The following is a 70690-nucleotide window of genomic DNA, read 5'->3' as shown; positions in this document are numbered from 1 at the left end:
GGCGCCCGTCGAGGATGAGAGCAGAGAACAGCCAGCCACCAACGTCGTAGAAAGGGAGATTGGTGGCAAGACATTCAAGTTAGGGAGTTTGCTGAGTCCGGGAGAGCAGGAAGGGGTGGCAGAAGTGATTTCGCGCCACCTGGATGCCTTCGCATGGTCCGCCTCGCATATGCCCGGTATCGACCCTGATTTCTTGTGTCACCACCTCAGCATGGATGCCACGGTCCGTCCCGTGCGCCAGAGAAGGAGAAAGTTCAACGAGGAGAAACAGCAGGTGGTGAAGGACGAAACGCAGAAGCTGTTGAAGGCTGGCCATATCAGGGAGATTCAATACCCTGAGTGGCTTCCCAATGTCGTCTTGGTGAAAAAGACGAATGGAAAATGGAGGATGTGCGTGGACTTCACAGACTTGAATAAGGCGTGCCCAAAGGTCTCGTACCCGCTGCCCAGCATCGACGCCTTGGTGGACAGCGCGTCCGGCAGCAAGGTGCTGAGTTTCCTAGACGCCTTCTCCGGATACAACCAGATTAAGATGCACCCGAGAGACGAGAACAAAACTGCATTCATGACTGAGACTTGCAGTTACTGCTATAAGGTGATGCCCTTCGGGCTGAAAAACGCGGGCGCCACGTACCAGAGGCTAATGGACCAGGTCCTGGCGCCCATGCTCGGGAGGAATGTGTACGCCTATTTCGACGACATGGTGGCGGCGTCGCAGGACAAGGCGCAACACATGGCAGATCTGGAGGAGTTGTTCGTTACGATATCTAAGTAACGCCTCAAGTTAAACCCTGAGAAGTGTGTTTTCGGGGTAGAGGCCGGTAAGTTCTTGGGTTTCATGCTCACAGAGAGGGGGATAGAGGCGAACCCCGACAAATGCGCGGCGATTATCGCCATGCGAAGCCCGGCGTCGGTAAAGGAGGTGCAACAGCTGACAGGACGGATGGCAGCGCTCTCAAGGTTTGTTTCCGCCGGGGGAGAGAAGGGGCATCCATATTTCCAATGCCTCAAGAGAAACAGTCGCTTTGCGTGGACTGATGAGTGCGAAGCGGCTTTCATTAAGCTAAAGGAGTACCTGGCGACGCCACCTGTCCTCTGCAAACCGGTAACAGGCGTGCCCCTCCGGTTATACTTTACGGTAACGGAACGAGCTATCAGCTCAGTGCTGGTCCAGGAACAGGACCAGATTCAAAAACCCAGTTATTTTGTAAGCAAGGTCTTACAAGGCGCAGAAATCAGATATCAGGCGTTAGAGAAGGCAGCGCTGGCGGTGGTATTTTCAGCCAGGAGGCTCCGTCATTACTTCCACAGTTTCACGGTGGTAGTGATGACGAACCTCCCTATACAGAAGGTGCTGCAAAAGCCTGATGTGGCTGGGAGAATGGTACGCTGGGCGGTGGAACTGTCAGAATTCGACATCCAGTATGAGCCTAGAGGGTCCATCAAAGGGCAGGTATACGCAGATTTTATAGCGGAGCTGTCGCCCGGAGGGGAGCAAGAGGTGGAGGTGGGCTCACAGTGGTTGCTCTCGGTTGATGGCTCTTCCAACCAGCAAGGGAGTGGTGCGGGAATAGTCCTGGAGGGACCCAACGGCGTGCTGATTGAGCAGGCCCTGCGCTTCGCCTTCAAGGCAAGCAACAATCAGGCAGAATATGAAGCCCTGATAGCAGGAATGCTCCTGGCCAAGGAGATAGGCGCGCAGAACCTCCCGGTGAAAAGCGACTCCCAGCTGATAACGGGGCAGGTGTCGGGTGAGTTCCAGGCGAATGACCCATAGATGGCGGCATATCTGAGGTACGTCCAGTTGTTGAAAGGAGCGTTCAACGCTCTTGAGCTGATACATGTCCCCAGGAAGCAGAATGCCAGAGCTGACTTGCTTGCAAAGGTTGCCAGCTCAGGCAAGGGGGGTAGACAGAGGACAGTGATCCAAGAGACTCTCAAAGCTCCGCGTAGATTTGTGGAAGACAACAGAGTGGATGTCCTCCAGATTTATACAACAAGGGGAAGGCCGAGGAGTCATTGCTCTTTGACCCAAGATACGCAGAGGGCGCCCTGCATCAGCACGTACGCGGATGTGCCCGAAGAAGAGCAGATGCAGGTATGCGTTTTGATCCAGGGAGACACCTGGTTGACGCCCTACAAGCGATACCTGGCGGATGGGGCTCTCCCCGTAGAGCCTGAAGAGGGTAAAAAGGTCAAAAGGAACGCCGCAAGGTACACCCTGGTGGATGGGGTGTTGTTCAGGCACGGTTTCACTCACCCTATCCTAACATGCGTAAGTGGCGACGAGTGCACCCGGATAATGGCAGAGCTACACGAAGGCATCTGCGGGAGCCACGTAGGAGGAAGGTCCTTAGCCTCCAAGGTAATACGCGCAGGTTTCTTCTGGCCAACAATAAAAGAGGACTGCGCGCGACACGCTCGGCGTTGCAGGCAATGCCAAAAGCACGCCGATTGGCACAAGGCGTCGCCAGAAGAGTTGCGATCCATATACAGCCCGTGGCCTTTCCATACATGGGGAATTGACATCCTGGGCCCGTTCCCACTGGCAATCAGGCAGATGAAGTATTTGGTCGTCGCCATCGAATACTTCACCAAATGGATAAAGGCAGAGCCCTTAGCACAAATCACTGCGCTCAAAGTACAACATTTTGTGTGGAAGAACATTGTGTGCCGTTTTGGCGTACCTAGGCGGCTGATATCCGACAACGGAACCCAGTTCGCCAGTCAACAGTTGAGAAACCTATGTGCTGAGGTAGGCATTAAGCAGGTGTTTGCATCAGTTGAGCACCCCAGACTAATGGGCAGGTAGAATCAGCAAACAGAGTTTTGCTGAGAGGACTAAAGAGAAGGCTGGAAAAGGCCAAAGGAGCATGGGCCGAGGAGGTGCCAAGGATTGTGTGGGCATACCACACCACGCCCCAATCCTCTACTATGGAGACGCCTTTTAGTTTGGTGTACGGGTCGGACGCGATGATTCCAGTAGAAATACATGAAAGCTCACCACGTTTTCAAAACTTTGTGGTGGAGGAATCCAATGAAGAGAGGCGGGTAAACCTGGATCTGCTAGACGAGGCCAGGGAAGAAGCCAGAATAAAAGCTGAAGCGATGAAGAGAAGAGTAGAGCGGCAATATAGCTCTAAGGTAAAGCCGCGACAGTTTCAGGTCGGCGACCTGGTGATGAGAAAAGCTCACCCATACGAGTTGGAGAATAAGCTGTCTCCCAAGTGGACCGGACCTTTCTGAGTTACTGAGGCTAAGGGCAAAGGTTCGTACAACCTAGAGACTTTGGATGGAGGTCCTATTCCGCGCAGTTGTAATGCAGCCAACTTAAAATTTTATTTCAGTTGACTTATGTAAGCAGTTATGTAACAATTTAGTTGAAGGGGACGCTCTTTTTCTTCCTCGGGGGTTTTTTCAATGAGGTCACCCAAATAAAAGGTAAAACCAGTTTGAGAAAAAGAAGTGCCTTGGTTTTCATCCTTTATCTTTCTCCGTTTGAAGTAATGTGATGCGTCGCCAAAAAAGAAGGCGTCGCCCAGATGAAGGCATGCGCCATTGGAAGGACAGGATGAAAGAAAAGCGCGCGGTATGCGAAACATATGCAAAATAGAGTGGCGTTGCAAAAAATCAAGTATGATATAGAAAAGTTGTTGTTACAAGCAATGTTTGATACAATGAGCGTAGCACAAATGGAGCAAACACTACAGATCATGCAAAAACACGAACAAGCCATTTTTCAGTGGCCATCGGAGTCAGCACTGGAGGAAGGCGAAACCCCATTCCTAGCCCGCAGAGCTCGAGTAAGTCGTGTCCTCCTCTCTTGGTTTATTTTCGAGCCTGCACCAAGGGAGATAAATGTGTCAGAAACGCCATGAAGCAAGACAGACACGGTTAGAAAACAACAAAGGCCGGAGTTTCTAGGGCAGCGACTCTTACATATGTACTTTTCGAGAGTCCCAGCGTTGAACTCCAAGCTGATCAAAGTGGCAGAGTCAAAACCTCCCGCCTCAACAAGAATCCGGCAAGCTATTTGATCACTTGGAGCCAGCTTCTTGAAGGGTTTGCTTCTGAGGGCCCTTGCCTCTCTCACCCAGTACAGCGGAAACCCATCCAGAGCGTCGGGAACAAGGTCAATGCAGCAGATCTCGAAGAATCGGCATTTCCACCCGGTGAACGAGTTCTGGAAGGGTGTGAGGAGAACTCTCCCGGGAACGTTACTGAGAGTTACCCAGAGGTTGTGTCTTTGCCTCTTCACCTCAAAGAAGTGAAGAAAGAGGTCAACCGAGGGCGCACAACCCAGAAACCCGAAGAGGATATCGAAGGCTTTGACAAAGGCCCAGCTGTTGGGGTATAACATGGCCGAAGCGACATTGATCTCCGTCAGCAGTTCCTTCTCGAACCAGGAGAAGGGTAGGCGCACTCCGATGGTCTTGAAAACCACCTGGTAAAGGTAAAAGAAGGGGACCCCTTCGTTGGCCCGTTCGTCTCCACATACTGGCTCCCCTAGAGTGCAAGGGAGCACAGCGATGTCGTCGTCATGCCTCCTCGCGAAGGCCCGGTGATCATAGGAACATTCGTCAAGAAGTTCGTTTGAAGCCCAAGGGTACAAGTCCTTGGGATTGACCCTGGGGGAAGCAGCATGAGAAGACATTCTTTAACAAGATCAGGGATTGTTGAGGGTGTATGGCCCGTCGAAAGTGCAAGAGCCGAGCGGGGGGAGTAAACGCTGGAAGAACCCTTCGTGAGAAGAGAAGGGGTGCAAGAAGAGAGAGTGCAAGTAGGTTACGAAGAAGGCTGAAATGATGAGAAGGGTTTCAGAGTTTGAAGAGTTAAATAAAGCGGTTAGAGCGCCAAACGAAGCAAGTAGAAGTATCGCAGTTAGAGCATTAAACAACGCGAATGGATGCACCGCACGATCGACCCACGTGGCAGAAGATGAAGGGATGACCCTGGCACCGCTGGTTAAACTCAGAGAACGTCGTATCAACAGAATATCCAGTGGTACGATGCGTCGTCGAAAGTGGGTCAGGGGCACAGCAGGAGTCAGGACTTAGTGGAATGACTGAATGTCCCATCAGCCATACAAGAAGCGCCACGTGGATCAAGTCGAATGACTGAACGTCCCATCAGCCATACAAGAAACGCCACGTGGATGGCACGGACAAAACCTTGAGCTCTTCGCTGTCATCAAACGTCGACCAAGGCAATGATCAAAGTCAATGTCAAAGTAAAGATAATGCCCGAGGCGTCGCCCGGAAGGACGTGAAGGGCGACGCCAGCATGAGACGTCGCGGGCGTCGCCAACCCAAATATTAGCAGGGTCGCCTCCCCGATACCCGCAGGTAGGAAAGACTGTGGAGGGAGACGAAATTGAAGGGGACAGAGTTAGTTGCTGGCGTCATCTCCCCGATACCCACGGGTAGGAAAGACTGTGGAGGGAGATAAGACCGCCAAACGCCAGCGAATTGCTGGTAGGGTGTTCCCCGATACCTATGAGAAGGAAAGACCATAGAGGGAACGACCCCTCCCCAAAGCACTCGACGTTTTAGACACCCGGGACGATACGGCACTGCATTAGCAGGCCTCTCCTTAGGCGTGGGCGCCGGGGGCTAAGGATCAAGGAGAAAACCGTTTCGGTGTTAGAGACACCCCGTGGATGATGCGGCGTCACTAGGTGAGCCTCTCCATGGGCGTGAGGGTTGGCACGTGACCTTTCCCGGACATACAAGGCCGCCCAACGAAGTGAAAGAAACGAGTAAAACATAAACAAAATAACCGAAGCGCGCGAAAGCAAAGAATGAGTGTAAGAGCGCACAGGCAGGATTTTATATCGTGAAAGCACAGGAGTAATCATACAAACACCCAGAGGTGTAACCAGAGTACGGATGATTCGAGGAATTACAAATTTGGCAGAGAAGGTTAAAACAAGTACAAAGGAAGGGGCAGATGATCGAAGGGACGGCTCAATCGTCTATCTCCAAAGGCACGACCTTTCCATCAACAATGTGGTGAGTGGAATCGCAGCTGGAAATGTCGATCCCCGGGTTCGTGCAGACTGCTTGAGCCAAAGCTTCTTGGATGAGGGCCTTTTTGTCCTTCTCCAGCTCCTCAATGGCGGCGTCCCCAGCGGCTACCTGCTTCTCCAAAGCCTCCTTCTCCACGCGAAGCCTGACCTCGACCTGTAGTTTGTTGTGGTCAGCTTGGAGAAGGCCCATAGCCTTAGCCTGTGTGGCTATTTCCCTCTCCATCTGCTCCAGCTTGTCAGCCTGCTCACAACAACGGTCCTTCAAGTCCTTTTGGACTTCTGCATCAGCTTTGACCAATTCTTGAAGGCCCGTTAACTGAACCTGGAGGGCGACTTCCCGAGTATAAAAGTCAGCCTGGAGCTCCAATGCCTCTGCCAGTTGCCTCTCAGCTTCTGCTTTGGACTCTTGCGCCTGCTTCAAGGAAGTTTGGTAAGTTTCGTTCTAGCGTCCCAGGGTTCTCTTCTCCTCCTCCAGAGTAGTCACCTTTGTTTTCAAGGCCTGGAGAGTTTGAGCTTGCAGGACCGCGTTTCTGGCCTGGGCGCGCCATTCAAGGGCCACCGCCAAGAAGGCCCCCAAGTAGAAAGGCATGCCTTCCTTCCTGTCGGTACCCTCTGGCATAGTTCCGCCACTGAAGCCCCTCATCAGATGCATGATTGGGGGAGGGATGGCGATGAAATTGGGGGCGGCAGCGACGGGAAGCAGTGACTTCTGCCGGCGGCGGAGGCGGGGCAGATTCGGCGCCTTCGTCCCTTTCCTCTTGGAGTGTCGTGGGGGGAAGTGAGGTCGCACTTGGGGGGTTGTCCATGAAGGAGTTCCCTCCCGGAGGCGACGCCTCTACCAGAAGACGAACCCGCGCAGATTTTCTCCTCTTGAAGGGCGCCACGCCTTCCGAGTCTTCATCATCCGATAAAATTTCCAAGACCCGTTTCCCTTTGTCAAGGGGTGTTGGAGCTGGAGATGAGGCCGCGGCTAGGGGAACGGCGGCAATGGGCAAGTGAGAGTCAGAAGTCTGAAGTGCCTCAGGGCTAGGTGGGGACGATGGAGATGAGCCCAGCAGGGTTTTGGCAGTGGTCGAAGGTGGCAGGGACAGAGTTGGTGGAGGAATCGGATCAGCAGCAGGGGCGGAGGAGGCGCCCGCCTTGGCGGTACGAGCCTCCTTCATTGCTTTCGCCAGCATCATCATTTTAGAGGCGTCCATCACTAATCCTGCATCGAAACAGACCAAACAGCAGAAATTAGGGCCAAAGCAACTATACAAAATTACAAAGCGCATAGAGGCGTAAGATGCAAGCAACGTAGCACAATATAAACGAGCAGAATGGGCTGTGGGAACAAACATCCGGTAGCAGGGTGTTCACATCAAGAAGGATGAGGGGAGAGTCCCCTTACCAAAGTAGGTGGTCAGGGCGTGAACATTGTACTCGCTAGCAACAAGCTTCAAGGTATCAAAAATAATCCCCAGCCCGGCCAAGGCTTTGCTTACCTCCCTGTCAGCGGGAGATAGCTCTTCCAGGGCTATGGCCCTGAGCAGCTTAGGGCGCTCCGTCCAGTAAAGGGGAAAGCCATCCAAGGCTGTGGGATCGTGCTTAGCGCTGCACACTCTAAAGAATTTCCCTTTCCAATTTTTGTAAGAGTTTTGGAAGAGGGAAAGGAGGATTCTGCCCGCGATCCCGGAAAAGCTTACCCAGAAGCTTTTCCCCTGCCTTTTCACCTCAAAGAAATGCAGGAAGACGTCTACGGATGGGAGGATGCCCAGGTGTCCGCAAAGAATTTGAAAATTACAAAGCGCATAGAGGCGTAAGATGCAAGCAACGTAGCACAATATAAACGAGCAGAATGGGCTGTGGGAACAAACATCCGGTAGCAGGGTGTTCACATCAAGAAGGATGAGGGGAGAGTCCCCTTACCAAAGTAGGTGGTCAGGGCGTGAACATTGTACTCGCTAGCAACAAGCTTCAAGGTATCAAAAATAATCCCCAGCCCGGCCAAGGCTTTGCTTACCTCCCTGTCAGCGGGAGATAGCTCTTCCAGGGCTATGGCCCTGAGCAGCTTAGGGCGCTCTGTCCAGTAAAGGGGAAAGCCATCCAAGGCTGTGGGATCGTGCTTAGCGCTGCACACTCTAAAGAATTTCCCTTTCCAATTTTTGTAAGAGTTTTGGAAGAGGGAAAGGAGGATTCTGCCCGCGATCCCGGAAAAGCTTACCCAGAAGCTTTTCCCCTGCCTTTTCACCTCAAAGAAATGCAGGAAGACGTCTACGGATGGGAGGATGCCCAGGTGTCCGCAAAGAATTTGAAAACCCCTTACGAACGCCTAGCTGTTGGGGTGGAGCTGGGCGGGGGCGGTATTGATTTCAGTAAGGAGTTGTATCAGCTCAAGAGCGTTGAACGCTCCTTTCAACAACTGGACGTACCTCAGATATGCCGCCATCTATGGGTCCTTCGCCTGGCACTTACCCGACACCTACCCCGTTATCAGCTGGGAGTCGCTTTTCACCGGGAGGTTCTGCGCGCCTATCTCCTTGGCCAGGAGCATTCCTGCTATCAGGGCTTCATATTCTGCCTGATTGTTGCTTGCCTTGAAGGCGAAGCGCAGGGCCTGCTCAATCAGCACGCCGTTGGGTCCCTCCAGGACTATTCCCGCACCACTCCCTTGCTGGTTGGAAGAGCCATCAACCGAGAGCAACCACTGTGAGCCCACCTCCACCTCTTGCTCCCCTCCGGGCGACAGCTCCGCTATAAAATCTGCGTATACCTGCCCTTTGATGGACCCTCTAGGCTCATACTGGATGTCAAATTCTGACAGTTCCACCGCCCAGCGTACCAGTCTCCCAGCCACATCAGGCTTCTGCAGCACCTTCTGTATAGGGAGGTTCGTCATCTCTACCACCGTGAAGCTGTGGAAGTAATGACGGAGCCTCCTGACTGAAAATACCACCGCCAGCGCTGCGTTCTCTAACGCCTGATATCTGATTTCTGCGCCTTGTAAGGCCTTGCTTACAAAATAAATGGGTTTTTGAATCTGGTCCTGTTCCTGGACCAGCACTGAGCTGATAGCTCGTTCCGTTACCGTAAAGTATAACCGGAGGGGCACGCCTGTTACCGGTTTGCAGAGGACAGGTGGCGTCGCCAGATACTCCTTTAGCTTAATGAAAGTCGCTTCGCACTCATCAGTCCACGCAAAGCGACTGTTTCTCTTGAGGCATTGGAAATATGGATGCCCCTTCTCTCCCCCGGCGGAAACAAACCTTGAGAGCGCTGTCATCCGTCCTGTCAGCTGTTGCACCTCCTTTTCCGACGTCGGGCTTCGCATGGCGATAATCGCCGCGCATTTGTCGGGGTTCGCCTCTATCCCCCTCTCCGTGAGCATGAAACCCAAGAACTTACCGGCCTTTACCCCAAAAACACACTTCTCAGGGTTTAACTTGAGGCGGTACTTAGATATCGTAACGAACAACTCCTCCAGATCTGCCATGTGTTGCGCCTTGTCCTGTGACGCCACCACCATGTCGTCGAAATAGGCGTACACATTCCTCCCGAGCATGGGCACAGGACCTAGTCCATTAGCCTCTGGTACGTGGCGCCCGCGTTTTTCAGCCCGAAGGGCATCACCTTATAGGAGTAACTGCAAGTCTCAGTCATGAATGCAGTTTTGTTCTCGTCTCTCGGGTGCATCTTAATCTGGTTGTATCCGGAGAAGGTGTCTAGGAAACTCAGCACCTTGCTGCCGGACGCGCTGTCCACCAAGGCGTCGATGCTGGGCAGCGGGTACGAGTCCTTTGGGCACGCCTTATTCAAGTCTGTGAAGTCCACGCACATCCTCCATTTTCCATTCGCCTTTTTCACCAAGACGACATTGGGAAGCCACTCAGGGTATTGAATCTCCCTGATATGGCCAGCCTTCAACAGCTTCTGCGTTTCGTCCTTCACCACCTGCTGTTTCTCCTCGTTGAACTTTCTCCTTCTCTGGCGCACGGGACGGACCGTGGCATCCATGCTGAGGTGGTGACACAGGAAATCAGGGTCGATACCGGGCATATGCGAGGCGGACCATGCGAAGGCATCCAGGTGGCGCGAAATCACTTCTGCCACCCCTTCCTGCTCTCCCGGACTAAGCAAACTCCCTAACTTGAATGTCTTGCCACCAATCTCCCTTTCTACGACGTTGGTGGCTGGCTGTTCTCTGCTCTCATCCTCGACGGGCGCCGCCTCTTGCACGGACGCCACGACGCTAGGACCTTCCTCCATGGGTGCGTCTGCTTCGGACGCCGCCCTCGCCGGTATGGCCTCAATAGGCGTCGACCCCGCGGGTGTCGCCTCAATCATCGTCGTGTCCGCGCATGGCGGACGTTCATATACCATGAAAACGCTTCTCTTCGTTTTCAGGCTGTTCTCGTAGCATTTTCTCGCCTCCTCCTGGTCTGACCTGATGACTATCACCTTACCACTGAGGTCTGGCAGCTTCATCTTCATGTGGCGTGTGGAGGACACCGCGTTCAAACGGTTTAAAGCCGGCCTGCCCAGCAAAATATTATAGGCGGAGTTGGCGTTCACGACCAGGTACCGGATGCTTTCGGTACGGGAGGCCTCTCCGTCTGTGAACGTAGTCCTCAACTCCAGATATCCCCGGACTTCCACCTGGTTGTCCCCAAACCCATATAGGCACCCCGTGTAGGGACTCAACAGATCGGGGGACAACCGTAACTTATTAAAGGTCGACAGAAACATGACGTCTGCCGAACTTCCTTGGTCGACAAGCACTCTGTGCACCTTCCTCCCGGCTGTGACGACTGAGATGACAACGGGGTCGTTGTCGTGGGGTACCACATCCCGGAGGTCTTCTTGTGAACACGAGATCCGACTCCCACGGCTCCCCCGAGAGTCTCTCTTCGATTGAATTGACCCCCCTCGCGTATTTCTTCCGATGGGAGGCGGTGGGTCCTCCGCCGGAAAAACCTCCAGCAATGGTGTGGACCTCGCCGAGCACAGGCATCTCGTGTGCTGGTTCTTTCGCCTACGGGGGCGACAAGGTGGTGGTCATCGTGGGCTCCGCGACATAATCCTTCAAAAACCCAGTCCTCACCAGCTCATCTAGCTGGTAGCCCAACGACAAGCAATTATCAATGTGGTGCCCGAAAAAGAGTCTTTGCGAGGCCCTAACACCTTGTCAGTCTTCGCCGGTCGCCTCAGCCTCTCAGCTATGTTAGGCACGGCGATCAAATCCTTCAGCTCCACCACAAAGTTATACCTTGTTGGTCTCGCTCTTTCTCTGTTCGGGCGATCGTTCCCCGCCGGACTCCGGGGCTGGGGCTTTCTGGCCTCGTATGGGCGTCTCGCATCGGGCTTCTTTCTTCCCGTCGTGGTCTCATTGACTCGGGCGGGCTGAGTTCGCGCCGGTCCTCTCGGGCGTGAGGGTACGACGCTGGTGCGTTTCACGCACACCTCCCCTTCAGAAGCAATATGTTCTACCGCCCGACGCGATTAATGTACTCCTTCAGGGTCTCCCCCTGATACTGCTTCACATCGAACAAATCGTAGGAGACCGGCGGCGGGGCTTTGTTTGCCAAGTATTGCTCCCTGAACAATCACGACAATTGGCGAAAAGATGTGATATGGCCGTCCGGGAGGCTGATGAACCAGTCCATAGCCATCCCAGTCAGGGTGCTCATAAAGAGCTTGCACTTGGCAGCGTCAGAACTGCCTACCAGGACCATCTCTGTGTGAAATGCAGCAAGGTGCGTCTCTGGGTCCTCCATCCCGGTGAAGATCACCTTGGACCCCGCAAATGTGTTCGGGATCGCTGCATCTAGAATCTCCTGCGAGAAGGGAGTAGAAAATTCCCTTGGTGGGGAATGGTTCTCCATCTCGTCGTGTCCATGTTGCGCCCGATTATTTCTCAGGCCCTGGCGCAACTCCTCATTCACACGGTGGAGCTCGTCATTTCTCTCATGCGAGGCGTCAAGATCCGCCTGCATGCGTTCCTGTTCCAGCTTCGACTCAGCCATATCCTGCTGCAGCCCCCTCATTATCTCCAGGACCTGTTGCATGGATAATTCTGCTGGGGCTGCGCGTGCAGTACCTCGTCTGGTGGGGGCCATTGTCACTCCAACCTCCTTCAACGTTACTGTAACTTGGTAGATTTTCTCGAACTTGTGATGGGACTGATGTTTTATATCGGTCCCACGGTGGGCGCCAAATGTTCCGTCCGGTTGACCGGGACGTCTTCGTGCGCGACCTCAACCGTCAACTAGGGACTCCTTCCCACTGGATACCTGTGGATTCCTGCAAAGAAGGACAAAAAGGGCGCCCTAGCGGCCGTTTGCACTCCGACGCTCAAGTCAGCCAGCAAGAAACACCAAAAACTGTGCACCTCCGTATCGGAGCACCGCGTATGGCACTCTGAAGGTGGTAAAAAGAACTGTGTGTTGTGTGTATGTTTTCTCCCTCAGGCAAAGATCTTTTCCCCAGTCCCTTGTACGTAACCTCAAGGCACGAGCAAGCAACTAGAGAGTTCTCTGGTAAATTTGCCAAGAGTTCGAACCCCGTTCCCAACATTCTCAGCGCTATTTAAACTACCCAAGCATTTAAAGCGCCTTAAAGCGCTTTTAATTACAAACGTAACGCACTCATTAAAGCGTTTAATTAGAAAACGTTGCGCATTTAAGACGTTGAAACGCTTGGGAGCCATCATAGTACTTGAACGCTCGAAACAGAAACTGTATTGAGTGACTTGATTACCTGGCACCTAATTAAAGGGTGTTTCTATTCTGACCTGGCTGTCGCACACGTGGAGGGCCTCACGACGCTTTGACCCCATCAGGGGGCGTTTCTGCCCATCTGGGGACGTTTCTACGTGTGAGCCCTCCCGCCTGGGAGTGCTATTGTGCTAGGGGTGACTTTTTGGGTGCCAACTCATGCCCCCAATTATCTAGTTACTTACTTTGAGAGCGTATCTGCCTTTCTCTCGTACCCTGCACCCGGCTACCCTGGGCGTGACCTTCCTCTTGAGTCGTATCTGTCCCAAAGGCGTCTCTGGGGCGGCAGGGGTACTTCTCGAGTCAGGCTGCCCTACACTGGTGTTGTTGCTATGGCCTTGAAGCCACCTTTCTCTCCTCTTTATTACTGTTCCCTGGTCATCCAGGGTTTGGGGCCTTCCCACGGCGTCGCTCCCTCCATGGTCTTTCCTACCCATGGGTATCGGGGAACCACACTGTGATTGTCTTGCTTTGGTAATGTTTGATCTGGCGACGCCCTGGTTGGGCGACGCCTTCATCTAGGCGACGTCTTTTTTCTTGACGACGCTGGCACTTAGCGTCTCTTCACCTAGGTGACGCCCTGTGTTGACTTTGACCTCTGGTGTTGACTTTGACCTAGACTTAGTCAACGCCCAGGTACAGGACGGTACAGCTACTAAAAAAAATTTACAATTAGTTAAAGTTACTCAAATAAAAAGAAAGTAGTAGAGGTCAGGAGGTAGAGATTACCTTCAGAAAATCCTCTTGGAGTTATGCCCAAGCCACCGCAGCATTTAGGTATTAGTATTAAAGGTTGTTTCTTTACGCTGAAGAAAGGTAACATCCTCCCCGCGGCCACCGTAGTGTGTAGAAACGTAACATCCTCCCCGCGGCCACCGTAGTGTGTATTAAGGTAGTTTCTTGGAGTCACGCTAAAAAAAGATAACATTCTCGCTGCTGCCACCGCACTGTGGTATTAAAGGAAGTTCTTTTATAAATACTTAAAAAAAATAAAATTATAAACTAAGATAAACATAGAAAATAAATTGCATTGCTATATTTATTAAGTGAATATTTCTTTTAATAAAAATGAGTCCTTAGTTAAATATATTTTGTTTTAAGAAATGGATTAATAGATTCGCATTCTTTTTGGGACGATGTTTCTAAGGATATATGAGAGTTTGTGAGAGTTACTTTTCAATAAGTAGTATTGGTCCGTTTCTCTTTTATACTCTATATCTACATGTGGATAACTCTAAAATTCTAAGATTTGGAACAAATTTTTATTTTATTTTAAATTGTTTAATTTTTAAAATATTTTATTTAATAAGATAATTTATATTTTCTACTTTTTTTCACAAAATAAAATAATTAGTATTTTAATGTTGATAAAATTATTAAATATTTCAATGAAATAAATCTACTTTATATTATATATATATATATATATATATATATATTACAACAATAATTTCAGTAATATCGATAAAAATATCTTGAAAAAGAACCATAAGAAAATAAACAATAGATTTAAAAAATGAATTTAAAATTCTTATTTTATTAAATTTATTTAATTTAAAATAATTAAATTATCTTCATAAATTAAAAATATATATATTCTACACAACAAATTCTATCACATGACAATCCAGATTTTGTAGAAAATAAATTAGCTTTTAAAAATGCTTCATCCACACAAGGTAAGTGATTTTAGGATGTAATGTGATCTTTAAGATAATTTCAAGAAGTCCAATTTAGCTGCAGCAAACCTTATTTGGACTCTCTTATTGGTCCACTGCGAAACAACTTCATAAAGAGTTTGGTTTTCCTAAAATGATTATCAACTTTGATCCTTCTGTCACTTTCAATTATACACTTAATGAATTTATAGTTCCATTCCACAATTACTAGACAAGTATAAGTGAAACAAGATATTATACATAACTTGTCTTGATAAATTCACAAGACTCAACTTTAAAACTTCATGACTAATTCTATGAAAATAATTTTCATATAATTCCAGTTGCTATTTATCCTAAACATAATAATTTTTCTGTTAAAACAATAGCTTTAATTTTCCATGTCCAGCTAATTGTAGACAAATCAAAATATCCCTTAGTAATTTTTTGTCCAACACTATCGAACCTAAAAAATGTAAAAATTCATAACTAATTCCATATAAATCATTTCTGTATCATTCCAATTTCTGTTTACTCATAACATCACTTTAAAAAAAACACAATAGAATCACAAGCAAAGGTGCAGTGTTCAAAATTCCAAGAACCACAACTATATTTTGGACCATTCATTATATAGAAAAGCCCACCACTATGAAAGTGGAAGCTCAAAATGGTGTGAGAGAGAGGGACAAGATGAAAAGACAGAACCACACCTTGAGTTTTAGCACAACGAAAATGAGAAGAGGTGATGTTTTATCTCCAAAAGCTGGGAGCTTCATTTCCAAAATAGCTCCTTTGAACCGGGAGAAGAGAGAAAACATTTTAAGAAATAGAAAGAGAGAGGAAAAGTTTGACCAAGAGAAAAGAATGAGTTTTTTTTAAACTTCACACTTTTGTTGATATTCATTGAAATCCCTAACTACTATAAGTTCATATATTTTAAACTCCACCATGTGTACAAGCTCTATGAAAAAACACAAGAATATAGAATGGGAGGAGAAAAGTAGGAGGAAGACTTTGAAGTTAAATATAGTATTTATTAACCATTTGTTGTTTATTCATTAATTTTAAACTCGCTATTGATTATTATTACTATTATTATTATAACTGTTTGTTTTTGTGTTTCAAAACATGTTTTTGTGTGCATAGAATGTTGAAAGTGGACAACGAACTAGTTAGTAGGTAAGACAGTGGTAGTAATTATTGAGTGAGAGACTTACAAGAACTCACCAAATGATCAAAACACGTGCCAACTTGCGTGCAATTAATTGGTAAAAAACGAAATCTTAAACGAACGAAAACATTTGCTAAGCATGAGTGAGATTCCACTTTCCATTCTCAAAGGAATAACTGTAACTGGTGGTTGGAGCTTCCCATTTTCTCTCACCTATCTATGATCCTATGCGAAGGGTAGATACATAAGCTCACTCACTCACTCACTCACCGACACTTCAACCTTAACACGCGTCTTCTTATTCACCTTTGTTTCAATAGTGTTTTTACAGCACCCCCGTATAAAGACCCTGTATTCATTTATGCCCTCAACAACACAAAATCCTTATCTATTCTCATGGCACCAAGGATCAGTGATGGAACACCCAAGAGATCACCAATGAACAGAGGTGCATGGACCCCAGAGGAAGACCGAAAGCTTGCCCATTGCATTGAAATATATGGTGCAAAGAGGTGGAAGACTGTAGCACTTAAATCAGGTTTGAGATTCACAAGCTTCTCAAGTCTATATTCAAAATACAATCATTTTGATACTTTAAAAACATATTATAAACTGTTTTAATATATCAAAATGAATGTATTTTAAAAAGTAGAGGAATAACTTTGATAGTTATTTAAAAAATAATGGACAACTTGAAAAGTTGAAAGCAAACCTATAGTAACCTGCTTAATTTGCATGGTTTGGTAGGTTTGAATAGATGTGGGAAGAGTTGCAGGCTGAGATGGTTAAACTATCTGAGACCTAATATCAAGAGGGGAAACATATCAGATGAAGAAGAAGATTTGATTCTTAGGCTTCACAGACTCTTGGGAAACAGGTTTTTCATCATCATCATCATCATACAATTTATACTTGCAAGAAAAGGTGGTTATGTTTCTGTTTGTAAGTGTTTACATATAAAATTTTCAAGAAATTCAAAACTAACAGTGATCATGTTTTATATAATATAACTAGTCTGAATATATAAATATCTTATTTATGTATTACATCATATCATACTCCTCATGAACATTTTTATATTTTGTTCATTTTTCTGCATGAGAAGATGAGTAACTAAATGAGATTGTGGACATTTTGGTGTATTTAGGTGGTCTTTGATAGCTGGTAGGCTTCCAGGACGAACAGACAATGAAATTAAAAATTATTGGAACTCTCATTTGTGCAAAAAAGTGAATCAGAAAGAGGAGAGACCAGAATCTTCAACAACACAGGAAATTATTGGCCAGAATGAGAATGCTGAGGACAACCATGCAATGTCAGAGAATGGGATTGCAACTAACGAAAGTGGTAACTTAGATGTTACATTCGACGTTGACGAATTTTTCAACTTCTCTGAGGAATCCTGTGGGTTAGATTGGCTGAACAAGTACTTGGGAACTTGACCACAATCCTCAAACCCTCATAACTACCACACTTGTTCTTCACAACATGTTAAGTCAAATTTACGAAAATAGTTATATTTTTAATTTATGAGTTATTACGAGTATCACCAAGTCGTCACGACTTTAAAAATGAAAAAAAAGTCTTTCATAAGTATAATTTTCTTTGAAGTGTGAAGCACGACTTTAAATTATTGTATTTTTTTTTTGTAAAGTTGTGCTAGTAAACACACTTTTACTGACACATTTTAAATGTTTATTTTATTTTATTAATTCGTATTTATTAGCATGTTTAATTTTAAGTTTATTTTATATGAAGTCCACATTGGTGTACGAATTACTTTAGTGTTTTATATAATGAAGTTATTATTGAGTATATAAATTTAGGATTTTCTGATTTTGATATGTATTTTTTTTTTTAATTTCAAATTCTTGGACTACCTTCTTCTCACATTCCATTTTTCTTATTTGTTTCTCTTGTCACTTACCATTGATAACATTTAGGTGAACCTAATGTACAATTTACATAAGATTTATGAAATTCAATTTTATTCGATCTCAAATAAAAATTAGTAGTTTACTTATTGGGATCCAAACTTCATTCATAATCCCTTCAAATATGGCATAAACAGTTTGAAATATTAAGTACTAACTATATACTTAACGAAATGGATCAAAACAATTATTATCATAACAAATGTCATAATCGAAAAAATTGTCTAATTAACTAATTTAACTAACTAAAATACAAAATTACAAGATATATATTACACTATTTTATAAATATATCCGAGTTAATGAAATAAAAAATTTACAACCAACTACAACAATAACAAAATATTCTAAATTAAAAAAATTACACATTGAAAACATAAAATCTTAAACACTAAATTTATAAAATCTTAAACACTAAATTTGTATACCATTGAGGACTTGATATTACAATAATTCGTATATTCAACAACATCGTCAAATAAAAAGTTAAAACATGCTAATAAGCATGATTTTATCCAAAACAATATTTAAAAAATATAATGAGTTGAAGTCACACTATCTAGGGGTGATAATGCGGGTTGACACACCTTGTGTTTAGCCCACATTTGTGGGTCGGGTTGGACCATCCTATAAGGAGTACGAGTCCATTTTATTGACCCGTCCCGCAGAAAAGGTAGCTTGTGGGTCTGTGGATCGTCCATGTAAGGAAAATATTTTTTAAAAATTTAAATTTAATTATAAAAAAAATATTGTTGTTGTTGAAAAATTAAATTTTCAATTTTGTTTTAATTCATTCGATAAGATGAAAAAAAAAAAAAAAAAGACATTCAAGTATGAGCATGGTTAGAAGACTCAAGCATGGTTGTTGAAAAATTAAATTTTCATTTTTGTTTTAATTCATTCGATAAGATGAAAAAAAAAAGACATTCAAGTATGAGCATGGTTAGAAGACTCAATTAAAAATAATTAAAATTTTGTTTTGCATATATTTTCCTTCTATATGTATGTAAATGTATGAGAGTATCTTATCAAAGTTTTGCTACAAAATTTTAACGAATTTTAAATGTAAAACTTTACTTAAAACAAAATTCACTTTTATTTTTAGTATTAACTTTTTTAGATGATTAAAATAAAACATACTCTTTTTTGCACATTAAATTTAATTTTTTAAAATAGATTAAAATAAAGATCACAATGCAATAATAATATGTGAGTGAGATATGATTTTTTTTTAGAAAAAACAAATAAATATCTTTCAAACGAATCAGCTAATTAAATTAGTAAATCCCCCATAGTTACAAACTACATATCATCCCTATCAATATGATTCACGACTATAGGGAGAAAAACAATTCAACCCAAAATCATGTTTTAAAGTATGACTTTTTTATTTTAAAGTTATATTTTCATTTACGACTTACTCCTAATTTTTTAAAAATTTATCTATTTTTATAAATTTAAAATAGATTTACACTATTTTAATAAATTTGTGACATTTTGAATTAACAAATCCATTTAAATTCTCGACTCCCTAAACCTAAACCCAATAAATTTGTCAATGTTGACTCTATTCACATCACATTCATTTTACAGTCGTATATGCAGTAGTACTTTATTTTTGGTTCATACTTGAGTAATAATCATAAAAAGATAAATTATCAAGACAAATTGAATCCCAAATTATAAACTAATTTATCTCCTATCTAAATCATACCAGTATTAGAAAAGAAGCTTAAATAAGAGAAAAGGAGTTTTAACTTCCATTTATATTTTCCTTTCCATGTCCTCTAATTTTTTTTAACTAAACATAAAAGTAAAAGTCTATCCTCTCTCTCCTCACCAACCCTCCACTTCCCGTGAACCAATCACACCATCAAACATGTTAACTAGCTCATAATCAACAATCTATTTTAGTTCGACGCACCAAGCATTCAACCCAATTAATAAGTTAAATGAATCAATTCTTTTATGGAACCCCGTCCTTAAGAAACAGAAGGCTGTTGAAGTGCTACATCATCCCTATCAATAATACTTCTTACTCTTTCTTGGACCTCGTCCAAACAAGATTCGTGCAATCAAATTACACAACACTTAACAAAATGATTTCTATATTTGCAAAGTTTGAATCTGGTTCAGCTTGTTCAACCATATTGAATGCAAAATCATATGAAACAGATCATATCTTATTGGTCTAGGATTCCAAAGGAAATGCTTCTGTAGCATCTTCACGTTATTTTGCATTGTAAGATATTTCCTTACAGGGATGGACAATAAAATTTCCTTCAGCCTGGGAATATCCTTCTCGGCCACCACCACAGAAAAAGCACTCCAGTCCAGAACTTCATTAAAAGGAAGTACAAAATTATCTGCAATGATAACAGGAACACACTCGTAATATATGGCCTCAACGATCCTAGGGCTATTAACTTCAAAGCCCATTGGACATACACAATATTTACTTGATTTCATGTGCTGAATATAAGTCATCCTTTGGGAAACTCTTAGAGGTAAACGCTTGTATATTTTCATGTCTTCATCTTTTCCACCCCCCCAATACTTAAGCAGAGTAGGGCGCACTCTACCATGCATGCTTCCAGCAAAGAAAGCGAGGATAGGACGTAGTGATGCTCTATTCCCACCAAGATATCTCAGAGGTTTTCTCGGTACCCTTATGGTAGTTTCTGGTAGGGAAACATCTCTTCCTGCAACAAAAATTCTTTCTGACAAATCAGCATTACATAGCTTTTATGGTGTTTTTTGCTAGTTCCTCGTGTCCAGTCACAGTGTAAGGACCCTGCAAATATCAGTTTTGAATAGAAGGCATTAAAAAAGCCAGTGACCTTAACGCAGTAAATTCATAAATGGAATTGATCATATATATATAAAATAGCAATCTCTCCATGAACAACTGAACACAGTCAATATGACACAATAGCTGCCGGCTACGCATGCTGCTCTATCAGTCCATAATTTGTTTGAAATCACCAATAGCATTGGTGGGAATATATGCATATAAAGAGATATCTTCGGAAAACTTCCAGGAACAAAGACAAAAGATGCAGACTATCATGTTCGAGATGTGCATTATTGTATATTTCAAGTAACAGAATACTATAAAAAAAAGATATGTTGTTTTAGGGTAATTAGAATTTACAGAAGGGATTTGACCAATTGGAAGAAGAATGTGAAAAATAGGGGGTTAAGGCATTCTGTAGGAATGTTTGCTTCGATTTTTTCTTTTTTATTAAAAAACCATTAAGGAGGTGATGTAGATTAAATTATAATAAATAGGTGGAAACATTGAGAAAAAGTGTTCGTGAGCCATGTAACACACGTACAAAACTTTTTAAAAGTGTCATATGTTGTGCACCCATACTAGCCAAATCTTTCATACCGTAGTAATATATTGATATATTTATCATTATCACCACCACCTAATATATAGGTACATCTTTTTTTTTCTTTATCGAAGATACTTCAAAATTAATTTTGTTAAAAATTTCATTTTCACTTTTCCTCACATCAAAGTAAAGCATGCAGACATTGAAATATAAGAATTATAAATACTAATACTCTTAAACAGTTAGCAAATTAAAATTTCAGAATCAATCAATTTAACTGAAAACAGATACAAGCCCCATACCCAGTCATGGCAAGCAACAAGGAAATGATCTGACCCATGTGTGCGATTCCAAAAGGGATACTTTGCAGCAATCTTGTTCACATAGTCCCTAAGAAAGTTTGATAATGGTTTTAAATTATGTGACCCAGGCACATAGAGTGCCAACCCCATCTGGCGTGCACTGTATGGAAGGTAAAATAAGTGAGCCTTTTCAGGATTCCTGGTGACAAATTGCTTATTTTCCTCCATTAACTTCATAAACCATCCTTCAGAAGCATAAATTCCCTTAAGGGGTGGTTTGTGAAAAATAGGCCTTGATCCATCACGGTATATATATACTTTAAGAGTCATTTCCATCAATTCATAGCTCCTGAAGTTGAGACAATATTGTTTTAAGATGGTTTGTAATACAGTAGATGATGTTTTTTACATGCCAAAGACATAATCCATTCATCAGCAATTACTGAGCTTCATGTCATTTTGATGATAAGTTTTCGGAAAGAAGAGTTGTGAAGACCATAGGGTCAAATACTTATTTTACCAAGTAAAGGGATTATTTTCTTGTATATAAAGCAATATCCATTTGCATATGCAAGATGCCATCAGAAAATAACCGAAACACAGAAGTTACAGCCATCAAATTGCTAAACTAGTTGGCCAAGTCTTCAATCTTCACTTGAAGATGGAAAACTTAGTGGAAATACGAAGTAACCAAATCCAACAGTTTAAACCTGCCCTAAAAGATACTAAAACTTTAGACATGGTCAACCAAAATATTTACTAGACAATTAGAGTTGACCATAGTCATTAATGTAACCTGAAATCACTTCTCAAACTTCCAATTTCAAATGATTTATAGTTATTAATTATCATTGTCAGAAAATTTAGGCTAAGTGGCTCTTTGACAAGGTAGTTGATCTAGTAGTCAAACTCTAAAGTCAAAGCCTCGTTACCACAGTCTTCAGAATCTGTGATGAATTTATGCTTTCTATACTTTTCTCTCTATCTATGGTTTCAATTCAATACATTCAAGAAACATCAGGCTGTGCTTAGATTTAAGTTTTTTAATCTCTTTCTTGTTCTCATTCTTACGTTTTGTACACTTGAAGATGTCTTTGAAGCAAAAGAAGAAGAAGAAAACATTGCCATTCAAAGACCAAATGGTCAGCAATATAGTTTATTCGAAGGTACATGATTTGATTTATGTTCATGGTTTATCTGATATCTCTTTTTTGTCACTTGGGTAAGTTAAAATTATGCTCCCATGTTTGACTTTAGTCTTCTTAAAGAGTTTTGGTTCTTTATGAAAAGGATTAATGTGCAGCTTAAGATGGCTTTGATGGAAGCTTTTTCCCATGGTAGTAGATTGAAATATTTATTTCTGTCTTGAGTGATTAGGCCTCATATTTTGCTTATGCTACTGATGGTTGGTAGCGTCTACCATATATGGTTAGGCATTGATGCTTGTTTTTATGCTTCTGCCTAGTTAAGCCTTACAGTGAACTTAAGCTTGGTAGTTAAACTTTATTCCTCAAATTTACATTGTTCTTTGGAGACATAAAGAATCCAATTTGAAGGAGCTTTTTATTGACAACAATAGACAACACCAGCAATTTATGACACAATTCAAGTTGAATGAGTGTGCAGAGTAAAAAAATCTAAGTACCTTTTGAAAACAGAAATGTTCCTAAAAATAGGAGCATAAAGATCAGGATCTTCATTAACTGCAGGGGCATGATCGATCTCTCTCTTTGCTAGCACAAGGGCCTCGTTAGGTGGCAACAGCCATATGTGTTTCTGAGATAGATAGATACACACACATACATATACATTCAGCAAATTATTGGTGTTGTCTCTCCGCATCATACTTTAAAACTAAAAAGAAGTTTTCAGGGTCATCAACTTCTACCTGCTTAGGAACATGCCTTTGAGGTGATAAAGACACTACACCTTTCGTCGTATCAGCAATATTTGTGTCCTTTTTACTCGCAGTTCCAGAACTCTTCCTTTGAACTCGAGACTCTAGTTCTGCATTCTCTTGCTCAACTGAGAATGATTGGAGCAACTTGTTAGACGCATCAGGTGAAATAACGGAGTTTGTAAGAGTGAGGTGAACCTTTTGAAGTGTCCCCTCTTTGAGAGATTCCTCGGACTGTAGGGAACTACTAGAGGATTGTAACAATGAATAATCAGTTCGATGATGAGAACCGAAGGGTCTGTCCGGAAGAACTAAACAAGTATGCACAAGCGTCTGAAACGCAAAAGCAGATACAGTCAAAACAGCCACCAGAACAAAGAATCTTCGCCAAATAACTTTGTTTCCAAAGCAACGCCATAACAACTCTCTAATCAGGATGAAAGCAGATTGTTGGAAGATCTTCTTCATCTCATTTCTCAATGCTTTCACGCGCCACCAATACCAAATTCTAATCCCTATTTCACTTGAAGAAATAAACAAGATAAATTAATAATTAATAACAATAAAGATTATACTAATTACGCGCGAAGAATCAAGTAATACTTATTAACCGATAATCTTTCCTTTTTAAGCATGCAAATCGAAGTGGAATCAGGTCAATATCGAGAATAATGCATGGAGTGAAGTAATATTAAGCTAATTACTGTAAGAACGCGCGGTTTAAATGGATGCACTTAGTAGAACATAATGTTTACCTAATTCAGACGATGCATCGGAATCTGGTAAACTCCGGCGCCGATCTCGGAGTAGATTGACGGGAACGTCTAACAAACTGAGAACGGCGGCGCTTTACTGTTACGATTTTCCACGATGCTGATTGCCGAATCAAGGCAAGAACAAAGGCTTCTTGTTCCATTCGCAGTCAACTTTTACTTTCCCTGACTTTTATATTTGATTTTAGAAAGAAGAACACATTATATAAGAACTCTTTTTTGTGATCAAAGTTAAATTCTCTTACTAAATAAGGCGAGGTGAGGTGAGACCCACGTTGTACCATAAAAATGCCCTTCTACTATTTCTTTTTATTTTTCTAGTAAAACTCGTCTTCAGCGTTTCTCTCTTTATTTATTTATTTAAATATTTTGTTTTTCTTATTGTAGCGCAAGTCAAATTCGACCTTCCATTATATTCAAAGTTTTTTTTTTTATAAATTTAAATTAGTATAATTGTGAATAAAAACTCTTATTATTTAAAGTTATAATTATAAAATTAATTATAAGAGCATATGACAATAGCATTTTTTTCTAAAATCTCACATAGCAGTTGCACCCACCAATCAATTTTTTCTTGATTTCCATAACTCTAATAGCATGCAAAATTGGGAATCAAGTGTTTTCTCCAACAAAAACAATTTAGGGAAGAATTTGCCATTATTTAGATATTCCTGTTATGTGTAAAGTAAAATTCAAAAATCAATATGGATAAATTTAGCAATCCACCTTATGCGTTTCGATTCCGTATTATCTTGTTGGAAGACATGTTATACAAATATTTATTACTAATATTTTAAAAAATTAATAACATGAACCAAAGACGGTAAGGATATAGAAAATTGCCCTATAACTAATATATTTTAAATGACATTTTAATATTTTATTATTAAAATTAAAACAATGTATAAATAGAAAATTTAGTTATTCGAATTTCATTGCAAAATAATCACTATCTTTCTATAAGTTCATTTTTTCTTTCTTCTTATTTCTCTCTAAGATTCTAACATTTTCGCTCATTAGTTTGACGATCGAAGTCCACCATTAGACTCCTGACAGCGAGATCTACAAGACTGCCCAATGATAATATCTAATAGAGTAAGTTCATTTTTACTTTTCTCTGAGTCAAATTTTGAACTTGTAGGTTCGTCTCGATTTAAGTTTACGCATGTGACTCTTTTAGCTTTAGGATTAGTCTTTGTTAGCTTAAAGTTCTAGTGTTATAGTTAGATTTTTTATCAGGGTTTTGTGGTGCAGGTTAAGCCACTCTTGAAACTTGTGGTAGGTTTAGAGCTCTTAGTGAGCATCTGTTCAAGTAAAGGAAGCTAGTTTAAATTTTTAATAAAACCCTAAGCTAGAAAATCTGGATGTGAGGGTGACATGGTCACCTGTTCCAAATTTTTGTTTGCAAAATTTATTGTTATGAGTAGATTGGAAATTGATTGAAATTGAAGTGTTTTATGAAAATTGGTTGTTGATTTTAAATGATTTTGATTTAGAAATCATATATATGTATAGATTGATATAATTAGCTCAATGACTCACTTAAAGTGTTTTGAGTAGATTTATAAATTTATGTTGGTTTAGGATTTAAAAGGTATAACATTTTTATGCAAAATTTCCGCATATCTCGCTCAAGCGAGAATAAAATAAATAAAAAATGAGATGCTCTCAAATCCCTTCTCGTTCAAGCGAGTAAATCACTCAAGCGAGACCTATAATGAAATTTTGGGTGCTATCAGGTTAATTATCGCTCAAGCAAAAGAATTTTCGCTTAAACGAGACCTCTTCTTGTTCAAGCGAGCAAATTCTCGCTCAAGCTAGATTTTCTGTAAAAAGAAAAAGTTAAAATTTTTATTTTGGATTTTGAAAGTCTAGTTTATTATTGCTTATTTTTTTTAGTGAAAAATCTAAATTTTGTTTAGAAATATGATTAAAGTAACTTAGTTATGTCTTTAAATGATTTTTTTTATATATATTTGGATTGTTTTGTAAATTTAAATTACGATGTGATCGAATGGTATATTGATGTGCTACATGAGGTGCGGAATAATGTGAAAGTGTGATCAAAACATAGTATTTTAAAAAAAGAAAATATTGTGTTAGGATTATTATTAGAGTGTATTGATCTGTTAGGTCCCAATATAATGTCACAATCTTGACTCCACTGATATAATAGAATCACATAAATAAAATTATTTAGTTGGTGAAAGTTAATAAAAATTCGTATAACTTTTTATGCGGTTTATACATGCATATTTTTGTATAAATCACATAATCATCAAATTTACACATTAAATTTGATCAAACTAAATTGCTACTTTAACAACCAAAATTTTATTTGTAATCATAACTTTGTTTTAAAATCTGTGAAAATAAATTATGAGTTTTTTTCATGAAATTAGTATTTTTTTAAAATTTATTAAAATGAATAAAAAATTTAAAATTACAGGATAAGTCGTGTTTAAAAAAACTTCAGAAATAAGAAATAGTATTTTTAAAACATGACTTTACATTAAAATAGAATTCATGTTTTAATTAAGCGATTTTAGCTTTTTTTTCTTTTTAATTTTAACAAAATCAGATGTTTAATTTAAATTTTAAAATTTGTTTTATTTTATTTTGTTTAAAAGTCACAGGCATGACTTCCCCTCAAGTTGGATGACTGAAGAAGAATGAAAAACCCCCCAATTTACATTAACAATGTAAAATAAAAATAAATTTATATAACTTTATAGTGATCGATAATCATTGAAAACATTAATAAAAGGAATGTCACCACTCTCCATGATTATATTTGTTTTCTTATATTTTCTCTAACATTGTTTAAGATTTAAGAACATGATTTTATTAAATAAAATAAAATATAAAAATTAAAATTGTATATTAAATATAAAATTTTATTAAAAAATAAAAAATCAAATTTATATATTGAAAACATAACTTATATTTTTACTATAGAATTCATGTTTTATAATTTCTTATTTTAAATTAGTAATTTTCAAACACAATTTATCTACTTTTATAATTTTAAAAAAATTTGTGATAAATTTTATAAAGATCACTTTAAAATCCCAATTAGGACTTGTGAAATTTAATTAAATCTCAAAAGATACTTGTGGGATTGTTATAATTCCCATAAATAATAATTATGAAACTATCCCTATTTATATAATTACCGGGTAAAAAAACAGTGCATTTTCTGCGATATTGATCACGCTAACCAATAGCAATTGACCTCACTACAAGATTGACCACTCTAGGCAATAGAAACAAGCCACATCAGAATAAAAGACACGTGTACCCCATAAATTGCTATAATACAGTCACCGGCAGAGGAGAAAAAAGTCTTTTTCTTCTGGATTGAAAAAAAGAGAAAATAAATGCATAACACACCAGAACCCCCATAACACAATGCATCATGTTTCTCTGAATCAAACCCGCTTGCGCGTGGAAGTCAATTAATCAACCAGATCTGAGACCGTGTTCGGGTGGGCTCAAACTATTATTCAGTGAGTTGGTTCGAAAGATAATTTGCAATTGGATATTTATCTCTGCAATATTCAATTGCATATGTTGTTCTTCATTTTTTAGTCCCTCCATTAACTATTAATTTCAATGGGGGTTTTGTTTTATACTTTTACGATATTTGTCTCAAGGATTTAATTGAGAGTAGGTCTTCCGTATAAAGGTGCTGCAGCTACTGCAGTGGCACAACATTGGATTTTTCTTTCATCGGTCTTGTTGAATCAGGTGCATCCTTTGTTTTCGGTGTATAGTTTTTGTTATGTATTAGTTTTGTTTTTCACCCCAATGGAAAAGTATGTGTAAGTTCTGTATGTTAATGGGTACTTCGTAATTCTCATGGTTCTGAGCAACTATTATCAGGGAAGTTAGATGAAAATGCTCAAGTGGGTGGATCAGTGGGCTAGATCATCTAATAGAAATACACCTGTAGGGAGGTGCTTTTGGGATTTAGGGTTTTCACTGGATGTGACTGGGTGCTGTTTGCAATCGTAGCTTGACGTGGTTTAAGTGGCCAGTGGAGTGGGGCTGCGTCACTTGATGTAGTCTGCAATTTAAAATCTTGCTAAGATTTTGAATTTCAATGATTATTTGGTTACGTTCATGTTCCCTCGTGTCCTTCTTAACTTTAGGTCATTAGTGCAATGCTTTGCCATTGAAGTGATAATTTACATTTTTATATGTCAATAATTCAACAATAACATGTGATTATTTCTCCTTTGGAGTTGTTTGGAGGAAAAAGAGAGCCTTTTTTTGTTTAGTCTTGAAGAATAAGAACCAAATGTAAGATGTTTGTTTGGGGTGCAAAACCTCCTAATGCAGAGGGAATGATAAGTTTTGGCTATTTATTGAATATTTTTAGTAGAAAGATAACGACTGTCATTATCAAGGTTGTCAAAATCGAGTGTTAATTCCAATCAGCCTCCATCGAGCCAGAATGCTCCCAGGATTGTTTCTGTGCAGGCTCAGTTGGACCTGTGAGTTTCAGGAGCTATTTCGTCACTTGAAAAGGGCATTACAGTTTTGGTCCAACATGACACATTGTCGCTCTGTAGAAACTTAAGTTTGCGATTTTCCTTCAAAGCCATCCATGTCATCAATCAAGAATTGGCGCTAAATGGAATCTGTCATTTGCAAATTGAAGACAAGGTACAACACGATGGGTTGAAGTTCGTTTCTCTCACGATTCCACCTATTCTTATATAAAGTTCATCGAGATCACCTATTCGGAATTCCAAGTCCAAGCCCAATTTCACAATTTTCTACATCATCTCTCTTACAATTCGCCATTTTACCTTCAAACCCATCTCTTTTTTCTTTTAGGACCCATTCTGTCTCGTTTAAAAAAAGTGGTTGTTCCATGTTTTGGCTGTGTTCTCCGTTGTAGTATATTTTTTAATTATATTTTGTTGGTTCTTTTCTCTGTTGTAATATATTTTGGTCTTTCTCATTATTTTGTTTGCTGTTACTTAGAAGTATTTTATTCTGTTCTCTGTTATACTATAATTTTTCTCATGTTGAATTATTATTGTGTAAGAGGTTTATGTTCTTGCATATATGTATCTTGTGGTTCTTTAAATATTATTTTTGTTAGGTGGACTCTGGTATACTCTTATGAGTTTGCAAGTTAAGTTTCCAATTTAAATTTATGCGAACTCTTAAGTTCTTAAGTTTGACAACATTGGTCATTATGATTAAACCTGTCTACACATTTATAAATTTATAAAATAACAATAAGATGAATGCCTAGTTAGTAATATTGATTTTTCAAGTGTTGAGTTGAATCTTGTATCCAGACATGAGAATTATTCAAATAAGATATTGAATAAAACTTCGTTTGATTTCTTCCTGGTTATGTTTCCAGTTGGCTGTCTTTGTCTCCAGTAAGTTCAGAGTAACCCCTGTGCCCCAGCTATGGCTGCACCGTTTTTCTCAACACCTTTTCAGCCTTATGTTTATCAGGTACTTGCATCAATTTTTGTCCTTGATAACAGATTGTTTTTTAACTTCCCTTGTTTTCAATCAACTTATTCTGTTAGTCTTGATTCTAGAACCGCTTAGCTAAGTTTGAATTTTAAATTAATATGTTAGATGCATTGATGACTTCTCAACTAGAGTTGTAATTTATGAATTTGGAGTACTCTAGAAGATCAATTTGTGTATTTAAATGACATTTTTGCAATTGAGGTTGCAATTGAGGTTGCTACTTAGTTAATTTAATACGATGGCTGCATTGTATGATTGACAAAATCTAGTTGAGTCCAAGATCATAATAATTTGCTCCTTTGGTCCATGCGCTGTGGAACTAACAAAACTCCTCTTGAATATACAAAATGATAAAAAACCTTTGCTTTGATGTTTGGTGTAGTTTTAAGGAATGTAAAATGCTTTTATTAAGAATGCATACTGTTTTTAGCTATGAATATAACAAGTTAACCACACAAAAAGCCTGCATAACTGGTGCTAGAAAATGGAAAAGCTTAGTAGATGTTCTAACACACAAATCTAAGAAAAAGGAAGGTTTCTCAGTATATTTATTCATATATTTTGCTTGTAAGCATTATTTATCAAGGGTTTTTTTTTTTTTTTCATGTTTTGCTGTTTAGAGCCCACAAGATGCAATCATACCTTTTCAAATTTTAGGAGGTGAAGCTCAAGTGGTTCAGGTATATGTGACGATCTAAAGTTTAAAATATCAATGCTTTGGAAACTTTCTTATATATTGTCTCTTTACTGTATTATCATTCTCCATTTGGTTCTTGCAAATGTAGATAATGTTGAAGCCACAGGAAAGAATCATAGCAAAGCCTGGTAAATTGTTGGGAACTTTTTTATTCATTGGTTTTGAATTTTTCCTTGATGATCTTTCTTCTCAAAGTATCAAATGAAAATTTTTTGCTTTCATTTTGAATTGTTAATATTAAGTGCATGCTCTTGAATATGAAACTGATATAAACATGATTTATAGATAATAATGAACATTGCAATGGAAGGTGAACCTTGGTGCAACACTAAGGTTGCTGCCTTATGACTTGGAGGTCATGGGTTTAAATCCCGGAAACAACCTATCTGATTGTGGAGATAAGGCCGCATAATTTAACCCCCCCACTCCCAAGTGGTCATGACTCTTAAACATGAATTTTGGATGAAATAACTGATGTATTTGGTTTGCAAATATTTAATCATATTTTTTTGTTTTAGATTTCTTAAAATATTGACTAGTACTAGCAATACACCCTTTTACACATTCTTTATTATTTTTTTTTTTTTTTGAAAACTATAATATTAGGAGTGAGGTTCATTAAATAAGAAGTTACCCACATAATTTATGATTTGTAACAAATTTTAGCTAATAGTAAATCATGTGTGTTATTATTTTTCACAAATAGTTTGAGTAAGTACCTGGTAAATGTAATACTGAAAGGCGTTTTGAAAAATGAATAATTAAATCCCTTGTTCGTAAATTTCTTTATGACCTGTTGGTTAAGCATGTTTGTCACTGTTTTATCTCTCCCTAATTCTTCTAGAGGGAAGTATCATCAAGTAGGGAGTTACCTATAAGTAAATTTTTGTGGGAGTGGAGCTGTGCACATAATTTCCTTTGTTGTTTTCCTAGTAATCCTTGTTATGATATTTTTTAATGTATATTGCTACCAATTTGGCAATAAATTCGCCCACATCTGTGTCTGTATGTGTACATAACTAACTTCAACAAGTTAGAATTTGTGGATCACACCTGTCAATATTTTAATGTAACCTGTATGCTATTTAATTGTAGGTTCCATGTGCTTTATGTCTGGAACCATTGAAATGGAAAATGCCTACCTTCCAGAAAATGAAGTAGGTGTATGGCAGTGGTTATTTGGAAAAACAATAACTAGCATTGTTCTTCACAATGCGGGACCAAGCGATGGATTTGTTGGAATTGCTGCACCATATTTTGCAAGAATTCTTCCGGTTTGTATTTGTGTGCCTTTCCAAACTATTGCGTTTGTTTTGAGTCTCAATATTCATCATTTGAAATACATATTGGTATAAATATGACTGGATTTCTCTTTTATACATGCTTATGTGTGTCTGTTACTTTTACAAATACAGATTGATTTGGCAATGTTCAATGGAGAGATTTTGTGTCAGGTATAGCCTACTTGTTTGAAGTTAAATTTGATTTTAGATTCTAAAATTTGATCTATAGGTTTACTGTTTGTTGAATTTTCTTTTAAATTTGAGAAACAGAATACAAAATAACCTTCTTTTGAATTTTTCTGCACTCTGTAGCCAGATGCTTTTCTTTGCTCTGTCAATGATGTGAAGGTTAGCAACATAGTTGATCAGAGGGGACGAAATATTGTTGCTAGTGCTGAGGTGAGATATTTGGGATGTTTCCCATTATTATTAGTCTTTGTTACTAACTTGGTATCAAATGCATTGCAGCAAACGTAGTTTTCCTTTTTTAGTATTATTTTATTTTGATATATTACAAAATTGGACATTGTTTTTGCACTGCGAGATGTACAGTCTATGTAGGCTGCAATGCTACATTGAATTCCTTTTGTACCAAAATATATAATGGAGAACGCAACATAAGAGATGTTCGTAGTATGCATTACTTGTCTATTGACGGATCTTCTTGTTCATAATCATAATCGATATTTTTAGGTTGCATTTGCATTCATTTCATTTGTTTATTATATCCATGGTATGGAGAAGAAAACCAATAAATAAGTCAATTTATGATTTTAACCTTTTGCTTTCAGTTATTCTGTGGCACCATATAATCTACCACCATTTATTGTTTGAGATTTTTTTTTAATAATTTTCCTCAAAGTCCCTAAAATTTACAGTTTTATTAGGCATAAGCCCTTGGGAAATAAATGAATCTTGTGTTTCAAATGTAGTAAATGTTTCCTTTCTCGATAAAAATTCCCACTTTTATCTTAACTTTCAGCCTAAAATTTGTTTGCCACTTCTTTTCAGTAAAAATTGATGTTATGGAGATAAAAATTAAAGTTGATATTGGAAAAAATAAGGAAATAAATTACTTTAGTATTTAGATTAAACATGTTTTATTTCCCAACAATGACTCTCCAGTTTTATTTCCTTAGCATAACCCCTGAAACTTATTATAACCATATTTCATTCAATATTAGAGGTGTTCTACTGGAAAAGAGATTTCGAAGAAGTTTTGAGTTCTTTTAGTTTGTTTGAGAAAACATTGTAAAATAGGTGAAGAATGTTTTGTCAAACCAGTTAGGCAGGTCTCCTTGTCATGCATGCCTCCAATCATTCCTCTAAGACCATGCTCTTTTTTGTAGGGATTCTTGAGGCAAAAGCTATCTGGACAAGGGCTTGCTTTCATATTAGCGGGTGGATCTGGTATTCTTTCTTCTAAACTGATACATGAAGTCTTTTTCTTATTCCATTTGCAACTCTCATCTCCTCCCATCATTGTAGTTTTTAATGTCAATTTTATTAAGATCTTGCCTTGAAGTTTTGTCTCTTTTCTTTTCCACCATACTCTTTTGTTATTTCTCATTGGGACGCTCTATTGGATTCGGTCCTCTTGTTAGTTGTACAGAAAAATCTTGAGATCGGTGAAGTTCTAGCTGTTGATGTTTCTTCCATTGTTGCTGTGACAAGTACAGTCAATATCCAAATAAAATATAATGGTCCTGCACGAAGGACAATGTTTGGGGTAAGTATCTTTTAAATTCTAACATGTATCAATAAATTCTAACCCATCACATCCTTTAAATTCTAATCCACATGGATCAATAATATCCTCGATAGTTGGCAATTATGCTATAATGACAAAGATGATATAGGCTACAGCCATCTTTTATACAATGTATTAGCATTTTCCTTACGGTGACCATAATGCTACCTTGGATGTTCATGCATCGCTTTCTTATAACATTATTCTTCTAACACCCATAATTTTCTCTAGAATGTGGTATATATGATCATGATATCGAAATTGCAGGGTGACAATGCAGTCACAGGTCTTCTAACAGGACCAGGCATTGTGTTCATACAAAGTTTACCTTTTCATCGACTCTCTCAACGAATTGCTAGGTAACGTTGTGGTCGAGTGACCAAACAAAGTCACAATATCAGTTCAAAAACTGTCATGGACCTCTGCTTGGACATGCTCTCATGCTTTTATATTTAACCCTTGTGTTGTAAATATAATTCATTTTCTGCTTTTCAGGGCGGTGACATCGCCAAACATGAGGGAAAATCCCAAGTTTTTCATGCAGATTGCAGTTTTCTTTTTTCTGGCGTACGTTGTCATTGTATCTTCGTTAATATTAACAGATGTATGAAATTGACTTCGTTCTTTTTTTTTGTAATTTTTACTTTTCTCTTGTTTTACCAATTACCAAATAGATTCAGGAATGAAGGAGGAGGGGGGATTTCTTATTGGCAGATCCACTAGTCCAATTTAAAAAAAAAAAATCCTATTAATATTATTGTTATTAAAATGATTTGTTAGATTTTAACAACATTTTCGTCCTTGTGATATTTTGGATTATTCAGTTTCTTAATTTTATTGTTCGGAAGGATTAAAAACAAACACATCTGACTTTTTTATGTACGTGTAGAAAGAAAAACATGTATGGAACAAATCCAATGTCACACTATAACAGAATAAGTTACTTTTACCAAAATAATAAAAATAAACTCCAAAAAAAATAAAAAAATCTCTAAATACACTCCTGCGCACTTTATTTTCCAATCAGAATTTAGCTCCAGGAGAGTTGAATTTTCAACTGGTTTCCAACGTTAGAAACCAGATCAGAATTACCTGGTACTTGAAAGAAACAAGTTGAAAATTACCTGGTACTTGAATTTCGAACTATTTTTCCATTCTTCACAATTTTCTTAAACAGGAAGGAAGGTTTTTAAAATAAACAAGTAAACAATTATTATAAAGTAATTTAAGATAATTAATTAAAATTTTGAGATTAATTTTAATTTGATTTGAAAGAAACAACAAAATAGAAAAAAAAAAGTATAAATAAATTTTAGAAAATATTTAGTATAATTAGAAATTTGATTTTATAATATAATTAAGAATAATTTTATTATTATTATAATACTTACAAAAGTTTAATGAAAGATAGAAGAAAAATATATTTTATTATTACTATTATTATTATATTATAACATTAATATATTATTATGATGAATTAAATTATTTAAAAATTTATTATATTGGATTGAAAAAATTTAAATTAAAAAAAATATAAAATCAATTAATGCAATGGTACTAAAAATCCAAATATTTTATTAACATCGAATGACACACTCTTAGCTCATATATTATTAAAACTCTTTAGAAACTCTTTTAAAATATTTTTCAACATTAAAAAAATAATATTCTAGTTCTCACCATAATATTTAAAAACAAAATAAAACTAGAAAAAATAACTCAATAAATAAAATAAAACAAAAAATATAAACAAATAAACAAATTAAATAAAATGAAAAAAATAACAAGAAAGCATGTTTTAATTAAATAATACTTTTTCGTTGATCTATATCATCAAACCTGGTTTCACCACATAATACACAACTTTAACAAAAAATAAACAAAACACACAAAAATAAAACATAATAGTTAAAATAGTGGTTGTATCCTAGTAGGCGTGGCAGATAGCTTGACGCATATTTTTTTATAGCTCCTTCAACAAAATCATTATGATGATTCTTTTCATCACCTAGATAAGGTTTCACCTTTTGATTATTAACTACCCAATTTTTGTGTGATACTGGATCATCAAACTCTACTCTTCCATAGAATTTAACAAGTGTTATTCTAGGTGGTGGTTGTCAATCATGTTATTTTCTTCTTGAATTATCTCAATGTGAGAAGTGGACTTGGTTAAAGTTTATTTTCTAACTTTTATTTGCTTTCTTTTTCTTTTATTATTTTTATTTTTTCGGGTTTGTGTTCTCAATTTCTAAATCTAATTACCATTGATTTCTAAAAATTTGTTCTTTTAACTAAAATCAGGATTAACACAAAAATCGAATCATGAAAAAATATTTTTTAAAAAATAAAAGAAAAACAAAAAATTTAAAATAAATAGAAAAAAATAAAAGAAAAAAAATAAAATAAAGAAAAAAACTATTTTTTTAAAAAAAATAAAAGAATAACGAAAAACATAAAATTTAAAATAAAGAAAAGAAAATAAAAGAAAAACAAAACAATAAACGTATAAGAAATATATAAAATAAACAAAAACTTACTTAAAATAAAGTAACAGAAAATAATAAAAGTATAAAATTTTTAAAAAATAAGAAAAATATTCAGAAAATAAAAACTAAAAAAATAAAAAATAAAAATAAAAACTTACTTAAAATAAAAAATACATAAATACTAAAATTATAAAACTAAAAGAAAAATAAAACAGAAACTTATAACTGTAACTAACTAACATTTTAAAAATAACTACGTAAACTACAAATAAAAACTAAAAACTACAATAAAATATAATAAAACAAAAAAAGCTAAATGAAATAAATATACTAAAAAAAAACACTAAATAAAATAAAATAATAAATACACTAAACAAAAACTTAAAATAAATACACAAACAAAAAGTAAATAAATAAAATGAAAAAAAAATACACCAAACAAAGACTAAATAAAATAAAATAATAAATACATAGAAATTAAATAAATAAAAACTAAATAAAATAAATACATCAAATAAAAACTAAATAAAATAAATACATTAACCAAAATAAATAAATAAAACTTTTAAAAAATAGTCACATCTAAAAAAAAACTTTTAAAAAAATATTCACAACTAAAAAAATATTAATAATACTTTGAATTTTTTTTTTAAAATGACTCTTTTTTAGATGTGTACCTAATAATTTGTCCATATTAAAAGTTCTAATAGTAACATGTTACTATTCCCTAATTATAAGTGATTTTATTTGTTAATAGTTTCCATAAAAATTAAATAAAAACAAAGTAAATGAATAAAATATTTTAATTAAAAAAAATATAAATAAGGTTAATCCTTTTCACTAAATATATCTCTTTAAATTTTTTAAAATAACACAAAATTAGAAATAAACAGTTTAAATTTATCTTATAATAAAAAAATTATAAAAAAATCAAATTTTAAATTTAAATGAAAGATTGAACTATTTTATTATTTTATCGATTAAAATTATGTGTGTCTTATTTTGTTTTATATGGAATAGTGATGAGTTATGACATTTATAATCTTATCATTATGATTAATCTAGATGGAGTTGTTTATTAAATTAACATATTTATTTTCAAGAACGGTTGATTTGAAAATTTATTATGATTGTACTTTTATATATATATATATATATATATATATGAATAAATGTTTATACAAGTTGAAACTTAAATAGATATTTTATAGAAATTGATTTTCTATTTCGGATGAATGTATATAAATTAAAAATTTATTTTGAATTACCAAACTGGATAAAATAATACCAAATAAAATTTATAGCATTTTGAGGCATTGCCCATTCAATAAATATATACTCATAACTTTTATATCAAATTTATAATATATTTTAAAGCATTAATTATATTATTAAACTATTAGACTACAGACGTTTTTTCTTTCATATTAGGATTTAGGATGCTGATCTCTAATTGAAGCTATAATAAATTTTCAATTGTTTTTCTTAAATGTATATATTCAGTGAGATATTTATTTTCCATCTTTCGATGAAGTATAGTATTTGGCTACAACATGTGTTTGTATTTTTCACAAGACGGAATTGATTATATTTTGTGAAATTATGTAAAAACGAGACTAAATTGAATTGTTTTATTAAAAGAAAAAAAGATTTTTTTAATACAGTAAAACAAATAAATAAATAAAGCATGAAAGATAACAGAATATAATAGAGTATAATTCGTCTTCGTCCACTATTTTCAAGTGCAGAACAACTTGTCGGTTTTTTAAGATAAAATTTATATCTCTTTCTAAATATAAGATAAAATCTTATCTTCTAAAATAAAATCTGATAAATTATAAGTTGTTAAAGAAAATAAAGTCTTATTTTTATTGACGTATAATATAATAATATCATTTATTAAATAATTTTTTGACAAAATAAATTCCTCAACTATAACAAATCAAAGTAAAAAATATCGCGGACAATGATCTTCTATAGCTTTCTCTTAATAATTTATCTATTGCTTAGTAGATTTTATAAAGATAATCAAATCATGAAAACAATCCAAAACAACTCGTTAGAATATGAATAAAATATTTAATAGATTTATTTTTTTATAATTTTTATTATAATATTTTACATAAATTATGATTAGAAAATATTTTGACCCAATTTACTTACCCACATGTGAAGGGTCCAACACAAACATTATAAATAAATGAGTATTTCTATCTTATTTTTAACTCACATCTTGAAGACACTAAAATGTAGAAAAACTCATACAAAGGAGTAAGAAAAAAACTCACTTTACATTTGTACTATTATAAATTGATAATTTATTTTTTTCTACACTTATCTTACATCTCACAATATTATTATTTTAATTATTTTTCACATTCAAAATGTAAAAAAAAATATATATTATAAATTTATTCTTTATTATTTTTCTTATAAATTTCCTACAAGTTAGAAGTTTTTGAAAAAGAAAACTTCATAAATTTGTGTTCTATTCTTTGTTTCACGTCGCATTGCTTTGGTAACAAACACAATTCCAAATTATTACTTTTGCAATGTTGAAATCTATTGGTGAGTATTTTCACAAATTCAAGCTCTGTGCGCAATTTCTTCAATTTTAATTCGGTTTCTTTTTCATGGTGTGATTGTGTTCAAATTTAAGTTGAATTTGAATCCTAAATTAAATAAAGATAGAAAAGTTAAAAAAACATACAACGAACAAAAATTACAAAAATTCATTAGATTGGATCAAAGATGATATCTTAATTTTTGTATACAAATTTACTTATTAATTATCGGAGTGGAATATCTTCAATATATTCTTTTAAATTTTTTATAATGTTTTCTGTTTTTGTTATCTATACCTATATATAAAGGGAGTTTCTCCTCTTAACGGCTCTTGATTTTTTTTCCTATTTTATTTTTATATTAATATTTAATTTTATTATTGTATTATGGTCATTGTGTCATTTCTTATTCTCATCTTAACTGTTCTTAATTTTTTTCCATTTTATCCTTATATTAATATTTAATTTTATTATTGTATTATGGTCATTGTGTCTTTTCTTATTTTTTCAATATTTGGTATACGTAGTGGGGTGGTTTTTAATTGAAAGAGATGAGGAAAAACGGTTTTCAATTGAAAGAGATGTGGAAGAACAATTAGAAATTGAAAGAGAGGTGGATGAACCTTATGAATTGAAAGAGAGGTGGAAGAGTGGTTATGAATTGAAAGAGATAATTTATTTTGAAAAATAATTGCATAATGAGAGAGTGTCTATTGTATTGCAGGTGAGAGAAATAAATTTAATAAAATATTTAAAATAAATGGAGCAACCGTTTGAATTGAAAAAGATAATTTATTTTGAAAATTAATTGCATGATGAGAGAGAGTGTTTGTTTTATGAGAGATAAATAAATATTAGGAGATGTGAGTTATGGCGTGGACAATTTGATTATTACCAGGGGTTAGCACTTTCTTCAGTACTTTTCACCATCACCATTTACATCCACTTTATTACGAATGAGTAGTTTTCACCAGTTCCCTTATAAGGAGTAGTTGAGCGGTTACCACTTTCTTACACTTCCTTATACGAATAGTTTTCACCAGCATCCAAAGAAAAAAAAATGCTCATAAATTTTGACACATTTTGAACCATCTTCCTTCACGCTCCATGTTCTTCTCATACTCTCACCCATCTTAGTCTCTCTTCAATCACCACTGTACAACAACAACCACCATTGCTTCCTTCTTCTCGCACTTCCCAAAACGTTCGAAGCAGAAACGTGTCTCATTGTTATAGGATTTGTACATTTTTGTTTTTATTGCTTTCTTAATTTTTTTTTATATTTTTGTATGAATCCTAAGCCCAGCTTTGCGGACAAAGTTTTCATGTCTGCTTTGATCTATTAGATATTACATAAGTTGGAAGTTTGGTAATTTGTATTTAGTTTATTATTTTATTTTTTTCAACTTCTTTGCATGGAAGATGTAGATTCAATTGATATGGTGATAGATTTTACCACTTCCAACATACAACCATTTGCATTATGTGTTGACATTGATTGCTGATCAATTCTTTTTAAACCTTAATTTTAATCTTGATAACCTTACAAAGTTCAAGATTACACCCAAGTTAAATCAAAATTTAATATTCAAAAACAATAAAATGAAAATATAAAAAATTAAATAAAATCTTAATAAAACTATTATAAGTACATTTAGATAATTTATATATCTTCTCATATAATTTAATATTTATTAAAATTATATGAATATATAAATAATAAAAATAAAAAATGTGGATACACAGGCACTCTGTGCCTGTGTTCCCGCTAGTTTAGATAATGTATTTACGAATTTCTATAAAAAAAAATTATAATTTAAAAAAAAACTAAAATTAATTATTTTTTAAAACTAAAATTATTTCATTTATACAAACTCTTTCCTATAACTTTCATACATTAATAAATTAATTTTAGTTTAAAAAAAAAATACTTTATTTTTTAATATTTTTCCGTCCGATAAGTTTTTTTAATCTTTTTAAAAAATATAAATTAAAAAATAATAAAAAATAAAAGAAATCGTGACTAAATATGTTAACATCACATGATAAAGATTAGATAGGTTAGATAAACACAGATAATATTATATATTCAATGATTTTGTTTGATCCAAACAAGAAAATATGTTTTAAAAGATTATATATTGATTTAAAAGATTTTGGCTAATTTAAAAAAAAAAGATTTATTGAAAAGAAGGGAAGTTAAGAGTGGTAATTAGGAAATGCAAAGGAATCCATTCATTGATTTGATTCATTAAAGTTATAAAAACCAGGCATTATTTCTAGGTTTGTTTGTCTGTGAAATCCCCAAAATCTCAAACCCGCATCCCATCCAAAGCACACCACAATCGCACACCCATTTCTCTTTCCCTTGCTCCTTTTCCCACTCCCGCTTCTCTCATCCAACCCAACCGAACCCTAGCCTCATCCTGCACTTTCAATCGCTCCAAACCTATCTTCTTCTCTCTACAATCGATCTCCGATCCGCTTCGCTGTTCTCCCAAATCGCTCCAGATTATTGGCCGTTTCAACCGTCGCAAGGAGGAGGATGAGTTCATAGCGATTCGCACTCGAAGCTTCCGGCGCCGCTCATCGCTGAGATTCGATACGAATCTCAACGCGCTTTCTTCGACTCGAGCTATCCACCGAAGGAACGAATCTTCTTGTTCATCTATTTGATTCGATTGCACTTTTCTGTCCTAACTGTTGCCGCGGCTTCTTCGGATTTCTGATTTTTGGAGGGCTTTGCTTCACCGGATTCGTCTGATTCGCAGCCTCGATCGTTTGATAACGATCTTATTGTTCTGATACCGAGCCTTTGGACGGAATCTCGATTCTTTGGATTCCGAGTGCGGTCGAATTTTTCTGACGAAGTGAAGATTCGCCATCCCGTTGCTCGTGAAGAATTGTTGAAGTGAAAGTGAAATCTTCTTGTTGTGGTGGTTCGATTTGTTCGATTTTAACCTTAGTAATCTGCAAGTTGAGGGGAAAAACTGAAAAAGTAAAGAGAAGAGAAAGAAAAAGAGCTTTGTTATATTGTACTGTTTGATTTTCATTTAGTTTTAATATGAGGGCCATTTTTTTTATTATTTCAGATGCCCTTTGATTATCGTCTTTTGTTATTATATTGGTTCTAAGACAATCTTTTTTATAGATAGAAAGAGAAATATACCATGGCGGTGTATTATAAATTTAAGAGTGCAAGAGATTATGATTCAATTCCCATGGACGGTCCTTTCATCTCTGTTGGTACATTGAAAGAAAAAATATTTGAATCCAAGCATTTAGGGAGGGGTACTGATTTCGACCTTGTGGTCACCAACGCCCAGACCAATGAAGGTTGGTTCTGATTTTGATTAAACTATTCTCTTTAACTAGTGGTTTGGGGGCGATAATATGAGTGTGGGTTTTAGTCTTTTATTTTAATTCGGGCTTAATTATAAATTTAACCAATGAATGTGTTGCATATTCTTTAGCTTTGAGGAGGGCTCTCCTTGGATAAACTCGCAGTATTTATCCTGTGCCTCCTCGATTACAAATTTTTACTAGTCTTGTGACCTTTTCTGTCAAAAAACTGAAATAAGTTTGAGCTGAAATTTACCTTACTCACTTTCCTACAAAAATTAACAATAAAAATAAAACTACTTAAAATTTAAAGGGCATGGAGTGTTGATCTGGGTATTAAGATAAACTTAGGCTTCAATTACAGGTGCTCAACTTTGCGAAATCAGTATGGTAGTTCATATAGTAGGCTTTTGTTGAATGACATTTTTACAGTATTTTATAGTTGTCTGTTTGGAATTTCAGAATATCTTGATGAAGAAATGTTGATTCCTAAAAATACCTCAGTCTTAATTCGCCGAGTTCCAGGACGGCCACGTTTACCAATTGTTACTGAAATAGAGTACTATCCCAAACCTTAAATCTCATTACTGTTGTTGAATTTTTCACAAGTAGTCAGTCATTGTGTCTGTAAGTTTTTAAAAACTCTCACTCATCAATATGTATATAATGCCACAACCAGAAACTACACTGTTATTTGTTATTTTGAGATGATTTTTTGTCTGGAGTTGCAACTTTCTTTTGTTCTTTTGCAGACAAAAGGTGGAAATTAAGGTGGTGGAATCTGAACCTGGAAACAGAAGCTTCCTAGCTGAAGATGCATCTGCCATGAAATATGTCAGTCCCTTTCCTATTTCTTTTTGTCTTTTATGAACAATTCAATCCAATCCCTTTGAAATTGACCTCTTCATACCACTTGACAGCCTGAAGATTCAGACTGGGATGAATTTGGCAATGATTTGTATACAATTCCTGATCAAGTGCCCGTTCAACCAAGCAACTTAATTCCAGAGGCTCCTCCACCTAACAAAGCTGATGAAGACAGTAAGATTAAAGCCTTTGTTGATACTCCAGCCCTGGATTGGCAACGGTGAGTACAGTATTCTCCTTTCCTTAGCTGTGTTGTTTGATGTATGGAGTCATGTCAAGATGGAAAGAAGTGTGTGTAATGATAATAAACTTTTCCACCTGCAAGAAAAGGGTATTTACCTCTCTTCAAGAGGGAAATGGGATTCCTTAACTCTGAAAAACTTGTATTGAAATAGTTATTCCAAGTGTTTTCCTTCCAAACTAATACCATGTTAGGATACCTAATGATGGGGAGAATGGAATGAGTGGGAATGAGCATAATGGAATAAAATTGAATGTAGAAAGTTTTCTTTTTATTATTCAAGGAATCATAAGTGAATGGAATTGTAAGAAGATCATTACCAATATGTTAAGTGCATATCATACCTTCAAAATCAGTGGATTGAGGGAAGATAAAATAAAGGTGGATAATGAAATGGGATGGAATAATCTACATCAGGTTCCATTCTATTTCACCCTAAAAATCAATGGCAACTAATGTCATTCCACATCCCACCATTCTATGAATTCTAATATAGCCTTTGGTATCCTCATTCCTATTGGAGATTTTTTTTCTATGCAACCAAATGTGTTTTTGTTTTTGTGAAAACATATTCATTTTGGCTTTGATATTTTTCTTATTTTTTTTTTAATTTTGGCATGCAGTCAAGGTTCAGACTTTGGCACTGGTAGAAGCTTTGGAAGGGGTACAGGTGGACGGATGGGGGGTGGTCGTGGTTTTGGTGATTCTCTTTGCCTATTCTATATCCATATATTTGCTGCTTATGATACAAACCTTAATTTGCTGATCAACTAATTCTCATTTAATTGTTGAGGTATGGCAGGGATGGAGCGGAAAACACCTCCACAAGGCTATGTATGTCACAGATGCAAGGTGCCTGGTAGGTTGATGATTCTGAACTTTCTAATCACCCTCTTCTAGTGAATTGCTGCACAGCATTGCCAGTTTTCTTTGCTTACTTTTTTTTTAAATCACTCTTGTCTAGGACACTTTATTCAGCATTGCCCTACTAATGGTGACCCAAATTATGACATGAGAAAAGTCAAGCAACCTACTGGTATTCCAAGATCCATGCTGATGGTAAATCCACAAGGTTCCTATGCTTTACCAAATGGCTCAGTAGCAGTCTTGAAACCAAATGAGTAAGTTCACCTCGATTATGCTTGTCTATTCTGTCTTATGTAGGCATGAAGTTTAGTTTAATATTTACCTTGCAACAGGGCTGCTTTTGAGAAAGAAATAGAAGGGTTGCCATCAACGCGTTCAATTGGGGACCTACCACCTGAGCTCCACTGTCCCTTGTGTAGTAATGTCATGAAAGATGCTGTACTGACAAGCAAGTGTTGCTTCAAAAGCTTTTGTGACAGATGTAGGTTTTTAATTCATCTGTTGTATTTGTTGTTTTCAGAATTTGTAAATTGTGGTAATGTTTCTCTAGTTTATAGTTGTTGCTCATTATCCAAGTACAGAACATTTTACATAGTGTTCTCTCTGTTATTTCTTTCTCTGAAGCTATTGCTTAAAAGTCCTTTTTTGAAGTTTTGTAATGTTACTCCAAAAATTCTTCAGGTATTAGGGACTACATTATCTCCAAATCTGTTTGTGTATGTGGTGCAACAAATATTCTTGCTGATGATCTCTTACCAAATAAGACACTAAGAGATACCATCAATCGTATATTAGAGTCTGGCAATAGCAGTGCTGAAAATGCTGGAAGCACTTTTCAAGTTCAAGGTTATTGAAACTATCGTGATTTCTTTTGAACTATTATTGTCTATCATTGTGCCAATGTTTACATTTTTGTTTATGAATTTGAGTTTTCAGATATGGAGTCTGCCCGATGTCCTCAGCCTAAGATTCCATCCCCAACTTCATCTGCCGCCTCCAAGGGAGAACTAAAGGTTTCACCTATTAATGAGAAAGCAACAAATATACTGGAAACAGTTGATGATAAAAAGGCTGTTTCTGCTCCACTGCAGACCTCAGAGCAAGTTAGGAACCTCAGAGTTGCTGATGTATCTGAAGCTACTCATGAGTCTATCAGTGTGAAAGAACCAGCCTCTCAAGGGAGTACTCAGCAGGTTGAGGAAGAAGTGCAGCAGAAATTGATTCCTACTGATGCTGGTAATATATATTCTTGCAACCTATTGACATCGAGTATGATTTAGATGACAAAATGTTCTCACTTGTGGGGGATGATTTATTTGTATTTTAAACGTTTCAGGAAAGAAAAAGAAGAAGAAGAAAGTCCGTTTGCCCCCGAATGGTAAATCTGCAGTTCTGTGACATGAATATCTGTATTAGCAAATGTTTTTACTGGATTCAGTGACATGACATCGTATAGTGGTTGAGGTACATACTGACTGTTTCTAATAATTTGAAATAATTTTTATTTATTTTGCAGATTTGCAGTGGAAAACCCCACATGACTTTGGGGTTGAAAACTACATGATGCCAATGGGTCCACCTCCAGGCTATAATTCATACTGGAATGGCATGCAACCAATGGATGGATTCATGGCACCATATGGGGGTCCAATGCAAATGATGGGCTATGGTCTTGGCCCCTTGGACATGCCATTTGCAGGGGGTATGCCACAAGACCCATTTGGCATGCAAGGTTACATGATGCCTGTTGTTCCGCCTCATAGGTACATATTATTAGTTATTTTAAAATTGAAATTCGGTACTTTCCTTCTCTCATGCTCACAACCGAAACATGTCCTGGACATCATGGATATTCTTTTTGGGAACTTATTCATAAGTAATTGCAAGATAGAAAAATAAGAAGGAAAACATGAAATAAGTTTTTCCATAAGTTAATTTGTTGATGCTTTCTCATATTAGCTTTTCTAAGAGATGATTTTTCATTCATACATAAGTTGATTTTTAACTCATGATAAATTTATTTCACATTTCTTATTTGATTCTCTTAGTGCTTATGGAGAAATTTACCAAACAGGTCCATGTATTTTTATTGTGAAGGAGGGATTTGAGAGTTGTAGTTTGAAACTTCTGTTGAATTTGGTTGCATGTTTATCGAATCCAATGTCAATGTATTGGTATTTAGAATGTCTAATTGTAATGCAATAATTTATGTTCAGGGATCTTGCTGACTTCGGTATGGGAATGAATGTTCCACACCCAGTTATGAGTAGAGAGGAGTTTGAGGCCCGTAAAGTTGATATGAGGCGGAAGCGGGAAAATGAGAGGCGGGGTGAAAGGTACGGGCAATCACTTTTTGATGGCTGGCTTCCATGGTCTGATATTGTTAAGAAGTTTGATTCACCTTTATTTGTCAATTACTTAAAATAGCAACATTTAAGACATTTACCTCCCACCATATATTTAACACACCATCAGTGTTTCAAATTAGTAGACTTTTTTTTTTATATAATTCTAGAGTGAATTTATGATTATTGTCAGCCCCCAAAAATAAAGAAATGCCTTGCTATGTTTTCGTAAAATAACTAGCGAAAAACCTCCGCTGGATATATATACGTGTCACATTAGTAGACTTTTTTTTTATAATTCTAGAGTGAATTTATGATTATTGTCAGCCCCCAAAAATAAAGAAATGCGTTGCTATGTTTTCGTAAAATAACTAACAAAAAACCTCCGACGATGGATATATACGTGTTATTGTTTTAGTGACTTTATTTTCTTTCTTGAACAGGGACTTCTCCAAAGATCGAGACTTTGGTAGGGAAGTGAGCAGTGTTGGAGATGTTTCTTCAATGAAACCAAAAACTGTATGTGCTTTTTATTCAATTTTACTCTCTTTTTCTATGGACTTTTTATGTGCCATTTACTTTCTTGCGTTTTTTCTATATCGAAACTTTGGCCAGTTACCTCAAGCCTGCAAAAGAGCACTGATTGCACAGATAATCCCACTTGTTATTCATAGTAAACTGTGGAAGTTAATTATTTTTGCTTCATTTATTGATAAAAAAATTATTCAAGTGACACTCGTTGATCATAAAATGATTGAGGGAACAAACGCTCACGCGTCTCACCATAATCCTGTGGTCAACAGCAGTCAATTGGTTAAAAACCAAAGTAGTGGATAGAGTTGCTTTGCACTGCACGATAATGGTGCAATGGTGTTATTACATTTTGGAATTTAACCTACATTCACTTAATAACCACATTTTATAGTAAAATATTATTAAAATAATAAAAGCAAAATGTTATAATAAAATAATAATTTATGGAGTTTGTATTTTGGATGTAAGAGAAAAATGGTGTCAAACCATCATTAGCCAATGATGATGTTTTTTTTTCTCTATTATGCTTACTGATGAGGATGGCATAAATTGGTTCATAAAATTGGGCTTCCTAGATTTGGATATTTGATTTTGAATCTGTAAGTTACGTAGCATGTGTCTAATAACTGGTGTATGGAATATGGACTTTTCAAGTAAGTCTTTTCTTTAAATACTAAGTGGGCTGAACCATGGGTTTATGGTTCCAGGGGGATTTGTGGCGCATTAATTTCTGGCGATGTTTCGCCGTTTTAGCGGCAACGTTTTTCCACTTATTATATATTTTGGGTAGGGGGAATACCTTCATGTCCTTGCCATGGATTCAGCTGGCCCCTGCCAATTTTTAGATACGAACATCATTCATGAAACATTTCATAAATCCCCCTTTTGTGGGCCACTAATGGTCCTTGTAATTTTTAGTAGATTTTTTTTTTTTTTACTTTAATCACTTTTTGGTTCGCAGTGGCTAAAAACTAAAGTTAATTATAATTACAGTTGAGAGGGGCACGTTTTTGGAATGTGGACAATTTATTTGCCGTGGATTCTTTTTCCGACTGGTCTAATTGACCATGGTGAATTATTGGGCTTTTTTGTTGGCCCATTTTCCGCTGTGCAACAAAATAGAATGAACCCTTAATTATACGGTTTTAATGTTTTATTTATATAACTGAGAAAACGAACTAACTTTGGTGTTGTCATGGTTATCTTTTATAGGTGACCCTTGTTTTGGTTGTCTTTATGATTTCCCAATAATGTTATTGTGAATTGTTAAGATGAATTTAATTACTACTTTTGGATGCTCCAAAAAGTACTGTAAAAATGGGGGTACTGTGCAAATTCATTCAGACAAAGATTATGAAAGCACTTAGAGTGCATTAACTTTTGAAAAGAAAATGCAATTATTTTTCTCTTAAAATCGAATACTTTTAATAATTCAAAAGTTGTCGTATTGGAAGAAGTGCATTTTATTTTAGTCTTTTTCTGGTTTGTTTTAATACTGGGTCTAATTGCTGGTCTCTACTGGTGCATTTGTCATGTTTTTAAACAGTGTTCTGCCTTACAGAACATGGTCCTAATATTTCGGCGTTTTTATTTTGGTGTAGAAATCAATTCCACCTTCCTCAGGTAGCGATTACCATCATCATCATCGTTTCCGTTCAGAGAGGTTGTCACCAGAACGTTCTCCGCGGGAGCTGGAACCTCCGCGCCCAGCCAAGAGAAAGTCCGACCACCACTCAGATCGTGAACGCGAAGATAGGGATCGCGATTACGAGCACGAGCGTCACCACCATCATCGTCATCACCGTTCAGAATCCTCGTCAAGAAGGTCATCGGAACCAGTGACCAAAGCTCCTTCCAACGCGGCATTAGCGGCAGCTGATCGCAAGCAGAAGGCCAGCGTGTTCTCCCGCATAAGTTTCCCGGCTGAGGAGGAGCCCGCTAAGAAGAGAAAGGTCATCTCTTCTTCGACCACGGAACCGGCCGCCGCGGCCGCCGCTCCCGGCGCCTCTTCGGCACACCTCAAGGCAGTGCCAAACGGGTATTACGAAGGAAGGAAAGGCAGCGCCGCTGCGGATTACGAATCAAGCGACGATGAGCGGCATTTTAAACGGAGGCCTTCAAGGTATGAGCCGTCTCCTCCGCCTCAGGCCATGGAGTGGGAGGACGAAGGAAGGCATTCGAGAGGTTCGAGGGAGCGCAAACATAGGTGACAATTTTTATACAGTTGTGCCGGCAGCCATTTGCCTACGAGAAAGTAAACAGACTCTGTAACTGCTAGCGCTGCTGTGCCTGTGCTTGCTGAGAGTCGATTGTTATCAACTTCTCTCATCCAAACCTTGAAATAAACTTCTTTTTGGAAGGATTTTATTTCATTGTAACTTTGCTTCCCGTCAATTTTCAATAATTTCGCCCTGTAAAATTATCACTTTTTATTCAAATCTAATGAAATGCATCTCTATTTTGCTACCACCTTATGCTTTCTTGTTTCTATGATCTCTGCCTAGTAGATAGTTTCTCAATTGCTTTGGGTACACGCTTTATATTTCATTTTTACCTTTTCTTTGGTGTAAGGCGGTTAAGAAATTATATTTAAATTTCTCTACTTTTAGCTGCACCACCAATTTTACAATGTCAGCAAAATGGTTTGTTTTCTCATCTAATAAGAAATTATATAATAAAATCTCATCTATTTCCCTTTCTCTCCATTTTATTTTCTTATCAAACTTTTGAGAGAATAATGAAATGGATATGATATGCACGAGTCAGGTAGAGAAAATAAATTCGGTTTGTTTTGGGATCATAAAATGTTAGTTAATAATATATATGTATTCACAAACACTATAAGTATCCACTTATTCCAAGAGTAGAATAAAGAATTAGTTATACTTTAAATTTTTTTATTTAATTTTAAATTATAAGCTCAAATTAATTAAAATTCATTAGTGTATTATTATGTTTCTATCTCATGGAAAAAATAATATTTTGTAGAAATGTGTGTTCCGTGATGTATATTACAATTCAATTCTCTTTACACCTCATTAATTTATATGTATTGTTAAAAACTCCTCTCGCTTTTGTCATTCTTTTTCATTCCTCTTGCATTTATTCATATCTGACAAAAAAATTATAGTATATTTTGTTCCTATTTTTTAAAAAATAATTAAATTTACTTTCGTATTAATTTACAAATTCATAGAAACTGTAGTTTGTGGTATAGGTTGTATTGAATAATCCAAGTCAAACTACACATGTAAACCATATATAAACCATGTATGTTTAATGAATTCAGAAAAATAATATTCTTTACACGTTACACAGGTAATCACATAAATACAATAGTAAAATTTAAAAGCAAAAATGTTAAAGAAATTAAATCATTAATTTTCTTCTTACAAGTCCAAGTGTTGTCATCATGTTTTTCATATTCATAACATCTTTTTTTTTTCCTTTTTATTGATAACTTATCAAGTGACACTTCAAGTCCATTATTAAATCTACATTTTGAATCATTTTTAGGTAAATCACATAAATACAATAATAAAATCTAAAATAAAAAAATAATTAAATCATTCTCTTTTTTCTTAGAAGTCCTAGTGGTGTGATCATGTTTCTAATATTTATGACATTTTTTTTATGATAACTTATCAAGTGACACTTAAAGATCATTCTTAAATTTATCATTTTGAATCACTTTTAGGTAAATCACATAAATACAATAATAAAATTTAAAAGCAGAAAATGTAAAGAAATTAAATCTTTTTTTTTTCTTACAAGTCATAGTGTTGCGATCATATAATTTTTATACTCATGATATTTTTTTCTTTTCAAGTTCATTTTTAAATTTATCATTTTAATCACTTTGAAGTAAATCACCTAATAATAAAATCTAAAAACAAAACAAATAAAGAAATTAAATCATTTTTATTCTTCTTCCTAATGTTGTGATCATGTTTTTCATATTCATGACATTTATTTTTCTTTTTTTACTATAACTTATTAAGTGACATTTCAAATTAATCTACTATTTTGAATCACTTTTTTTTATCATTTTTTCTTCTCTTTACTTAGAGATTTCGATGTAATTTTTTACTTATATAAATAATATTGAATATTGATATTAATTTTTTAAATATAACTTTAAATGAGATAAATATTCAACAACAATAAATCTTTATTTGTTAGAATAGATAAAAAATTCGTACACAACCGAAGTATGGAAGAATAATGAAAAAGAACTATTTGAATCATCTTGTAATAAGGCACAACTAAATAAATTTGACTAATATTGTTATTCAATTCAGTAAATGGTACAAATTAAATAGTATACTTATTGATTTTATACAAGGTATCAAAAGTTATACTATCTTCAAATTCTTGATAAGTTATTCTTAGTCTAACATCCATCCAAACTCTTCGTCACATCGAATTGCAAAATAAATAAAAATAAATTTTGAACTTGTTTTTTCTTACTATAATTTGAAAGCACTTCAACGTATCTAAATTTTTCTTTTGAACATTTTTCATATTATTTCAACACTCGTTGTTAAAGAAATGATGAATCATCATTGTTTAAAATAAAAAATGTCTTTCCTTCGAGTAATCATTTTTCTATTAGAGTTTTTGTTACAACATTCATCGAGCTTGTGACACCTTATATAATACAACTTTGGAGCTAAGTATGACATGCTTGTGACAATTGTTGAATGATTTAATAATCCAATTATTTTTCATGTCGTCTCTTGAAACAATAAGCAAAATTTGATAACACTTGTGAAAAGTTAAGCAAAAAAAATAATTGGTTGTTTCTTCAAATCAATCGGTTGTTTATACTAGTAAAATCTTAAACAACTTAAAAACAGAATTGCAAAGAGATCAGAGAAAGAAAAATGCACTCTTACAACAAGAGCTACATTCAGTTCAAAGAAACAATCAGTTGAAACGATTAAAAACACGAAACAACCGATTGATCTGGTTTGACATTTAAGTCAACTAAGTTAAACAATTTTCAACCTTTTTCAAAATTTCTAAGAGCAAAACAACCGGATGATTCGACAAAACAACAAGTTGTTTTTTACATAGTTGGAAAAACATCTAATTTAAAAAAGGTTTCAATTCACATTAGTTTTAGATTCATTCAAAAGAGTGGATCACACTTTAATCTACCCACATCTCACCCACAACAGCAACACCAGTCTTTCATCAAACACCATTCAGTAAATTTTAATTAAAAAATTTATTATTGAATTTAAGGTTTATTTGCATACATTATGTGTATATAATTTTATATTTATTTACAATAGTTTGATAGCTTATTTAAGTAATCGAGAATCAACATAATATTTTAGGGTTTATTTTTCAAGATATATTATAATTATAATATGAATAATTTAATTATGTTATTTTTATAAAATTTTACTTTCAATCAATATATAGTTAAAATTCAACGGTTAGATTAATTACAATTACATTCTATATAATGTTCTTGAATAATGTAATAATCAATATAATTTATATTAATAATTTAAAAAAAAATATAATTACACAATTCATTATTTTTTTAAACATTTTAAAATAATACATATTTTTCAAAATATATATTAAAATATGAATCTTCATATAAAGATAAGGGGTGAAGAAAGAAAAAAAAGGGTTACGAATAGAAGCTCTTCTTAAGTGGTACAAATTTAGCGGGCTGGATCCGTTCAAATGCTCTAATGCACTTAGGTTAAAGAAATGTAACGGACGGCTGAGATCTATCATCTATGACTTAAGCTGGGGTGGTCTCTATAAAAGTTAAAAGAGGATCCGAAAACCCTAACACTTTGCTACTGCGACTGCGCGCTTCCGCACGATGGGTATTTTCTCTGTCTATCTCTCATTTCTCTCTTCGCCACTACATTTCAGTTTGAATTTCGGATGAATGTGTCTGTTCGATGCGCCATTTTTCAATGAGAAGTTTTGTTCATAGTTTTCACTGTCACGTCCTCTACTTGAATATGGTCTTTGTCTCATTCCTTCTTAGAAGTTTTTTGGTTTTGATAGTAAGATTTAAGAAAGTATAACTAGTGGAAAACATGTCTAGGAAATCGATGTTTTTATATCTCTTATGAATTCTTTTGTTTCCTTTTCATTTTTTATTTTTCGTTAATATGATTTTGGTTCATTCAACTGATAAGATTTTATATTCTATGCTATGCACTGGTGCTAATTGCCAATTTTAGGCCTGACAAGTCTTTTATCACCCTAAATGGAATAAATGATTACTAATATGTTAGATTCATGCTATTTGTTCCTATTTAGTCCCTTAAGGCTTATTTTTATGGATTATGCTTGATTAGTTTCTCATCATGGCATTTTGTTATACAAGTGTGTTTCGGCTTTATTTGTGTTGCAATTTTTTTGAGTTGTGTTGATTTATGTGGCAACAGGTGCCTACAAGTATGTCTCGGAGCTCTGGCGCAAGAAGCAGTCCGATGTTATGAGATTCTTGCAGCGGGTGAGGTGTTGGGAATACCGCCAGCAACCTTCAATTGTTCGTTTGACAAGGCCTACTCGCCCAGACAAGGCTCGCCGCCTGGGTTATAAGGCTAAGCAGGTGAGGAAATTTGTATATGTTTGACGAAATATTTTAGTAGTTCATTTCAATGCGTTGTTCAATCTTGTATGCTAAATTTTTTCGTTTTTACATTTAGTTGCAATTGTTAACAATAAATAAATGGCATTTTTAGCTGGATGGTTACAAAACAGGGGGACTTCTTTGTAATCCACTTTCGGTTATTTTTTTGTTTGAATGTCCTGGTAAAATGTGATTAGTATAGTTAGGTCAGTTAAATTTCGAACCGTGATGAAATAAACCTTTTGAACACTGGATAGCATAGTTAGGTGAATTTCGAAGATATCTCAGAACAAAGATGTTCCTATATTGAAAACAGTGTCCGGATGAATTTGTATTTTCTCTTGTAGGATTGCCATATCTCTAAATGATCGGATTCATTTTTAGACTAGTTGTTGGTCATCTGACGCAGTAGTTTTTTTTCTTGTGAACTGCGCTTTTTGTAACAATCAAAAGAGTTTTTCGATTTTTATTTACTTTTGACAAGTAAATATATTTTTTCTACCTTGCCATTTTTAATTGCCATACACCTTTTTTCATTACCATCAACTAGGCCAGTCCTTGTAGTATAGCTGTCGCAGCCAGCTTCACTTGAATTGTGATTGTGATCATCCTCTTATGTTATTCCAGGGTTATGTGGTTTACCGTGTACGTGTGAGGAGGGGTGGCAGGAAGAGACCAGTTCCCAAAGGTATTGTTTACGGTAAGCCAACCAACCAAGGTGTTACTCAATTGAAGTTTCAGCGCAGCAAGAGGTCTGTTTCTGAGGAGCGAGCAGGAAGGAAGTTGGGTGGCCTCAGGGTCCTCAATTCTTACTGGGTGAATGAGGTTAGTTAACATGTTTTACCATTGATGAAAGTGGAACCTGCTTATAAATTGCTGATTGGTTGTTATAATGCTATTGTGTTACAGGACTCAACCTACAAATATTTTGAGGTCGTTCTGGTGGATGTTGCCCACAGTGCTGTAAGAAATGATCCAAGAATCAACTGGCTGTGCAATCCAGTCCATAAACACAGGGAACTTCGTGGCCTCACTTCCGCTGGGAAAAGTAACAGGGGTTTACGTGGCAGAGGACATCTGTACCACAAAAATCGTCCATCCCGCCGGGCAACCTGGAAGAGAAACAACACTCTTTCTCTTCGTCGTTATCGCTGATTTTTTACTGTTATCGTTTGTTGTTTCATTTTCCGAATGTTTGGAGTGCCTTATATGTAAGACTATAGGAAATTATCAGTTTTGAACGCCTGAATCATGGCTCTTTTTCACCCCGAATCCCGTTTTAGTAGTAAAACTGAAGAGATTAATTATGTAAGTTTTTGTTATTTGTTGGTATTGTTTGCTATCGATTTTGTCGTACAAAATATCTTTGCAATTCTCGTGCTATGATTGCTTTTGAGTCCGCTTATGTTTTTGTTTGGTGTTGGTAATATTACCATGAGTTACGAGTGAGAAAAAATATAACCGTGGAACGTTTTATTAAGTTTGAGGTAAATAATTTAGTACATGTTGGAAAACTTTATGTATGTTTGTCTACCATTGTTTCCTGTAACAGTAGTTCATCTGTAAATATGTCATCTCTATGTCTGATTTCTTATTGTATTATTAAGGGTTAATTATAGTGTTATTAGATTATGTTAGTTTCCCTTTCGAGTCTAGTTTGGGAATGTATACGGTGTAAATTTTGATGGTAGTGTGTATCATACTTGGAATTTCTGATTAATTATTTTATATTTTTACTCTTATTTTAAGCTTGTTTGCGATTTTTCTTAACCGATTGTGTTTGAGTTTATCTGGGTAATAGTGTATACTAAATCTACATCACGGGAAAATTGTGCTTATTATCATTAAAGTTAAAAAGGTGTAATGATATGATAGTCTTATCTCTGAATTTAAAGTATATAATAATTTGTTTAATAGATATTCATAGGGCTAATCTAGTTGGACATGAATTCTCTAGATTCCGACTTATTTGAGTGGTATATTCAGGTTGGTTTAGTTCATAATGAGTTAAGATTTTTTAAAAACCTTTAATTTTAATTTTGAATTACACGAGTGTCTTTAATAATTGTTTTTATATGTTTTACAACTAAATATTTTACCGAAAATATAATATCAAAATAAAATGAAATATATATCTATGAATTTATAATTATGAAAACATCAAATTATATCGAATACCTAACTATTGGATAGAATTGAATTAATTATTTTTGTTTTGGCCTAGATATTCATATTTCTTATGAATTTAATAAATTATGCTTATCTTTATGTTATTCATAAAGTTATATTCAATTTTCTTATTTTATTCAAAATATATATTAATTTTTAATTTTTAATAAAACTGTTTATCTTTGGAATAGACATTCATATTTTTTATGATTTTAATAAATTAAATATACTTTTTATGCCTTTAATAAAATGTCATTTATTTTTCCTTTCTTATTTAAAAATATCATATTTACTATACTTCAAAAAAATTTACGAATTAAGAAATAAAATTTAAAAAGTAAAAAAAAATCTATAAATAAAAATTAAAAAATAATTTTATAAATATGATAAGCAACGTGAATGTGATTCTATTAAAATTATAAAAAAAATTCGGCTTTAAAAAATCTAGGAGTAAATGTTATTTAGTATAATATAGTAATTATGGATGCATTTATTTATATATAAGTTAACAATATTCTAAATATGCTTTATTTCATTGTAGAAGAGAGAGACCATGAAGTGGACAATGAAATGAACATACCAAAATAATGGATTTAACTGCTCTCTTTTTTTCATCATAAAAACAACAATAATTACAAAAGGATTGATTTAACTTCGTTGACTGAAATTCTAGCACGTTTGTTTCGTTGATACATAAGAGTGACGGTTTAAACATGTAACGCATCACATCTCCTTCCTATGAAAAATTCCAGCATGTTTATTTGGCTACAATTTTCCGCTTTCACTTATTACATTCTACTGTTTCACTTTACAGAAAATGAGCTGTAGAAAGAAAACAAGTTAAAGACACCAATTGGCCAAAGTTCAGGTGGAATAAATGTAACTTCCACAAACCACTTTGGCAATTTTTCATGAGGTAGTGATAGCAGCAGGTACATCATCCCTATGTCAAAGAAAACAAAGGTAGAGACGCCATTACTTTCACTTCCAAGTGTTCCAACTCAAACTCTTAGTTCATTCATAACTTCGTCAATAGAAACAAATCGACCATATTCTATAGAGAGCTGTGCTGCAACTCCCATAGCAACAGACACCAATCCATCTTGGAGATCTACACTAGGAGCCTTTTCTCCTTTGCCTCTGATTGCAGACAAGAAGTTAAGGTGTTCTAGATAGCTAGATCCATGGTGTAACCCGGCATATCTGTAGAGTCCACAAGACCAAAATGAAAATTCAAATCACACATGACTTTTCATAAACCAAGAACCACTTTCATTTCATTTCACCAACTCAAAGCATAGCTAATTGATGACATTTAACAGAGAGAAGCTACCCACTTTATTCGTTGATCCTTAGCTTTTATAGTCTGGATATCATTTCGCCCCTCTCGTGTACCGAACCGCACAACACTCTCAGGAACAAAGGCTTCTCCCTGTGACAAAATGGTTTGTTAGTTTGAGATGCTAACATCTTGACAACATATACTCAAGAAAGAAACTCATGCAAGAAAGACAGGTTGTGTGTTTATTATAGTTTTAAATCATGCACCTATTGTTAAAATAATAACTGACCAACCTTAATTGTATCTTAATCAAGAAGTCACGGCAAGAAATACAACTGAAGATCATAAGCACAGTGAATAGATGATAGAGAGAGAGTTCTACCTTTCCAATATCACCTACAACAGATATTTCTTGCTCATTTTTACTCCCTTCGGCAAACATACAAAGGTCAAGCATTCCTCGAGAACCATTGTCAAATTCAACAATAACATATGCATTGTCAATGATATCCGGCACCTGCCCAAGTAACCAGTGAATAGCAATACCATTAGGGAAAAACTTTGCGCCAATTACGGCTGTTACACAAAAGCACTTATATGAATTCTTCCACTTAAAACTGAGACAACAAGGATTCAAGCCTTCAATTTTGAACATTGTAAAACAGAATAGACCATAATATTCATATATGAAAAAGTCATAATCTTTATTTCTTCATCAGACAAGGGCAGACACCAGTGAGTCTCGACTATCTCTTACCTAATTGCAAACAATCACATATGAAGTTCTAAAAACCACACGTAGATTATAATCAGTATTAATCAAGGCAGCATATAGACTAACACAGATTAATGTTTCAAGCTTGGTCATTGTAACTGAGGTGCAGCATCTGGTCTACCTTTCCATCATATATTTCATCCTTGTGATTAACATCAATAGCTCCAGAAGCCATCACACGAACAGGATTTGCACCAACAAACAGCCTCATCAGATCAAAGAAGTGGCAACACTTCTCTACTAGAGTACCACCTGAGTTAATATTGAACCGATTCCAATTGTTCACCTGTGACCAATATCACTTTTCAGCTTGTTCACTATGAGAACCCAAAAGCATGTAATTTCAAATTCTATAAATTCTAACCTTAACCAAAAATGGAAACCGATGCTCCCGAATTGATACCATTCTGATTCGTCCAAGGTTTCCTCCCTTAACTATTTCTAGCAGCTTTGCAACAGGTGGCATGTATCTATATTCCAGTCCAACTTGTACCAAAATATCTGGTCTCTTTCTAGCAGCATCGACAACCTAATCCAACGTTATACACAAGGACAACAAATAAGTTATTAGTTCATTATCAAATACTTATTAGAGGATAAAAATGGCGGAATTCAATACCCCGCTACCTGATCAAGATTTCCAATTATAAGCTTTTCTACTTCTTTAAGACACATTTAGTCTGGTCTAATTAATATAAAAAAAATCTGCTGTCATATGATAACAGTAAAGGAAATGACACAAGCATAGTTGATATCCCCATCCCGATGGAAAACAGCACAATCAAAGAGATATAAAAATGTTAGAAGTCTTTTTTTATCAAGATTAGCCATTGGTCGTCATTAAAATTACATTCTAGCAGTTAAACCCATGAGAAGCAACCAATTTTATGAAAGGAATGAGCAACCTCTTTGCAGTGAGAGACTGTGGTGCACAAGGGCTTTTCTACCAGTACGTGATGGGGTTTGGAATGATTGATTATGTCCATAAGAATCCTATGATGAGTCATGTTAGGAGTGGCCACCACCAAAACATCACAAAGTCCACTGTCCAACAGCTCCTGGTGACCTGAAAAAACCTTTACATCAACTTAAGGTCATTCATTCATTCATTCAATTCAATTCAACACTCAATACAGAGCTTCCTACTTAATTAAACGAACAAATCTTCAATTCCATCCTTCAAGTATTATTACCTTCTCTCCTATACAGCTTTATCAATTTAGGAACTACTTAGTAGAAAGCATAATCCTTGGAATCCCAAATTGTTGGTTTATTATTCTTAATTAAACTATCAGCATAGTTGTTCAAGTAGTGCCAAGATAATTGCAGATCGAACTAAGATGTTATAGCATTTCTAGATCGAAGTCACAATAATGAAAGAACATAAATTTGTTACATTAAACAGAAAGTAAAGAGCAGGGTGATATTGATAACACCTTGATAGGCCAAGTGAAGGAGTGTGCTAATTGAAGAGCGAGTTGTTGTGAGGGAATATGAGGGTCAGCAAAAGCAACAACCGCAACACCTTCAGTGCGAAGATGGTACAAATTCACAAGATGCTCTCTACCCATCATTCCAACTCCTATGATTCCGTACTTCAAAACACCACTTTCCATGGATTCTCAATTCTGATTCTTCAACACAAAATAACACGCTTCTTCGGTTTCTACCAACTCTTTTATTTAGAGCTATTCAATACATTTCATCCATTCATTCTTCCCAATTGGACAAAAACCAGCCATGTCAGTTCACATCTTTTTGCCATTGCCTTCTCTTTTTCTTAATTTCATTCTTTTTTTCTGTTCCACTTTCGTACATATTATAATCACTATTTTTTCATAAAGATTATGTAATAAAAATATTAAGAAAATAATCTACACACAATATAATTTATATAATTAAACTAAAATATTTATGCAACATTAATTAATAAACAGATATACTATATAGGTTATATAAGATTATAAATTTAAGATTAAGTTTTGTAAATCGTATCAGTTGAATTATAATATGAGATAGTGAAAACTAAAAAAAAAGTAAATTAAAGTTTCAAAGAATTATTAAAGTTCATGAAGTAGGAAACCTTTTTACGGATTATTTACCAAACGGTGTATCTCGACTGGTTTAATATGATTAGGATTGCACAAAAAGAAATTAATTAGGAATTATGTACACTTACAAATCACCAGTAACAGAAATAATAAAAATCATTTCGCTAAAAAACTTATTATTTTTTTCAAATAAATTAACAGTTAATACTCTACCATAAAGAATTTGAAGGAGCTATTCAAATTTGAAAAAACTTTGTTCCTTAAAAACCGTCAGGTTCTGTTAAGAGGCAGCCTTAGTATGGAATGATGGGTGAAATAAAAAATGAAAAAAAATCAAAAGAATAAAAAGTAAAATTGTTTGGTCTGAGAAAAAAATGAAAATAAGTAAAAAAATATAGTATATTTGATTAATATAATATAAAAAAATTATTTCTGTAATATAAAAATACATGATTATGTTTTAGTGAGAATGAGTATAAATTTAAATTGAAAGAAGAATAATTATGAAGTAATTAATTTACAAAATGGAACTAATATTAACACATTATTTACTTTTTGAAATTAAATATATATATATATATATTTAATTGTAAATGTTGTTCAAATTTTTTCCTTGCAAAATATTAAAATAAAAAGTGAGATGTGCAGATTAAATTTAGAAATATAAAAAAATAAAATAATACAATATTTTGGCAATGTTTATTATAATAATCAAAATAAAAAGTACATAATATTAACAAATCAATAACATATCAATAACATAGTAAAATAAAACACAATACTAATCAATAACATATCAATAACATAGTAAAATAAAACACAATACTAATCAATGTTATCTTTCACTTCTTGATTTCTTGCTTTTAACTTGATAAATCATTTGACCAACATGGGTGATTAGAGGATAAGGTGTTCAGATACAATTGAAGTTCTATATACTTTGTTGGACTCCTTAAATACTACTTCATATTTACCATCCATCGAAAAATGATGTTGTTGTCCTTGAAATCCCTCATCGTCTTCCTTTTCGCTCTCATATTTTTTTTTATGTCATGCATTCTTTAGGTTAAGCATATTTATTTTTTTAAGAAATTTCTCTCATTTAGGAAACTTGACTATTCTCTAAACATATCGCAATTGGTATGCAAGAGAATATGAGTTATTGGAAGAATATGAAAATGTTATTGCTCTTGCATATATTGAATAATATGGTCTAACCAATTAATGAAAATATTATACTTCATGACACATATAATTAAAACATGACAAGTATTGTAGTAGGTATGCACAATTATCACTCCAAGAATTTAAAATAAGAACACAAACGTAATGCAATAATCTTTAATACTCAAATTATTAACATTCTTACAACGTCCACCAAGACTTATCATTTCACTAAAAGTGACATCCTTGTTATAACTAAGCTCAAACTTTTGTCTTCATATTTCAAGTTAGCCATATTAACCAAATTACCATGATTATTTCTAATTTTCTTCTACAACGTCAAAGTCACTTGATTTTAGGTGTTAAGGAGTTTAAGATCTGCATTTGAGATGTCGTAGAAGAAAATTAGAATCAATGGGTTAATATGACGAACTTAAAAAATGAAGGATGAAAGTTGGCCATGTTGACATATTGACTAATTACAACATGAATGTCTCATAATTTAGTTAAAATTATCAAACAATCAAACTAGAACTTCGTGTACATCATTGCATAAATATTGATAATTTGACTATTAAGAACAAATTATTTCATTATATTATGATCATATTCTAAGTCTTTGTGGTAATAATTATACAAAATCTTATAATATGTAATCTCTATTATATGGATCATAAAACATAATATTCTCATTAATTGATAACACCATATCATTCAACATATACCAAAAACAATTATATGCTCTTCTTGCCTTAATATCTTTAAATAACTCATATTCTCTTCCATACCGAATTTGATGTGCATTTAGATAGGATGATCAAATTTATAACACAGAGATATCTCAAAAAAAATTACACGTGGCATCATAAACACAAAATGACAGCAGTAACCATGACAAACAACATAACCCTCGTAAAGAAAATTCTAGAAAGGGTGATGTGGACTTCAAGGACAACAATTTCATTTTCCCCAAGTTGGTAATATGTTAAACCAATTGTGGAGAGGTTTTCAGGAAATGTAAAAGGTATACAAAAACTTCAACTGAGTTTGAACAACTTATCTCAATCTTCGTCACGGTTTAAAACATGTCCATGAAAGGATTAATGGAGTTGCATAGATGATTAAGAATTTAAAGATAACGTTAAGAAGTCTTGTGCTTTATTTCATTATGTTATTATTATCTTTAACTTGATGTCTTTTTTTTTATTTCGAAATGAACATAATTAATTTTCGTGTCTTATTAAATTTGTTATTAGTATATTAAATCCATTTCCATAATATTATTTTACTTTTTTTATATGTTTAAATTTAATATGAAAATCTCATTTTTTTATATTTTTATTTTTTTTAATACAGCTTTACTTTTACAAATTCATATCTGAGAAAAAAATTGAACAGCATTTGCAATTATTTATATATATATATATATATTCAATTTAAAAATTAAATAATTTTATAATATTATATTCATTTCATAAATTAATTAATTACTTCATAATTATTCGTTTTCAGTTTAAATTTTATACACATTCTTATAAAAATACAACAAAGGGTATTTTTGTATTTTTGTAATTTTAAATATTATATATTTTTTAATTCTACACTCTCTTTCCTTCAATCTAAGAACCTCGTTTTCCACTATTTCTCTCTTTTTTTTTCCTTTTCCAGCTCAATCCAAATAAAGGCTTAGTACCTCCTTTAATCAAACAAGGTTGTGCTCTAGTTAGCAGGTCAAAAGTCAATAAAATGTTCATAGAAAATTTGATATGCACCTTAAATTAAATTCTAATGCTGCTGTAGATAACAGTGATAGAGCAGTTGGCCGAATGAGGGACTCCAAGGGCTCTTTCAGATAGGATAAAGATGAATAAACAGATACCCCACACTATTTCACACCTTGGGAAAGAGAAAGAAATATAAATATGATAAACAACATAACGTCAAAAGAAAAATAAAAATAAAGTGTCAAACAGCTGAGAGTTTTTAGTTGTTAGCGGAGTGGTGTGGTTATGTTTCAGAGCTCCAGCATTAGGAGTGGTCTCTCTACAAGAGACATCTAAGATATCATACGCTGTATTAGTGAAATAATGATCAAAGGGGAAGATGCTTATAAAATACTGAGCTAGGGTAATCACAAAAGGTTTAAACCTCTTACTGAAAAAGTTCTTCATTACCACCTCGAAAGCCAAGACCCAAGAGCTGCATTGCTTTCTAGTTTCATATCGCATGAGTTTTATCAGGGGGATTTGATCAATTTAGATGTGAGCAGCATAACCCATATAAAACATGATCCTACTAAAATTATCATAACTATTCTTGTTATTCCACACACTGCAATGGCGGTCTCTACATAAATAAAAAAAATTACTATTCGTATCAAACTAAAAATGTTACTAACATTTCTTGCCAGAGACACCATTAAATCTTTCAACTAACAAGAGTTACCAGGATATGAAATCAAGCAAATAGTGAGAGCCAGTTACTGATGCTATGTTTGGATAAGCATCCATTGATCTGGAATTCACATCAAATCACAAAACGACGCAGAAGCCAATAATGGCTGTTTTGACAGGAATAGAATACTGTCAAATGAGAAACCAAGCACACATGAAAGGATTGACACATTTGAAAGATTACAGCCCAACTTCAAGTTCCTAATTCCCTAAACCAACATAAACTCACAAAACTAGTATCCTCACTCACAGAACAAGATCAAATAAACAAAATAGTTAAAGCCAGCATCAACAATACTTAAAAGGAACAGAAACAGATAAATAGATAAATAAATAAAAGCAAATCACGTTCATTGAAAATTTGTTGAGCTACACAATATTGAATACCAGAAAGAGTATCTTAATGGGAAGAGAAGCAGCATGTATTCGAGTTCAGAATCAAGTGAACAAGCACTTAGAAGATTAGGATGACAAAATGCATTTACAATAGAACAGATGGTAGATCTGTTGAAGCCTCTAAGTTAAATCAATCACCCCCTCCAAACAAATTCAAATCCACTAAACCGGAGGCTTCTCTCATCATAACCACCATTTCTCTATATCAAATCAAAACCTTGTTCCTGAAATACCAATCATGATTAATTAGTCCCACCCAAAACCTTGATCCTACACTTGCATCCACAGACTGTAATTTAAAAACAAATTAAACTCCTCATTTTTACATCTAACTGGCCACAATGTAAAGGATTAAACGAACCCTATAGTGAAAGAGGAAATAAGAATGAAATGAAAAAGGGGAATTGAAAAAAGAAAGGGCACACCTACGTCTGTTTGGAGTAGGAGGAAGAGGAGGGAACGCGCTTGTTACGGAACATCATGTAACCGACGGGTAACACCACTCCGATCATCATAACGGCGGCGCCGATCAAGTATCTGAGTGAGCTTGGTGACTCCACCTCTACCAAGCTCCTAATCTGCATCGCAACGTTACGATCCCAATCCGATTCAAACTTCAGAACCCCAATTAATTAATTAATTAATTAATTAATATATAAGATCTACATCTACTCACAGGCATCTCCACCAAAGGCAAAATCTTCACACTCGCTTGTCGTTTGCTCCACTGTAAATCCACAACCTTCTTTTCTGTAACGGGAATAAATGAACCATCGTTTTTTATTTTACACGCGCCTTTTCCGTATATTATTATTAACAAACCTCGGTACAATACGGATTTGGGTCCGAATACAGATAGACGTATACAATTTTGTATTGGGCCTTACTTTCCCTAACCCAAATATACAAAAACATTTCCTTGCCAAATTCTTTCTGCACCTCCATAGAATAAGAAAAATGACAACTTTATCTTCCTCTTCATTTTTTTCGTAAGCACTAATTTTCTCTTTCTAGTTGCAACGATGTGTGCAATAAAACTTTTGAATCTGGATAAAGTTAACTACAACGCAAATTGATTCAAGAAGACTACCTATGAAGAGGTATATACCCTAATTATTTACCCAAACAACCATAAAAAAGGAGATAACTAAATGACATTATGTACTCTCACCACCAAATAAGAGGTTTCTTTGAAGATCTAAGAAGAATAGAAGGTTGGAACCATGAAAGTTAATGAAGAACAATACCCAATTAAGCCAATTTAATCTACGTAAAAGGTGTGATATTTTTCAGAGGCTTATAACCACAACAGGAAGTCGTGTCCTCAACTAATAACTTGATCACCTTCTCAACCATCAACTTCAACCATTTCAACCAACCATCCCAACCTTCTCAACCATCAACCTCAATCACCTCCACCTCAATTATCATAGGCATCTCAACTAGGTTACACACCACCTCTTAAGAACATTCAAAGGATAACAAGATCAAGTTTAATCTTGTTCGGACTCAACACCAGACTTAAACAACAAAATAGGAGGGGGCATATTTGGAAGTCTTGAATGATTTCAAATGACAATGTATTTTGAAATACAATTATTATTTTGTTAATTATGACAATGTCTTATTTTAGTACAATTACAAGTTACTTAATCATGAGAATGACTTCTTAAGTACAATTGTAATTCAAATTTACTATTTTTCTGATAAATTACTTTGCTTCTCTCCACAAGACAAATACACCTTCTGATTAATACAATTGATATTATACTGAAATCAAATATGACAACAACCTCAAATTAATACTTATTGCTTGAATTGAAGATTACATAAAGTCACTACATCAAAGTATCAAAAGATACACAAGTTCAGTATACTGGACACCAACATTTCTCATGTGAATTTTAAGAACACTGATAACATAATAATGTTAATTACAAGAACAAAACACACAACCGCTAACAACATCCGAATCCATTTTTTGAACCCTTTCATACGTTTTTCTAAATTATATATCTTATTCTTTTATCTAACAATAATTGCATTTCTTTCGTTGTCAACCTCTTCAATGCACCATTTGAAGAAATTACAACCGACACTACACCACTTGTACTCTATTTTTCAACAAAATCAATCAACAACTTGAACCACAGATACATATGTTTGCACGAAACAAAGTTCCATAAGTCTAATTTTGTAATTAGGACAACTCCAAGATTGATTTCCAACATTTTTTACAATTTTTTATCTTCTCATAACAACAAAATATCCACAATCGCAAATGGGTGCAAGAAAGGTGTTGCTACTTGCTCCACCATGACTAAATTCACAATGTTTTTGCAAACCCCATCCATTATAGTTACATGATGATGAAGCCTAATACTTAAACATTTACGTGCACCAAAGCAAAAGTCTCACTCCACCATGAAACAACCTACACAAAATGGTCATGGAAAATAAGTCTCCTAAAATACATAAAAGAGGCAAATCTCCTCTCTCCCACTACTTAACATCGTTTATGAAAATTTAACAAAAAAAAAAATCACATATTTTTAAAAAATACCTTGGAACAAATTTTTTTTTTTTAAAATCAATAAACCAAAATGACTTTCGACACTTAATGTAAAGAAAAAAATAATTAAATATTTTTATAATTGATTTAAGAAAAAAACAATACTTAGACAATTGTACCATTCAATTAACATATGAAAAATTTATTTATGCCTTTATTTTGTTCTCTTGTGTTTTATTTATCCACGCTAACTTATCATATCTTATGAAGACAGCCTGTTCAAAGAGTTAATAACCTTTTACTCTTTAAAAATGTAAATGCTAATGAAATCCAGAGCTAATTGGTCTCTAAAAGTAAAGTAACATCTTTAATGCTTAAATACTTAATTTTCAACAACAAAATGTTCTTCCTAGCAAGTTTGTATAAAGATTTATATATATATATATATATATATATATATATATATATATATATATATATATAGAGAGAGAGAGAGAGAGAGAGAGAGAGAAAAGTCCAATTCACAAGAAAATCTGTACAAACATTATGCAAAAGTATAAATAAAAAGAAGAAAGAAAATTAAAGATGACCTGTCAAAGACAAAAGAAAATAATGTTATTCTTGCACCTTCATAATTTTTTCTATATCCCAAACATAAAAATTATCATTTTGTCATTTCTAGATTATAAAATTAGTTGGAATGCACAATTCAAAATGGTAATACATAATATAAAATTTAAATCATACAGTCTAAAAGTTGTTTTTATAAAAAAATACTAAAAATTTGCCACAACATTATTGGTTGTAATAGCAGAGGCTATGCTTGCATAGTATTTAGGTCCATTTAACATTTTTGTGTCATTAATTAAATTCAGTTACTAGCTAGTAGTTTTCGTTGTCTTTAAAAATAATTTTCAGATATATATGTTTGACTCTATCACATGAAAACAATATACGAAATATTACTTTTAAAATTTCATTTTCAATTGACAGTAACAGACGAAAGCAACATTAAGAGTGCCTTTAATCCAAATAAATTTTCTTTTATCAATATAATTTTGACAAAAATAATCTAAACATAAATCACATTATAGTAAATTCATTTATCGTAATATATTTTTCATTCAAAATATTCATAAACTTTAAACTAATATGTATATAGTTTTCTGAATACTCGTGTTCTCATTTAATAATTAATAGTTCTTTAAATACAATTGTAAAGGAGATATCCATAAGAAAAATTACAAAAATATATAAAAAAAGTGTTGTCATAATGTTATTTTGTTTCCTTGTCTACTTGGTTGATGTTAAGGTTGACTTGACAAATTTATTAGAAGTTATAATTATTACAATTAATAATGATATTCAAACATATTTTAAATTTACAAATAATTAATGGAGTAGTTCAATTCATTATATTTCAAAAAGTTATATTATAGCATTGGAAGTAAACTTATAAATATTTGGAGTGAATAAAAATGTGAAAATAACATAGGAAATACATATGTTCAAATAATTAATGGAGTAATTTAAACTATTCTATTTCAAAATGCTATATTATAGCAATGGAAGTAAACTTATAAATGTTTGGAGTGGGTGAAAAAATGTGAAAATCATATATGAAATAAATACTTGAGAAGAAAATAGTTTGAAAATGACTAAGTTTGAAATGTTTAAAATATGCTTAATTCAAGGTAAAAGTTAAAAAATATATAATGAGTAAAGACAGGACATTATAAAATACTTAAAAAACATAAGATTCAAAAAATATATATCTAACAAAACTATGTTTGAAAGTTTAAAAAATTAATAAAATAGAGATTAACTTTTAAACCGAAAATAAAAGTAAATAATAAATATTATTATTGAAAGCGTCATGATACATAAAAAATATAATTACAAAATGTGCAATACAGGAAAATAAGAACTATTTTAAAGAAAACATAAAACATGGAAAAGACAATTATTTCAACCAAAATGCATATATAAACATTACTAAAGATAATGGAGAATTACGAAGATAACATGTAACCAAAGAAAGATTTAAGTCAAAATATAGGAATCTAATGAAAAACTTCAATAAATACAATACACCAATTTGTAAAAACAAATGTGGCTTTGAACGTCTACAAAAGTTTATCTACACCTAATATTTTATATAAAATTGTATATTGTTGCCTATTTTCGACTTTTATCTTCCTCTTATTTATAACTCTCTTTTGTTTATAACTATTTCTCTTTCTATGCCTTGTTTTTCTTTTTATAACATCTTTTTTCTATAACTCTATTTCTTTATAGAATTTTTATATTATTTGTAGCATTTTCATGTTATTTATATTACAAAATCTTATTGCATATAATTAAGATTTATGATATAATATTGACTTATAATAAAAGCATCATATTTAAATCATGATGTAATTTAAATTTTAAAAGTTGAATTCATATTGTAATTTGTTTATCATATTAATTTTTTTAATACTTTTGACCAATTAAAAATATAAATTTACTATTAATGAAATAAAAAACTCAAAATATTTTAACTTAATGTAGTGCTAATTTTTTTTTTAAAAATTATTGATAAAATTCTTTTCAACAACGGTAAGATCTAGAAAATAACCTTCGAGTATAAATGATATATATTTTAAATGACACCTGAATATTTTATTATTAAAATGAAAAGAACATATAAATAGAAAACCACTTATTCAGGTCTCATTTTAAATTAATCACCATCTCTCTAGAGTTTTCTTTTTCCTCTTCTCTTCCTTTTCTCTAAGATTCTGACCTCCTCATTCATCAGTTTGACGGTCGAAGCTCGTCATTAGACTCCTGACAGAGAAAACTACAAGACTGCTTGATTAGAATCTCTGATAGAGTAAGTTCATTTTTGCTCTTTTCTTTTAGTCAAATTTGGTCTCAATCTAGGTTTTTGCATGTGACTCTTTTAGCTTTAGAAGTAGTCTCTGTTAGCTCAAAGTCCTAGTGATATAGTTAGATTTTTTTATCACGACTTTGTGGTTCAGGTTAAGTTACCCTTGAACTTTTGGTAGAGTTGGAGCTCTTAGGGAAGCTAGTTTTAAATTTCCAATAAAATCCTATATTAGAAGATCTAGATGTGGGGGTGACGTGGTCACGAGTCTTGTTTTTTAGTGGATTGGAATTTGATTCAGATTGAAATGTGAAATTGTAGATGTTGTAGAATGTATATGAGTTTGGAAGTGTGTGTGTGTGTCAATTTAATGAAAAATGAGGTGCTCGTGAGTCAATTTTCGCCCAAGCGAGAAGAAATCTCATTCAGGCGATACCTGAAATGAAATTCTAGGTATTTTTGGGTTCAATCTCGCTCAAGCAAGGGAATTTTCACTTATGTGAGACCCATTCTCACTTAACAAAGATAGATGATTTTCGCTCAAGTTAGACTGTAAAAAAAAAACTTAAAGCTAAATTTTTTATCTTTGGTTTTAAAAGGTTGGTTTTTTTTTTTCTATTTTATAGTTTTTACTTATAACTTATGTAAAATTTGATTTTATGTATATTTAATTGAAAAATCCTTTAATTAAATATTTATGTGATTTTTGGATAAATTTTTGTGTTTTTTTTGAAATTCTAAGCTTTGGTATGATCTAATTTTGTGATTTTGGATATTGTGAGATGTGAAATATGAATCTTAATCAAGACATAGTATTTTCAGGAAAGAAAATACTGTGTTAAGATTGTTTAGGATGTGCTTTGATTAAGAGTTCGTCTAGAATGAGAAGTGCACATCTTTGAGTCTAAGTCAATGCATAAGTTTTTCGGAAGTAAAGTCAAGTGTCTAAATATGTTGGTCAATAGAAATCTGACATGAGAAATGTGAATGAATATTTATGATAGATGATGAACATATATTTATTCACACTCACTAGCCTTATTCATAGATTATTGGACTATAATAATAAAAAAATCCATTGTTTTAATTAATATTCTTATAATTGGGTTTATTTGGGCCTTAACTATTATTATTGTTAATTTTGTCTTTTTAGAGTAAATTATCCAGAGGAAGCATCTACCTTTGTGAATGGGCCAAATATGCAAAAGTCCAAGTTGCTTCTTGAACCAAAAAAAGGAAACAAATTCTGAGGAGGAGAAGAAAGAGAAAATAAAATCTACAATATCTCAAAAACAGAATTGGAAGCAAATCTTCTGCAAAATACAAGAATTATGAAAAGATAGAAACTTGGAAACGGTTAACAAAATATAAACCACAATATTCTCTCAAGATCCTTGGAGCAGAAAAGCCTATAAAAGGACACAAGCATCAAGGAGAAAAGAGAGAGCTTCATAGGGTTTTCTTAGTTTATTTTCTTCTTAGTAATTCTTTTGTTTCGCCTCCGCATGGAAGGCTAAACCTTTTTGGTTGATTCTTTTGTAATTCCCCATTGAGTTCTGAGGTTTTGTTCAATAAAAGTTTCGATTTTTAATTCTCTATAACAGTTGTTTTTATTGTCTAATCTTCTGGAAAACTGGTTTTTGTGAGAGGTTGTACTTGAACGCATGATTGAGAGTCTTCCTTATCTTAAACTTTGGTTTCTTAGTTAGTTCGCATTGTTCTAATTAATTTCTTGGGCGCATGATTCAAGGGAGAGGAGGTAAGCATTCCCATGGAGTATACGCATGGAACAAAGTGGGTATGGATTAAACCAGTAGACGCATGCTTTACTGGTGAGTTTCAGTTGAATCAGATCGGCGCATGTTCAATCTGGTTTAACTCTGTTGGAGGATTGAGAAAAGATTAATCTTTAGACAACCTGTGAAGAATTCAATGGTGGAAGAACTTGGGATCAACAACTTTTTATTTGCTATTTTAATTTATTTTATATTTTTTGCACAACTATCTCAAACCCCCTTTTCATCTTTATTGTTATTGCTAACTTTTATTGCTTG

At 34.7% G+C, this 70690-nt stretch overlaps 7 protein-coding genes across 20 annotated transcripts; 4 read left to right on the top strand and 3 right to left on the bottom strand.

Annotated features, from left to right (window-relative positions):
* The first annotated feature begins 14890 nt into the window (after positions 1 to 14890).
* LOC137808098 (transcription factor MYB114) lies at positions 14891 to 17293 on the top strand. Its single transcript, XM_068609048.2, has 3 exons — positions 14891 to 16150; positions 16360 to 16489; positions 16760 to 17293. Exons 1-3 carry the CDS (start codon positions 16009 to 16011, stop codon positions 17052 to 17054), a joined length of 567 nt encoding a protein of 188 aa, XP_068465149.1. The 5' UTR covers positions 14891 to 16008; the 3' UTR covers positions 17055 to 17293.
* A 2183-nt stretch (positions 17294 to 19476) lies between these two features.
* Positions 19477 to 24039, bottom strand: LOC137808091 (Exostosin family protein). The gene is given in 6 exon segments (XM_068609007.2): positions 19477 to 20289; positions 20291 to 20340; positions 21190 to 21538; positions 22835 to 22965; positions 23078 to 23609; positions 23842 to 24039. Coding segments are annotated over 5 exon segments (1644 nt in total). The 5' UTR covers positions 23555 to 23609; positions 23842 to 24039; the 3' UTR covers positions 19477 to 19652.
* Positions 24040 to 27202: 3163 nt separating this feature from the next.
* LOC137808090 (uncharacterized) lies at positions 27203 to 33889 on the top strand. 5 transcript variants are annotated; one of them, XM_068609005.2, is made up of 12 exons: positions 27203 to 27368; positions 27548 to 27609; positions 29246 to 29343; positions 29988 to 30047; positions 30153 to 30192; positions 31160 to 31338; positions 31480 to 31518; positions 31660 to 31746; positions 32697 to 32757; positions 32952 to 33076; positions 33365 to 33456; positions 33593 to 33889. In XM_068609005.2, exons 3-12 carry the CDS (start codon positions 29296 to 29298, stop codon positions 33705 to 33707), a joined length of 846 nt encoding a protein of 281 aa, XP_068465106.1. In that variant the 5' UTR covers positions 27203 to 27368; positions 27548 to 27609; positions 29246 to 29295; the 3' UTR covers positions 33708 to 33889. The 5 variants fall into 5 exon arrangements, with proteins under 5 accessions (XP_068465106.1, XP_068465103.1, XP_068465104.1 ...); XM_068609003.2 differs by having other exon boundaries at positions 27204 to 27368; positions 27533 to 27609; XM_090299632.1 differs by having other exon boundaries at positions 27231 to 27368; positions 27548 to 28530.
* A 6475-nt stretch (positions 33890 to 40364) lies between these two features.
* LOC137808097 (DWNN domain, a CCHC-type zinc finger) lies at positions 40365 to 48815 on the top strand. Of its 7 annotated transcripts, none has more exons than XM_068609042.1 (16): positions 40368 to 41148; positions 41302 to 41486; positions 41955 to 42051; positions 42245 to 42326; positions 42413 to 42579; positions 43224 to 43300; positions 43394 to 43459; positions 43565 to 43721; positions 43800 to 43948; positions 44149 to 44313; positions 44404 to 44703; positions 44804 to 44845; positions 44984 to 45230; positions 45684 to 45803; positions 46256 to 46331; positions 47948 to 48815. In XM_068609042.1, the coding sequence occupies exons 2-16, from the start codon at positions 41321 to 41323 to the stop codon at positions 48554 to 48556; spliced, it is 2520 nt and encodes an 839-aa protein (XP_068465143.1). In that variant the 5' UTR covers positions 40368 to 41148; positions 41302 to 41320; the 3' UTR covers positions 48557 to 48815. The 7 variants fall into 7 exon arrangements, with proteins under 7 accessions (XP_068465144.1, XP_068465143.1, XP_068465145.1 ...); XM_068609044.1 differs by having other exon boundaries at positions 40380 to 41148; positions 43403 to 43459; XM_068609043.1 differs by having other exon boundaries at positions 40365 to 41486; positions 43403 to 43459.
* A 3240-nt stretch (positions 48816 to 52055) lies between these two features.
* Positions 52056 to 54294, top strand: LOC137808096 (large ribosomal subunit protein eL15z). The gene is made up of 4 exons (XM_068609040.1): positions 52056 to 52201; positions 52775 to 52941; positions 53590 to 53787; positions 53872 to 54294. Exons 1-4 carry the CDS (start codon positions 52198 to 52200, stop codon positions 54115 to 54117), a joined length of 615 nt encoding a protein of 204 aa, XP_068465141.1. The 5' UTR covers positions 52056 to 52197; the 3' UTR covers positions 54118 to 54294.
* Positions 54295 to 55844: 1550 nt separating this feature from the next.
* On the bottom strand, positions 55845 to 58988 carry LOC137808089 (Oxidoreductase family protein). 3 transcript variants are annotated; one of them, XR_016519216.1, is made up of 7 exons: positions 58625 to 58941; positions 58094 to 58264; positions 57553 to 57717; positions 57255 to 57474; positions 56796 to 56930; positions 56469 to 56563; positions 55845 to 56334 (listed from the first exon to the last, which is right to left on the bottom strand). XR_016519216.1 is itself a non-coding variant. In XM_068609001.2 (7 exons), the coding sequence occupies exons 1-7, from the start codon at positions 58802 to 58804 to the stop codon at positions 56133 to 56135; spliced, it is 1113 nt and encodes a 370-aa protein (XP_068465102.1). In that variant the 5' UTR covers positions 58805 to 58988; the 3' UTR covers positions 55845 to 56132. The 3 variants fall into 3 exon arrangements, 2 of the variants coding, with proteins under 2 accessions (XP_068465102.1, XP_090155757.1); XM_068609001.2 differs by having other exon boundaries at positions 57310 to 57474; positions 58625 to 58988; XM_090299631.1 differs by having other exon boundaries at positions 57310 to 57474; positions 58094 to 58254; positions 58625 to 58933.
* Positions 58989 to 63182: 4194 nt separating this feature from the next.
* LOC137808095 (uncharacterized) lies at positions 63183 to 63836 on the bottom strand. 2 transcript variants are annotated; one of them, XM_068609039.1, is made up of 2 exons: positions 63678 to 63836; positions 63183 to 63476 (listed from the first exon to the last, which is right to left on the bottom strand). In XM_068609039.1, exon 1 carries the CDS (start codon positions 63834 to 63836, stop codon positions 63678 to 63680), a length of 159 nt encoding a protein of 52 aa, XP_068465140.1. In that variant the 3' UTR covers positions 63183 to 63476. The 2 variants fall into 2 exon arrangements, with proteins under 2 accessions (XP_068465140.1, XP_068465139.1); XM_068609038.1 differs by having other exon boundaries at positions 63682 to 63836.
* Between the last annotated feature and the right edge of the window lie 6854 nt (positions 63837 to 70690).

Source organism: Phaseolus vulgaris, chromosome 3 (assembly GCF_051622355.1).
Source record: "Phaseolus vulgaris cultivar YP4 chromosome 3, ASM5162235v1, whole genome shotgun sequence".
Taxonomy (NCBI): domain Eukaryota; kingdom Viridiplantae; phylum Streptophyta; class Magnoliopsida; order Fabales; family Fabaceae; genus Phaseolus; species Phaseolus vulgaris.
This window is presented reverse-complemented; position numbering and strand designations above follow the sequence as displayed.

Coding starts and splice junctions, on each gene's coding strand:
- LOC137808096 (XM_068609040.1), top strand. Junction 52,942..53,589: donor TGGGTTATAAGGCTAAGCAG/GTGAGGAAATTT, acceptor ATGTTATTCCAG/GGTTATGTGGTTTACCGTGT. Junction 53,788..53,871: donor ATTCTTACTGGGTGAATGAG/GTTAGTTAACAT, acceptor ATTGTGTTACAG/GACTCAACCTACAAATATTT.
- LOC137808097 (XM_068609042.1), top strand. CDS start 41,321: ATGGCGGTGTATTATAAATTTAAGAGTGCAAGAGATTATGATTCAATT. Junction 44,704..44,803: donor ATTGATTCCTACTGATGCTG/GTAATATATATT, acceptor TAAACGTTTCAG/GAAAGAAAAAGAAGAAGAAG. Junction 45,804..46,255: donor AATGAGAGGCGGGGTGAAAG/GTACGGGCAATC, acceptor TTTCTTGAACAG/GGACTTCTCCAAAGATCGAG.
- LOC137808098 (XM_068609048.2), top strand. CDS start 16,009: ATGGCACCAAGGATCAGTGATGGAACACCCAAGAGATCACCAATGAAC. Junction 16,151..16,359: donor GACTGTAGCACTTAAATCAG/GTTTGAGATTCA, acceptor ATGGTTTGGTAG/GTTTGAATAGATGTGGGAAG. Junction 16,490..16,759: donor CACAGACTCTTGGGAAACAG/GTTTTTCATCAT, acceptor TGGTGTATTTAG/GTGGTCTTTGATAGCTGGTA.
- LOC137808090 (XM_068609002.2), top strand. CDS start 29,296: ATGGCTGCACCGTTTTTCTCAACACCTTTTCAGCCTTATGTTTATCAG. Junction 29,344..29,987: donor TTCAGCCTTATGTTTATCAG/GTACTTGCATCA, acceptor TTTGCTGTTTAG/AGCCCACAAGATGCAATCAT. Junction 31,339..31,479: donor ATTTTGCAAGAATTCTTCCG/GTTTGTATTTGT, acceptor TTACAAATACAG/ATTGATTTGGCAATGTTCAA.
- LOC137808089 (XM_068609001.2), bottom strand. CDS start 58,804: ATGGAAAGTGGTGTTTTGAAGTACGGAATCATAGGAGTTGGAATGATG. Junction 57,475..57,552: donor GGTTTCCATTTTTGGTTAAG/GTTAGAATTTAT, acceptor TATTGGTCACAG/GTGAACAATTGGAATCGGTT. Junction 56,564..56,795: donor TTGTAGGTGATATTGGAAAG/GTAGAACTCTCT, acceptor ATTTTGTCACAG/GGAGAAGCCTTTGTTCCTGA.
- LOC137808095 (XM_068609038.1), bottom strand. CDS start 63,836: ATGCAGATTAGGAGCTTGGTAGAGGTGGAGTCACCAAGCTCACTCAGA.